The 72,089-nt window shown below is 42.6% G+C and overlaps 2 protein-coding genes across 2 annotated transcripts; both read right to left on the bottom strand.

The window, feature by feature from the left end:
* Positions 1–17,384: 17,384 nt before the first annotated feature.
* Positions 17,385–31,554, bottom strand: C10H5orf15 (chromosome 10 C5orf15 homolog). The gene is made up of 3 exons (XM_090021005.1): positions 31,399–31,554; positions 20,975–21,573; positions 17,385–19,492 (listed from the first exon to the last, which is right to left on the bottom strand). Exons 1-3 carry the CDS (start codon positions 31,499–31,501, stop codon positions 19,361–19,363), a joined length of 834 nt encoding a protein of 277 aa, XP_089877131.1. The 5' UTR covers positions 31,502–31,554; the 3' UTR covers positions 17,385–19,360.
* Positions 31,555–34,310: 2,756 nt separating this feature from the next.
* VDAC1 (voltage dependent anion channel 1) lies at positions 34,311–57,449 on the bottom strand. The gene is made up of 9 exons (XM_090021007.1): positions 57,323–57,449; positions 49,283–49,352; positions 48,274–48,323; positions 45,597–45,749; positions 45,449–45,501; positions 39,386–39,613; positions 36,418–36,568; positions 35,812–35,869; positions 34,311–35,259 (listed from the first exon to the last, which is right to left on the bottom strand). The coding sequence occupies exons 2-9, from the start codon at positions 49,347–49,349 to the stop codon at positions 35,168–35,170; spliced, it is 852 nt and encodes a 283-aa protein (XP_089877133.1). The 5' UTR covers positions 49,350–49,352; positions 57,323–57,449; the 3' UTR covers positions 34,311–35,167.
* Between the last annotated feature and the right edge of the window lie 14,640 nt (positions 57,450–72,089).

Genomic DNA, 72,089 nt, shown 5'->3' with positions numbered 1-72,089 from the left:
AGCAACCTATAAACCTATAGGTCGGAGTTCACCTATAAAGACTGAAAATTCACTGCTCACCCCAAAGACACTTGCTCACAATTTAGAAAAAAGCTTTTCTGAAGCCCAAATATTCCCATATCCGTTGTTTATGCAGGAGCTAGCCCACCTGCTCCTGCCCTAAATACTAATGGCATCTGCTCCACAAAGAAGCCTTCCCTGTTTAGAAGCAAACAGCTTTTTTTCTCCTTTTATAACACAACAGCTCCACATGCAAGGTGTTAATACAGATTCTCTTCCCCCAAGCTGGTATGCCATTAGCATGCCTGAAAGCAGTGGGAGGGGAAAGGGATGGTAGTGGTTGTATTGCAAGCCTGCCAGAAAAAGAGGAAGGAGGAGAAACCATTCATATTGCACTCCCAGCAGGAGCTGAGGAGCCAGTTCTGGCCTCTTTATTTGACACGTCCACACACTCATTGACAAGTCTGCACCCCAGTGTTTCATGCTATGCCCAATTTTTATGCAGTCTTTCTAAACAGAGACCCATTAACTCAAGTGGGAGTCTGCCACTTTGGGATTCAATGGAGGAGAGGCCTTGCATCCCTGTATCAGCCTGGTGATGATTACCATGCAATGAGACGTGGAGTGTTTAATCGGTACCAAATCTTGGTCGGGATTTGCAGGCTAAGGCTCTCTGATAACCTGTAGTTTAATCCTGTCCTATTCATTTCAGTAGCCTCCTCCTGAAATATTCACCATACTTTCTAATTTAACTACTAGCAAGTCTTTTGTTATTTATTGGCATAGTACCTAGTATCACAAAACCCTGATGGGCTCCCTCCATCACAGTTGCAGTAAATAATCGTGAACTGGAAGCTTTACAAAAACTAATACAAGTGAAAATGATAGTTTGTTACTGTAGGCATCTTTAGGCACTACTGTGATATTTAAGAAAGCACCAGTGATCTTAATGGAAAGCACAGCATTATTAATCCTTTCAGGGTACATCCTTCAAAAATATTTAATTCACGCTACATTACTTAAATGCATATTAGATTAGCCATAAGTCACCATTATGGATGGGCATATCCCAAAGGACAACCTGTATGGGCAAACGGTAGATAGAAAGAGGAGTAGGGCGCCCAAAATTGAATTTCAAAGACGTCTGCAAGTAGGAATCGAAGGCTTTTGGAATCAGCCCAAACCTTTGGGAGGCCTTAGCAGGAAACAGGACAAAGCTGCACTCCCTTCTCAATCGTGGCATCGAACATGACAACGAGAAATGGTCACTCAAATTACAACAGAAACGTGAGCAAAGGAAACAGCCTGTCAGTACAGTAGCCCCTAACGCCACGTACGCCTGTGACCACTGTGGCAGGACCGGCGAGTCTAACATGGGTCTTTGCAGCCGCAAGAGAAAAATGCGCCACCAGTCAGCACAACAGCTGCAATATCCACCAGCACTTGCTTATGAACAGATGCCATAAAAAGTCACTGTTCCACTATCACTTCTATGCTATTGCCACACTGCCTAGCCTTAAACATCTTGTTGGGCCTAATCAATCTGAAGAGTTTTAATTAGTTTACTTTTAATATATAAAATCAGCTCCCCTTGGACCACACAAGTCTTCCCAGCTTCCTGCATTTTAGTCTTCGTTAAATGATTGGCAGAGTTTAGCATAGGAAACCTGGCAGTCGGCCAGAAAACGTGGCACGCTGAATAAGGGACATTCTCTTTTGATTCTTATAGTTCTGATGAGCTTTTGTTAGGAAATCAATCGCCTTAATCTTTGGAAAGTAGGTGCACTGGAGTTTCTGCCAATTTAGGGGGAGTTTTTTCAAATTTCTCTTTGTATACACCTTGAAGAAGAACAGTATCAAGGACTCTGACATTCTTTAGAGAAATATTAGACTGCTTTCATCTTTAACAAAGCTCTCCTTTGAAGGCTCAGTGTTTGGAATTACAATTGATTTTAAGAGCAGCTAATTGGGGCTGTAAACATGAAAAAAGAATCGCCAATACAGGGTTTACTTCAGGTATTTTGGGATTAAGGATCCATGCTTCTAAAGACCGGATACGGAAAGAAACCCGTACAGCTCTCTTGTTTGTTGTGTGTTGAACACAACATATATTCTGCATTACAGAGCCCCAAGGAGGAGTCTGCTGTTCACATGACATTTGAAAGAAACAGGTATATTAAAAAGAAAATAATCAGTGATAAGTGGGCACACACCTTCTACAAGGGATCGTGTTAGACAGTCCCTGTTCCACAGACTCAGTGTTAAATCAACTTCAGCATTCAACTGCTTGCACCAAAGCACACATTTTTCATAGCTGCTAGGGGCTGGAAGGGACCTTACCCCCCTGCACATGGGCAGGAAAGATTGGTGGGGTCAGTGACCCCAGCAAGGTGGACGTCAAGATGCTAGTTGAAGATTGCCAGGGTGGGTGACTGTACCACCTATGGGGGGGCGGGGGGGGTCTGTTCCAAACCCTCGGCACTCGACTTACAAAGAAGTGGTTTCTAATTTCCAGTCTGAAGCGATCTTCAATCAGTTTGTGTCCATTCAAATACACTTGGAAGAATGCATACGTGAACTTCATGAGTGAGAGCAAGGAAAGGAGGCATATGCACATGGCAGAGCCCTGCACTGCAGTGTCAGGGGTCCTTTACAGGCAGTGTCTGGAATCCTGAAGGAAACTGCAGGCGATTCCCGGTGCAGCGGGATTTATTCTTTGCCCCTGGATACAAGAGAACATAGGTGAGCTCTCTACACAGACTGGTACTGGGCTGAACGGGTACAAAGACCCTTCAGGCAGGCAAGACTAGGAAAGAAGTCTTGTGCTGATATTTGTTTTGACCATCAGTGTCACCGTAAAGGCAGCCAGCCCCCAGGAACGGAGCAAGTTGTGCGTCTCTACAGCCTGATCGACTGTACTTTGCAGAAGGCAAGATAGGGTGGCACCTTAGATTAACTTGTTCAGAGTGGCGTGAACAGTTAGCCAAGAAAGTGGTTTGCTCACAGGGTGCCATTAGTAATTTACTTGAGAGCAGTTCTGGAAGACTAGGCGTTGAACCTGCTCACCAGGTAGAGCTGAAGGGTTTGCTATTCCTAGGCTTGACCCGCCTTCTTCACTCTTATCAAGGATAGCTTGGGACTTTTTTTTTTTAAATAAGAGTTTCACAGAACAAGCAGACACAATCTCCCCATCATAAGCACTGTCACAAGGCGACAAACAGAGGATTGGGCATAAGAAGAGTAGAAGAACAAAATGTTAGTGGCTAGATCACAAAATTACATAGGAGATGCTTAATTCTATTAACTTAATTTGAGAGGTGGGGAGGGGGGACAGCTCCTCTCAACATTTAAGCTTTTCCTTTCTCTAAAGAGGCCTGGCAGGACTGAGTATCTGAAGGGATTGGAGCAAGCTGCCCTGGCAAGCAATGTTTAAGAGCAGAGGATGTTTATGACCCAAAATATCCACCACAGTCCTTACCTGTCTGTGGCCCTTATACACTAAAGGCTTCACTTCTGCAAGAAGTGAGGTGGAAAGCCAGTAACATCGCTTAAGATCAGTTGAGAGCAAGCAGCATTTGAGTAATTAATTTTCACATCAACAAGACTTACCTCTCTTCAGATCTGAGGAGGGTTCCTCTATCCTTCTGAAACAGCTCACAGCTTCAAGGTGCTCTAATCAGGGGTTGGAATTGCAATCCTTAGATACTTCATGCTTTGGGTTTAATAGAAGGGATCCACATAATCAGACCAGCAAACTATTTACAAATATAAGATAGCTGCTTTGCAGATACCCATTCAGTTAAAAAGTGCAGAACATTGATCGGATATTAGTAGAGTGAATTAATCCACAAACTAGTAATTTTGCAAAAGTCCTCCTAAACCTGTGTGTGTTAAACCAGTCCACAAACGATCGCTGGCTAGTCTGAAAAGGTTACATGCTGTCAGCCAAAATTCATCATTTTACAATCCCATAATTAGCCATATTTTTCATGGTATTTATTTCTCTGCTATCGTGCAGTAACATTTAGAAAGAGTGGCAGCTTTGTTTTTCAATGTTTTCCTCCAACACACTGTAATAGAAATGTATGTCGTGCTGAGAAAGCAGACTTGTTTTTCAAAGGACTGGGGGAGGATGTCTACAACTTCAGATTACAAGGTTAATGTGCTCAACAGAAAAACCTGGTGTGTGAACCTAGCATTAGAGGCCAGACTGATTAGTGTGCTGTCCTTACGCTGGGGTGCACAATGCTGCAAAGCTGTATAACCTGCAGGTCCTTGCACAGCGCACAGTAAAATGTACAAAGTCATTGTAAAAAAAGCTACAGATAGCATAAGGTGCAAGGCATGGCCCTGTACCCCATCCTGGTGTAAGAAGCAGTAGTTGTGTAAAAGCACCTTGGAGCTAAGCAGTGGAGCACAGAGGTCGAGCTACAGGCACTAGTATCCGGTGTCAGTTATGTTAGTCTTGTGTAGGAGCTCTTGCTGCTCTAATGAGAACACTACCACAATAGTTAAACCTTAATCCCCTCTGCCCATGCTTCTCTGCATGCAAATTATGAGATAAGTCAGCGTGGAATGAGAATAGGTATCTTTGAGGTGTCCGGATTTAAATGCAATCTCCACCGCTTTGCTGAGGCCCTTGGCTTTGCATTTTCCCCTTCAAACGTACCTTCCTTAGCCATCATCTCGTGTAAAGAAAGTCTGGCAAGGAAGACCCAGAGGAACTCCTGCCTTGCGGGTTCTTTTCAGCTGTTCCAGAAGGGTATCACTTACCTCCTGCTCCTCCCGTCCTCAGAGATCTGCAGGCCAGACATGTCCAAGTGGAGGCCTCAGTCTTCTGTACCAGCTCGCAAGCCTCGCTGTCCATCCACCCCTCTATTCCTAACCCAGTGCAGATTTAATATCCTCTGGTTTCAGCTTCTCCAAAATGCCTATTTCATGGGCAGCTCTTCAGAACCCAAAATACTTCTACATATTGAAAGCAGGGTTCAACTTTATACAGGACAGGGCTCTAACACTGACAACAACTTTTTTACACTGTGTATTTTTTACACTGACAAAAAATAAGTCCAGACACAAGCAGCTAACCTCTTGAGATGTATGGTATGGTGTCAACTTAAGTCAGTCACCCGGATGGATCTTCATTCATCCAGGGCACGTCTACAGGAGATGCTGCATCACCACAGCAATGAGCTAGGTCACCATAGCTCATTGGTGCAGCGACGTAGCATCAGCAAGCATTAACTGTGAAGTCGACACTCCTGCGCAGTAGCATGGGAAAAAACCCTGTACAGCATCGGGACTGCACAGTAGCACCAGTTACTGCTCAGTCATTTAGTACTAGCTTAAGCAGTTGCTCAAGCTTGAGCAAGTACTAAATGACCGTGCAGTGACAATGGGGCAACGCACCACATGTGTAGATGTGCACCCACAGCAGAACAATCAGCAGTTGTCATTTCCCCTTCCCTTCCTCCCCTCCTCAAAACCACCTTTTACAGGCAATCGATACAGCATAACCAAATTCCCAAACACCCCGGCACATAATAAGACCTACAGCACAGGGAACGCTTGTACTTCGTCTGTTCAACGTTGGTACCATCCTGACTGGAGCCTGTAGGCCACCATGAACTCGCTTTATGCAGGTCCTGTATGTGCAAATTCGCTCTCATGCCATGACCCTTTTTATACCAAAAATTTGTTATCCTCAAGGTAAATTCACTCTTATGCGATCAGTGTGGTGGAAACCTGCAATCAGCTGCTTTGTGTGGTGCATCGTGGGAGTGATGTGCACCAAAATATAGTCCCGTGTGGATCTGTTCTCCTCGATCCTTGCTTGCGACACGTGTCTCTGTGGTTGCCGTCCTCATTATGGCTTCCAACCCCTCTCTGCTGCTGGTGAGCACCAAAACGGTCTCGTACAAGTGGTAGAAATGGGTCTGGGGGTCCGTACAGTCGAGGTCTTGAATGTGTCCCTATTTGTTACATTGTAAAGTGGGTTCCTCTCATGAGAATTCGAGTTTTGCTCCATTTTCCAGGGACACGTGTACAGCATAAAGTGAGGGAAACCTCTATAGTACCCATAATAAGGACACAGCTCAGCTGTAGACTTGGGTCCTACAGGGAGGATGCTGTTAAGGAATCATGTTCAGAGCAGATGGGGCAAAATGGTAAGGTACCTCCTACAAATCCCTACGTGTTCATACGGATCTCAGCTGGAAGGCATGCTAAAAAGACCAAATCCCATCAGCTTATTATTTGCACCACTGTACCACCTGGAGGTGCCAAGTCACATGCTGTGGCCCACTGCATTTGGCTTTGCAAGAACACCACATGAAAGAATTATCTCCCTGCCCAAAAGCTTACAGTTGTAGTAGTAAAAAACAAAGCTTCAGCCCTACAAGAAGCAAGCAGGAGACACAAAGCCCCTTGAGTCCAAATATGTATTGTGGTAGGTAATGTGTCCCTGTCAACGTATCCGTACAAATGCACATGCAAAAGTGATCAAATTTGATTATATGAGACAGGCATTGTTGGTTTTGTTATTAAACAGCTTACTGATACTGCTCTCATTTCCTAAGCAAACAATCAAAAAACAAAGGCATATGCTTATGGTATCGCACAGTATGTCTTACAATGTCAGTTTTTGTCTGAAGGGCTCCCAGTGCTCATTTTTAAACTTATTTTGCTCTTCTTCAGCTTTTACATTAATTTAGGATCTGGCTGTACAGTGTGGTCACACTGCCCCCTGCTGGTTATTTAGAAGATCAGCAGGTAACCCAATTTTCTAAATGGGCTTTTAAATAATAAAGGAAAATGCTATCTAAAGTCTAACACAGTAGTTTGTTTTTTTCTTCTGGCCATTAGTCAAAGGAAGTTTGTCTTCAGGAACTGAAATTTCACAGCAGCAACAAAATAAGTTTCTTCACACTTTGCAACTGCTGCCTGTGTTAAATCTTCACCTTGCCTGTTCTGCTGTTTAATTCTTTTAAAGCATAGTGATTTATTTGCCTTAATAAGCTAATTACTTGCCGGTTGCAACATGGGAACAGGTGGAGTGCCAGAGGAAGAACGAAGAAGTCTTCCAATTACTCACGCAGCAGGAACAGGCTAGGAACCCACCCTGCACGTTTCACGCCCGTCACACCCACGAGATGCAACTTTGCAAAGAAAAGGATCTGACCCAATGAGTGAAAAGATAATCAGTCTCCACCATCTGTTTGGTGCTGGGTTTCCTCAGGAAAAAAACTAATCAACAGCTCATTCTGTACAAAGGGAGTGAACAAAGCTCAAATTCACCACAATCTCAATGATTCAGCTTTATTAATGAGAGTAATGGTCAGCTCAAACTCCCCGTCTTTGACTACTCCTAAAAATTCTCTGTCCCTAAAATATCTCTCCTATTTCCCTTATGTCTGGTTGGGGTAAAAAGCTTCCTGCCTCATATGAGGCAGAACCCACTTAACCATTTCAAACACAATCAACTTTCACTACCAAGGGAGCTAGTTAGACCAACAGTTCCGCTTGTTGCGATTGTTTTATTTGCCAGCTACATATATGGAATTGATGAAACAGATGAATGGGGCTCCCACAATGCCATTTCCACAGTGAATTTTCTACTACAAGCATGGCAAAAATGACATTGAGTATATTAGGGATCCAAGAAAGTAAAATTGAAGGAGTAAAAGCCTAATTAAACACTGAAAACACAGAAGTGGAAATCACCTTGACTCTAACGAGAAATATTCGACTGAAGTTTGCATGCAACAAAGTCTTTTGCACAGTTCTGTGCCGGAGTAGAAGCCTGTCCTCTCAACTGAAGATGGATTTAAAATGAAACGGATGGATCCAGTATGTGAAATTGAAGCTCTGGCACAACGTGCAATGCAGAGAATGGAACAAGACAATGTGACACAGGAGCCTATCTTTAAGCAGACTTCACTTGCTCCCAGGCATAAAATTGAAGTTACTTACTTTTAAGTTAAACACATAGAAACGGCTTCAGCATATTCACCCTCACAGGTGCAGATGACATGGTGGTAACTTCTTATAGTCCTTTCCCTCACATTCAGAAGTGTACTGAGTGTGGTGCGTCCTGCTGACGCTGTTCCTTCCAACACCTCCTCTGACTCCCAGTTCTATTAGGATTCTCCAGTAGCTCATTAAGTCTTATTACTAAATAATCTATATCCTTCAGAGGGGAGATCTTCTAACTTCAGTTGGTTTCAGGTGGGAGAGCTATTTGTATAGTGAACTAGGTGATGCAACCACTCTGTCTGCTGAATCCAAAGCCTCAAAAACAGTGTTTTACCATAGGCAAAGAGCTCTCTCATCAAGGCTTGTTTCCTTTGTGTTTCAGGGAGCACGTTGGCAAAAATTAAACCTTTTCCCTTTGAATGATACTGATAACAAGACATCACTACCTGGCACTTTGCTCCCCAACTCCCAACGATGCAAACAGAAACATCCTTTTATTGATCAACTACATCCTCCCCTCTATGCTAGAAGCAGTGGATGCGATTATCTGGATATTTTGGGCTGCCACTGCCACCACTGAGAATCAAAGGTAGGGTACACGCAAAAGAATTAAAAATTGTTGTAAAGTGATATAATTTGTCAGCTAATTTTTTGGATGGAGAACCTAAGGTGTGGGGAGCCAGCGGGAGGATCTTTTCAACATGACCACTAGGAGTTTCGTGGTCGTCAACCATTCTCTCAGGTTTGAGGAATTCAGAAGCAGCCTTAAGACAAAAGGAAGACATAGAGACCAACACTTGATCTAAGAAAACTGAAAAACAAGTTCTGACTTTAATGCCTGTTGTTCCATTGGAGTTGCAGGCTCTTTTTATTTGAACAGAATAACAGAAGCTCCGTGAAAGCAGGAGAGGTTGGGGATGCCTGTAGCAACTTCTCCAACACCTTCCCTTTCTTTGACATTGTCATTTTCTACCCTTCAACATTTTTATGGATTAGTTGCTGTCACCAACCCCAACCTACCAAATAATTCCCCTAATAAATGTAATCTGCACTGTAAACAAGTACCTCAAAAACCTCAGTACTTCTGGGCACCTGATTTGAAATTCATATCCTATTGGACTCCATAAATGGGTAATAAAATACATTTCAGCATTGTTTACAGAATTGTTACAAAGTTTAGCTGATTAGGTCTGGGTTTGGTTTCATCTATAATAAATAAAACCATGAGCACTCTGCGATGAGGATAACATGACCTTGGTATTTTCATTTTAATAAAGATAGGAAATTGTCAAGATAAGTGATTTTCAATGTTAATAATTTAACAAGGCAATAGACCTTGTAATTAAAAATAAGTTTAAGGAGGCTGCTAAGTGATTTTGATAATGATTCAAGGACCAATTATAAAAGAGATCTCACTCTCCCTTTCCTAATTAAATATATTGGGAACAGTGGAAAGGGGAAGAGCAGATATTAATGATTTTTATTATACTGTGGGCATTTCTATGTTATATTCATGCCAGAAAAAAGTTTGACAGAAAACATATAATGGGCTCCTAAAAAAATGGTTGATTTTAAAAGAAAAAATATTGAAACTGCTGTTGGAACTTTTGCGGCTTTATAGTAGCCCCCAGGGGAAATTATACTATGAAAGTGGTCACAATATATTCTAACCTTCAAGATGATCCCTCACACACATACCTCATGGGACTCGTAAATCCAAGATACATCAGCTTTACATCATGATTTCACTCTCATTCTCAGTACAAACAATGACCTTAATACAGGTCAGAATCTGACCCTTCAGCTCTAAGTCAAACTCTGTGCTGAGGTTGTTGACGGCTATCTGTCTAGATGCTAATAATGCAAAGGAATCTTTTGAAGATGAAGGTATTCACCATATGTGAAAGTCTGACTCACCTGTACCTCAGAACATATAAAAACTGAGGCTGAAAACTTGTAACAGGGCACAGAACAGATGCCCCTCAAGCCACAAGACCCAATCTAAAAAGTAATTGGGAACAGACTATGTAACCCTGTAATCATTATATTTGGAGTGGTATCTTCAGGAATTGTTCTGCCAAGCTGCTTTGGAGCAAATTCCTTTTCTCAGCGCAACAACTAAACTACCAGCTATACCTGCAAGGCCATGTATTCATCCTATGACCCATAATTCAGGCTCCCACCAAAGGTTCGCTAAGGCGGGGAAGGAGCTCACCTCTCTCCAGCAAAAGCAGAAGAACACCCCCTGGTGTGGAGCAGCAAGACTTCCCCCCACCCCCCCAAATCTGGGCTCCTCTCAAATTTATATCAATTTATTATACTGACCGCACACCCAGGGTAGGTACAGACAGTCAAAAAGCTCAAGGCTGAATTGATTCGGTCTTTGCAGGTTAGTCTAAGCCGCACCAATTACATTGAAACAGAAGTGAACGTTTACCTTCGATTTGGAAAATGCAGCCACATGCCTGCAGTGGCTCAGGCCAGGCACTAGGGGGTGCTCACTGGCTGGGTGTTCACTTCCTCTTCCTGTTGAGCCCAAGGTCTCTGAGATTTGCAGTCCAGATTCACAGTAGTAGGACTCTGCAGGGTTTCTCATCACTTCCTCTTCCTGCTTCCAGGTACCTCCAGGCTTTGCAGTCCATGGTTGCAGCCAGCAGTAAGTTTGAGTGAGGGAAGGGGTACTTAGCCCCCTCCCTGGCCCCAGACCCCAGCTGGGGTTTGCCAGGGGTGAGAGGTACTCTCCCCCTGTAGACTAAGCTGTATCCCCTTCTGGGCTTGCCTGCCCACCCCCCTCTCCGCCTCTTATCAGAAAGCCCTCACTGCTGCAGCTAGGGAACAGAGGGCAAGGCCAGCATTAATCTGTGGAGCAGACAGCATAGCCCAGCCCAGCCCAGCCCAGGGCTACAAAGCATGCTGGGGGACTGTGATTTAACTTGAACCAAGAAGGGGTCTGTGACAAGTTTCATAAACCAGTTTGACCCAAATCAGTTAAGTCAGATACTACATTCAACTAGGTTTATCTTGAACCAGTTTCACTTTGAAACTGATTTATGCACACTGAGCTTCTGTTCTGTTACAGGTTTAAACCAGTTTCTGATCGCTTAAATATGTTTGTGTGTAACTTCTCTCCCTAGCCCCGGGGACCAGGGATATATTACATGGTTCTACAAAAGGGAAAACCTATGCACCAAGATATGGTGCCCAACTTGAAGTGAGGAAAGAAGACTGGGAAACTACAAGCCAATCAGTTTGACCTTAATCCCTGGCAAAATTTTGGAAAAAACTATCAAAGAAACCATTCTTGACAGGCTAACAGAAGGCAACATTCTGAGGGACAGCCAGCACAGGTTTGTTGCGGGTAGGTCTTGCTTGACCATTCTCATTGCCTTCTATGACCAGGTGACATATCACCTGGACAAAAGGGAAGAGGTTGATGTCATATACTTGGACTTTAAAAAAGCCTTTGACCTGGTGTCCCATGATATCCTCATGGAAAAATTGGGCAACTGCTTGCTCGACTACTCCACAGTCCGATGGCTGGGGAACTGGCTCCAAGGTCGGACCTAGAGAGTAGTAGTTGATGGAACCAAATCAACATGGCATTTGGTGACTAGTGGCATCCCCCAAGGCTCCGTTCTTGGACCTGTACTCTGTAATGAATTCATAAACAATCCGGACACTGGTGTGAAAAGCAGACTGGCCAAGTTTGCTGAGGACACCAAACTTTGGGGAAGTCCACACTTGAGGATAGGCTGGTGATCCAGGCTGCCCTCGATAGGCTTGCAGTAGGCAGATGAAAACCTGATGACATACAATTCAGAGAAATGCAAGGTGCTCCACCTTAGGAATAAAAACCTGCACCACACTTACAGGCTTGGCAATGCTACACTCGCTAGCACCATGACCAAAAGAGACTTGGGGGCCATGACTGACCGTAAGATGAATGATCCACCAATGCAATACCACAGCTGGCAAACAGAACTCTGGCTTGCATCTACCTATGCATCTCAAGCAAGACCCAGAATGTTATCCTCCTGCTGCACTCAGCCTTGGTGAGACCACAGCTGGAGTACTGCTGCATCTACCTATGCATCTCAAGCAAGACCCAGAATGTTATCCTCCTGCTGCACTCAGCCTTGGTGAGACCACAGCTGGAGTACTGCATCCAATTCTGGGCTCCACAATTTAGGAAAGATGTGAAGAAGCTTGAAAGTCCAGAGGTCTACACGCATGATCAGAGGACAAGAAAACAGGCCTCACGAAGAGAGGCTGCGAGCTATGGGACTCTTCAGCCTGGAGAAGCACAGGCTCAGGGGTGACCTGGTGGCAGCCTATAAGTTCATTAGGGGTGTGCATCAGGATCTGGTGAAACACCTGTTCACCAGACCACCCCAAGGGATAACAAGGTCCAACAGTCACAAACTCCTGCAAGACCATTTTAGGTTGGACATAAAGAAAGACTTCTTTACTGTCCAAGCCCCCAAGGTCCAAAACAGGCTGCCCCCAGAGGTGGTGCAAGAACCTACTGTGGGCACTTCCAAGAAACATTTGGACATTTATCTTGCTGGGATCCTTTGACCCTGGCTGACTTCCTGCCCCTTGGGCTGGGGGCTGGACTTGATGATCTTACAAGGTCCTTTCCAGCCCCAATGTCTTTGAAATCTATGAAGTTATTCAAGGCCAATTTTTCAGATTCCCATGGGTAGAAATTGATGCCTGAATTCCTGGGTGTTTAGTCCTTCAACACTTGTAATAGGAAAAACTGAGTATCAGACCCTAGGTGCCTCAGGTTGGACACAATCATAAAAAAAATTAGGGTTGGAAAGGACCTCAGGAGATCTAGTCCAACCCCCTGCTCAAAGCAGGGCCATCCCCAACTAGATCATTCCAGCAAAACGCCAAAGATGGAGATTCTACCACCTCTCTAGGAAACCTGTTCAAGTGCTTCACTAGCCTCCTACTGAAAGAGTTTTTTTCCTAATATCTAACCTAAACTTCCCTTGCTCCAACTTGAGACAATTGCTCCTTGTTCTGTCATCTGCCACCACTGAGAGAGTCTAGCTCCTCTTGGAACCACCATTCAGGTAGTAAAAGGCTGATATCAAATCCTCCCTGAGTTTTCTGTTCTGCAGACTAAACAAGATGTACCTTGTTTTGTCTGGCATCACCTACAACTTTCTCCAATTCATGCAGGAAGTCTGCTGCAAGTTTGAAAAATGAATTAACATTTATCGATTCCCAGGGTAGTACTTTAACCAGAAAAACATGCTTCCTCCCCAAAGTCTGTCTCTAATAATTTTAGCACTGCTTTAGTTTATTTAAAGCATTGTTAAATTTTTCATCTCATGCTGCAAATGAATTTCTCCTAACTCAACTCACCCCACTCAGATAAAACCTTCTTTCCACACTGTATACAGCTGAGCAGCAGCCAAGGACAGTTGACTTAGCTGAATAATATGCACCAGTACTAGATGAAAATTAAACTATAAATATTTTAAAATACCTCATTTCCTATATCAGTAAAGTGAAATGTATCATTTGTTTAAACTTTACTATTAATTATTTCTTTCCTCGTTTCACAAAATCAAACCACTCATGAGAAGCTACATAAATAGAGCTTCAACTTTCATGTTGAAAAAACTCTTCAGGAATATTTTATTCCTTCTATCAGAGCATTGATGAAAGCCATAATTCAATTTCATAGGAGAAAGTTTCTTTTCTTCAGGGGAAGAATTTATCAAGGCATTTCTTGTTGGCAAGACCTGACATAAATTTGCTTTTTTCTTCTCCCTTTTCCTCTTAGTACTTTATGAATTTTTGATTGCCTGTTACTCATTTCTCACTAGCAAATTCAATTAAAGAAAAACAACATTCACTTCTGGTTACTTCATTGACAAATGGCTCCTTTTTTACACAACAGATGATTTACATGCTGTATTCTATCGCTAATAAAGGGTTGGATTCAATAAAACCTTTTCTTCTTTTATTAGAGCTGTTAGGTAACAGACTACCAGGTCCTCAACTTAATGGGAAAACACCATGTAGGCCTGTTGTTACCAAAAGAAAGCAACATTCTTGGCAATATCGCAAGTGACACAGCAAATGCCTTAGGGAAAAAAAGTCCATTTCAAAATCTTTGTTCTACGCACAGGGGGTTTGGTTTGGTTTTTTGGGGGAGGGGGGAAAGGGTTGTGTGCATTTTTTAAAGGATCAAGAGAAGAGAAGCACTGCAACAGGTATTACAGCAGGTAGGGTTACTACGAGGTCATAATAAGCACCACTCAGACAGCTTTTTCTTTTATTCAGTAACATAACTACCAGGTGGAATACTTCTGTTATCCGATTGCACTGGGGACTTCTTGGAAGTGTATGGGAGGACCTTTTCATCATGAGGCCCATTACCTCCATGTTCACTGCTTCAGACACAAATGGACACATTTGCTAGCTTTGATGCTGCAGAGAACTCTGTATTCTGGGGCCAATATTTTTGGCTGAGAGCTGAGTGTGTGATGGCGGTCTACTGATTGGGGATTTTCATGGCAGCTATACTATATAATTATTATTTGATTTAGTTCCTGTAAACACACCCACAATATCTGGAAGAGAAAACAGGGAAAGCCTCCTGCTATTCTTCAGCCATGGCCTGACCTTGCATTTGCAAGTCTCCCTCTTGAGGTAGCACGTTACAGCTTTTTTCAAACTAATTTTTCAAACCTCAAGTATGTAAAATACATTAGAATTCTGAAAATGAATCAGTCTCTTTAGAGAACGCCTAAAATGAAACCCAATGGTATATACTGTTTAAAGAACTTCAAAGATTACAAATGCAGGTTAATTTAAGAACATGCAAACAAGAATCCCTTAAGTACCATATGCAAAGAGGCTTATTACATTTTTAAATATTTGCATAAACAGTTAAAACAAGATGAAAATTATATCTAACCCAGAGGATACGTCTCTGCTCTCTATTAGCAAGTCTTAAAACATTCCATAAACCACACAGATAACAGGAATAGGTTGCCCACTTCTATTTTGAGCAACAACCATAAAATCCTGGGAGAAGGACTGAAGGATAACATTCTTGCTGCGTCTAATGTACAAAAAAATCTTCTTTAACCTATGGTGGAATGAGGTATTAGGAGAATCTGAGAGGTAGACAGACAAAAATGGAAAACCAGAACTACCTGAGGAAGGATCTTAAAGCAAAGCCTAAGGATGACCTTCCTATTATGAAAGCTGGGCCAGGATCTCTTCCCATCTCATATCTAGACGCAATTGCCAAATGAAAGTTTGTTTTCCACAGGCTCGGAGTGGCTAGATTTAGAATGAAGTTGATACTGGGAAGGGACTGCTGCTGAGACACCCAGGAAGAAAAATTGCTTCCACTTAGTTTTGCAAGTCATTTTGGTAGAGATTTTTTTTTTGGGGGGGGGGGGGTTCTAAATTAAAAAAATATGATCAAATTATGTAGGTTCTGAACTCTCTCAAAAAATATATTTTTTAAATAAAATCAAAGGACATCTTAAATTAAATTAATTTTTAAAATTAAAAGTAATTTAAGCCAAAAACTCTTTAATGAAAAACAAGTAAGAATTTGACATTTACATTTTTTCTACTTAACAATCCTACAAATTCATTTATAAACACGTATTTACATAATGCTTCCATGCTGTTGAAATTGCCTTTTTCACAAGAAAAACAAGTCTGAAACAGATTCCAGCGAGCCTTACATCTTTAATTCAGCAGCAGTGAGGCGAGTGTAGATTTGAATCCTCCAACAAACCAAAAGCATTTTTATACTCGCCTCCCTTACCTTTCCCACAACCCTCACTGGGTCCCTACCATGTGATGATTAAAGTAATAGAGTGGAGTCACCTAGGGACAGACATTCAAAAAGCCTGTGCCTGCATTGATTCAGTCGTTGCAGGTTAATCTAACCTGGCTAAGTTAACCTAGTTTGTAACCATACAGACATCCCCTCAGGACTGAAAAAAATGAAGGCACATGCCTGCAGTGGCTCAGGCTAGAAGGTGGAGGGGGGGGGTGTGCTACAGTAGCCCTCCCTCCCTTCCACAGTGCTGAACTGAGGGGGGTGCGGCCAGGCCTGGGCAGGATGCTGATGTCCCTCCCCACACCCCAAGCAGCCCAGCAGGGAATTGATAAGAGAATGTTTATCACCCCTAACTCACTGTTTATCAGCTCATTAAGAAAACAACAGAGGGACATTACCAGCTACCTGCTGATTCTGCCTTTGCCCCATCTGCCACAGCACAGACCGTAGCCAGCATGTGGTCTGCTAGCTAATGCTGTGTCTGTCTAAGGCAGAGGGGACAGCAGAATCCCTGCTTGGCAGGGAGTGGGGAGGGGGTAGGCAGGCAGATGCCTGCAATCTGTGCTGGAGCCCCAGACAGGGAGCAGAGGGGAGGGGCCAGCCATGCTGTGGAACAGAGAGCCCTGTCCAGCCCAGAGAGCATCCTGAGATGCTGGAGGAGTCTGGTTTATCTTAAACCAGCAAGGGGTCTGGGACAGACATTATATAAACTGGTTTGACTCAAATCAGTTAAGTCTGATACTACATTCAACCAGGTTTATCTCAAACTGGTTTCAGCCATTTTGAAACTGGTTTATGTGCACTGAATGTCTGTTCTGTTACAAGTGTAAACCAGTTTCTAATCACTTAAACCAGTTTGTGTGTAATGTCGGTCCCTAGCCCAGAAAGAAGCAACTCTAAAGCCGGAAGGCATAGCCAGCCTAAATCTGACCTGCTCAGCAATTGCTTTAGGTAGCCAGAAGCATGGATTTTACTAGCAGAAACAATTTGGGTCTTGCCTTCCTGTTTTTCTTTGAGATCAGCAGTGCTCAACATTTTTCTTTTTAAAAAAAAGGAAAAAGGAGAGAAAAAAAACACACAAGTGGGCCAAACTTTAAAATCAGAAGCAGGCTAATGTTCAGGAGGCAGGACAGGAGGATGCAGCCACACCACCTTTGGCTGTGCAGCACATGCAGAGCGAGCTCTCTGTTCACCAGCACATCAGCCTGGCTCCTGCTGCATTTCTGCAGGCACAGTGAGCTCTCTGAGCACCAGCTTACCAGCGTGATTTCTGGCCACACCTACCACTTCCAGGCAGCTCTAAAGCCTAGGGAGTGATCATTGCTACTGTTCTCAGTATTTTGCAGCTTTACAATAACCCACCTGACTCAGTCTAATTGGTTATTCTTTCTTAAGCATACCCAGAAAAAGTTAGCCTGGTGCTACAGTGCAGTTGACATCCATGCTGCACAGGGAACAAATTATGGAAGTATAGAAGGCTTGAGTATCCTTCATAGGACTACTCTGAGAGGAATGGAAATAGGTGCTGAAAAGAATGAAGACTTGTTCCATAGTAAGAAGCAGCTCCTGCAATATTAAATAGTTGTAAGACAATTTTTTAATTGTTATGAGTTAGTTCATTGATTATTAAAACATAGTACAAGCTTTGTAAGGAGAGTTTCCCTCCTAAATCTTATCCATCAGGACATTTTGCCTTGTAAAACAACCCAAGGCGGAGAACTGAATTTCCGCAGCTTACATATGGAAAGCAAGTACAATTACACCAATATGCAGTATTAATTTGTATACAACATATACAAAAACCACACAAAAATGGTGAAAAGGCTTTTACTTTTTTGCAGTTTAAATTTTGTTTTCCTATAAGCCTTGCTACCTACCCTATGTACCATTTAACAGAGGCTCAAATAGTATATGGGACTTTGTGGAAATCCTCAAGTCACAGGGAATTTATCCATAATGATAAGGTTAGCAGGAATGTGAAAAGACTGTTTTCTATGTTTTGTTCATTCCCAAGCAAATTAATTCACCATTACAGTGAAAGAATGTGATTAAATACAAGCATATTTCAAATGATCAAATTATAATAAAACCACAAGCTTCTAGTCTTGTCATTTATTTTAAAAATCTTATTCAAAATATTAAATGATACAAGTCCAAGTAAGATAAAAATTACTGAGAAAACAGTTCAAATACCAGTATTTTTTGTGCTTTACTTTCTTGTGATTAAGAAGAAAGAAAGTATTTGACTGTAGGATTTAAAAGTTTAACTGCTTCACTCATTACATAATATCATGCCATCACAATTTTTCTCATGCTAACATCGGTAAAGTTTTGATAATTTTTCAAAACAATACATTAATGCTTGAATACCAAGTCATCCATTATGGTTCTGAGTCGCCATTATTTACACATTTATCAGTTCTAAAAATTAAAATCAAAATAATGTACAGATAGCAAAACTAGGAAATTGTATACTTTACAACTCATGGAAAAAAACATAAATAGTGAAAGTACAAAAGACAAGGTAAAAAAACCTAGCATCCTAATAATTTGCTGTACACTAAATCAAACGTTAATTGAATGTGTAACAATTAAAGCAAGGTGCAGTGCTCTCCATAAATTATGGCAGCTCCACATGCTTTTATTTTCTAGTCTGCTTTCCAGTTACCTGGGTCAAAATAACACCAAAATAAATTATTCTTACAGTCCCAGGGTCTCATATTTGCAATAAAAATTATGGTTTGTGAAGTAATGTCCTAAGCTGCTTTAAAATGTAAGGGAAAATGTGGACTAACAGTAAATCTATGTGTATTCATTTTATTAAAATTAAACTATGAGGCTTATTTTCAGTTTACTAGTTTTAGAAATTAAAAATAAAATATCTATAAATGTAATTAGAGAAAATCTTGGGCAATCAAGAAGTAATAATACCATCATACAAAACGGGAATTTCTAAAGAAATGTAAGCTTTACAGCTTCTAAAATAAAAAAAATATGCTTTGTACAGTTACTGTAAAATGCTTTACTGTAAGAAGCACCTGGAGAAGATATGAAGTTTGTCACATGAGCTAGTGTCTGGCATTGGTAAGAAAAATCTGAGTTAGCCAAAAAATATTTAGATAAAAGTTTGCGGCACTAAGCAACTTATGCATGAAAAAGTTATAATTTTTTAGACTGTGTAATATAATATACCAGGATTTATAAGCCATACAAGTGATTAGCAGAGAGACCATTAATTTGATTCAGCAATGCCAAACTCACTAATTTATTGGACCTAAAAAATTTTGTACCTTATTTTTGAATTAGCGCTATTAACACTGCTTCAGACAGAAAAGAAGATACACAACATAAAACTGAAAAAGGGCACTAGTTATTTAAATCTATTTTCTGTACATCTGATTTGAAACTTGACTTTTGACAAAGAAATAAATCCTTTGTCTTACAGGAGATTTAAATCTCAAAGCCATCCAGGTAAGAGAGCTGCTTATGGCAAATACCTGCACAATATTACATGAACAGGTAGGCAAAGTCAGCAAACCCAAAATTAATGTTTTTTTAAAAAATGTAATCATTGGTAATCTTCAGTGAAGGCATTGCTTCATTAACATTTTGATCTAAACGATGATATTCTACTGTTCTAGAACAAAGGCCATCACGCCATCTTCGACTCTGGACCAATAAAAAGATCTGAAAGAAAATGAAGCTAATTTAGAGAAGAATATAATGAAAACAAAACATTTTTGTCAGCTACCAAACAGCTGCATTTTAACCAGTCACCTGTGGTGCTACCCACCTTATTTTTGCTAGCACTGTGAATTTTAGCATACTGTACTTTCCATTTGCTATTCCAGCAAACTCAACCACTGACATCCTGGACTCTGTCCACACCAAGACTTTTCAGCTCCTCTTACAATCAAATACAAGTGCAGCTTCACAGATAGCAGAAACAGCAATGCATCAGCATTAACATATAGGTATTTAACATTAATGTCTGGGTTAGGTGACACGTTGATAAAAATACTTTAGTCTGATTTACACTGACACTTCACAATTGTAATTCCCACTGGAGCTACTGATTTTAGAAGAAAGGTGAGAGAAGTACTTAGAAATCTGTGTAGACAGATGCAATCCTAGAGACCCCCTGTTCCTACTCTCCAGTGATAGAAACAGGCAGTGGTGATAAGAGTTTGCAGCCCTGACAATTCAAACACTGGAAGTTTAGTCACAGACCTTGGAAGAAAGAATTACCCAAAAATTCGTAGACAGAAGACAAATAAGGCAAAATGTTTAGCAGCATATTTCAAAAGTAATGAAAGCCCTTCGGAAAAAAATGTTTTGTACTTTAGGCTTCTTTGGGATTATAAAGCACTACAGCAGAAATATTAGTTATAAGTTTCTTTCAGTCCCATCCAAACACAGGGCCAAATCTATTTTCCATGGAGATAAGGAGAAAGAGTGGAGAAATGAAACACAATCAAGCTTTTCAGGGCATTAATCAAAACAGTCTACAAATTTTAGTTCCAACTTCTCCAAGTCCTTTAACATTATCTGCAAATTCTGAAATAAGACAACACTAATAAAGCAACACCTGAGATCTATTTCTCCAGTCTACAGTCATTCTCCATTTAAAAATCACTGACATGCTTCATCACAGTTGCTAGAATTTCAAAGAATTCAACGTACTAACTTTAAAAGTTGTGGGAAAGGGTTAAATCCTAGGAATACCCAATTTAAATGGTCTTAAATTTCAAGTATCATCATAATTATCTCAAGAACACTCACTTAATTGAGGACTAAGTTTTCCTTAATGTAATGTTTATAATCCTGGACAGATTCAAATTTAGTACAATCACCTTCATGCAACTTTGCTTTGCTTGATATAATCACGTTCCATCAAAGATACTGCTGAACTGATTCATTACTGATGTTATCATTTAATTGATTTTTACAACCTAAACTGCCTGTAGTTTCAAATTCACTTTTCTTTATGCATATATAGAAACATATTAAGGATCAGTGTAACATCATTACCAAATGCTGCACAAATGTTTTTAGAAAAATTTTTTCTTTGCAGAACAAAATCAGTTTTTTCATCAAGAACTTTGAAATGTTAAAGCAAAAATATTTTGAAACAACAAGGTATACTGTCTCTTTTACCAACACACCTACCTTTCTCTTATTGTGATACGAGATATAAACAACAGCTACTACAAAGGCAACTATAACGAGGTGGAAAAAGAAATGGCTGTCTTCTTCTTCCAGTTCTGTTACAGAGGAGTCCTTTATCTTGTCTTCAAGGGATTTCACATCCTCATTATAAATGTTAATGGTATCAGAGTCGTCATCTTCTGGCAAGTCTATAAGGTCTGAATTGAATCTAGAATTGGATGTCATCTCATATGCATTATAGTCTTCACCATCATCAGGCTCAATAATTTCTTTTACCAATGGTGGAGAACTATTCAGTGTATCTTTGAAATCTGTTATAAGATCATCTTCATCAATTTTTGTATCTTCAGAAGCATCAACATCCATTTGCAAGATGGGACTAACAGTTGTAGAATGGGCAGTAGCAGATGTAGCTAAGTCTTCCTTCCCCACAGTTGGTTTAAGTGTGACAACAGAAAGATTTCTAAGAGTTCCTGAGGGCAACTCTTTATTTGGTATCGTTGTCACATTTTGTAGACTGGATGTTGGCATCTCAGATTTAGTAACTATTTCACTGGAAGTAACGTTTTTCTCAGACTGCTCCACGTCTTGTGCTGTACCTGGGGAAGGGGAAAGCCATTATACTCAACCTCTATATTTTTCTGTACAACACGTACACACCCACACACAGCCCAAGTAAGACTTTTGATGTATTTTAGAACAAAGAAATGCTACTGGGGTAGGCCCATCCGAGCACAAACACATTTTGGAGGGTAAAGCTGCCGTACCTAAATCCATACTGTAGAACTTAAAATGAAGAGGATTCCTGCTCCACTCATGTAAGTGTCAGAACATATACAGCACCACAAGCTATGCAACAAATATGATAAATTGTTTCAGGTAAGCGATATCTAAATTTTGTTTGCTAAGTTTTTTTACAGTGGTAAAAAATCTCATTAAAAATAAAAAATACTGTATTGATTTCAAAATGCCTGGACAGCTAACCATGTTTACTCATGCACTGCATGCCCCTTTCCACAAAAAAGCCCTCCAAAATTAGAGTACATATATTAAGCAAGGAAACTGATTTCCATGATAGAGTGGAGGCATGAGGATGTTAGAATGGGTGCTGGGCCCAAGCTGGGCTCCTGGGCACTCAGCTTCTGAAGCTTTAACTCTGTTACAACCTCTGCCAAATCGACAGCAGCTTTTGGATAAGCAGCCAAAAATAACATGGCAAGTTCAAACTGCCTTATCTTAATCAGTACGTATACCTGTTAGCAAAAGACAATAGATGCAAAACCCAGAAACTTAAAAAGCTTGCCTGAATATCAAACTGTTCTCTTTCCTTCTGAAATAGCATGAATTAGAACTACTGCTATTAGGCTCCTATACATGTGCAGGGAGGCTGCTCCCATGTGCTATAATTACAGGGCGTTGCAGCAGGCCTGATTAATCAAGTCTTCTGGAGCATGGTAATTACTGCACTCCAGCAGACTCCAGTGTCACGTGTATCAGTATCCCCACGCTGAAAAACAGCAGCGCTTTAAACTAAAGCTCACTCAACAAGATTTAGTTCAAAGCACCCCACTGCCATTTTTCAGTGCAGGCATGCTGATATATGTGACACTCTGGGTGCTTTTAATTAAAGTGCCCCTTCCTGCCTCCCAGAGCACATCTATAAATGTTCATTGTCATTAAACTTTGACTTACCTTGTTTCCAACTGACACATCATTAAAGGTGAAATGCAAAAAGTGTATTCACATAGGTGTCAGTTAGTAACCCACACAAATTAGAGGCGTTGCCTTGCCAAACTGTCCTGAAAGACACTTACAGTCTTTGAAGACCCCAAGGTTGACATCAATACTTAAAAACAAAACCTGGAAAGGCTCTTAGTGTTCCATTCCCACCTCACCTCCGGGCCAGGAAAGTTGCTACTCAAATTACAACTGCAATCTGAAATGTTATTCTTCAGGATCTCCAAGTCTGCTAAGTCCGGGGGTGGGAGGCATGCAATTGTATAAAGCTATGTGAAGTTCACAAAACCAGTAAGATACTTTTCTAAATCAAAAGAAGCAAAATGGACACTATTTGCCTTTACTCTTGGCCATTTTAAGTGTTATGCTTAAGCAACACAAGTAGGCAAGTTTGTGGATATATTAGCCTGTTTTCAAATTAACTAGCTACAGTGCAAATTATATAGTCCAGCTTGTCAATGTAAGCATTCTACATTTCTCCACTTGTAATCTCATATTATTATTGGGGATGAATGATGATGATGTTGTTCTTAGATCAGATAGGTAGAAGACAAGAAACAAGAAAAGACTGCCTATTCAACAATAAAACTGAAATTCACCCCACCCCGCTCATTCCTGCTTCCCTGCCTATTACATAGGAAAGCAATCCTGGTTGCCCATACCCCATGAAGCATCTACTAAACTCTGAATGCTACTTACTATAGGGGTGCACAATTATTTTGGCTGGAGGGGCAATTAACAAGTGTTGATGAGCTGTCAAGGGCCACACACAAAATCTTCCAGAAGCTATTTTAACAAATTATAGATAAAAAATTGATCGAATACTACAAATCAAACACCTACTATAACGTACTTCAATTTCCAAAAATAATTTGGCCTGATTTACACTGTATTTTAGTAGTGTATATACAGGCACTTGCATAATGGCTCAAAATAAAGTCTTACACTTGTATATTGTGAGTGGGAGAGTCAGGGGAGGGAAAATGTTGGGGGCTGTCTGTTCACTAGGTCCCAGGAACTGGCCAGGATTAGAAGGGGGCATGAGGTACGTGCAACAGAGCTCACCTGGGCAGTTCAGGTGCAATCTGTACCCCCTCCTCCCTCCCTGCCCCCCATCCAGCCATGACGCTTCACATGAGGCCAAGCCCAGCCCGCTCTCAACTGGGAGAGTTAGCAACACATCCCTGCCTGTGCAACCTGGACAGCCCCAATGCTCAGCTTCTTGCTGGAGCTGCTCCCAGTGCACCTGCAGCCTCCTGGGTACTGCTCAACTGCCCCTGCCTCCAGAGGCTCCGTCTCCTGACCTTGCTGCACCACTTCAGGCTGGGGTGGAGAAACCACAGCCAGGCAGCTCCTGCCTCAGTGCACAGAGCTCCATCTCTAGCACCCAAACACCTTCCACCTACTCTGCCTGCCCGCAGACAGCTACTCATTGCACCGGGCAGGCAGAGTGGGTAGAAGATGGTTGGGAGCTGAAGCTGAGCCTTGTGCTGGGCAGGAGCCATCCAGCTGGTGTGTCTGTGTTCGTCCATCCATTTCTGGGTATGGCGCCTGGCATGGCTTCCCTACACTGCCTGAAACAGCACAGCAGAGGCAGGAGGAGGAGGAGAAGCGGCTAGAGGGAGGGGAAACCAAGCAGTGCCTAGGCAGCTACAGCTGCACTGGGAAGAGCCCCACCAGGAAGCTGTGTGCACTGGTTGGGGTTCTCAACAGGTACGGGCAGGAGCACAGCGCAGGCTGCTCCGGGCAGCCACAGACAGGGCTCAGCCCCAAGAAGAGCACTATGGGGGCACCTGCAGGCCAGATGTAATCATTTGGTGGGCCATATTTTGCCCATGCCTGACTTGTGAATTTAGTAAAAACCAAACAAACAAAAAGAAAGTCTTTTACTAATCTTTTTTCCTGCCATTCATAGAAGAAAATACTAATCTTTATTAGTAGCTTTCAAGCAAGGAAAAACGTCCCTTGATTCACTTCAAAATGATTGGTTCTACTGAGCTTCCAGCTCCCCCATCAATATTATTGGTGCAAAAATAAGGAAAAATGTGATTTTGAGAATCCTCTCTTATATCCTTTATGTCCCACAATCAAGAGATATATTTTTCTCCACTCTCCTAAGTGATTAGGGATATCAAGCAAGCTATGATTCAGATGGGTGTGTAGATGCTTTTCTCAGAATGATATCTTAAAATGTGGAATTTGTGTATGCCGACTGCAGATATCTATGGCATAACACTTGGAAACAAATATCAAGTTATGCCTCCTAGGCTCACTATTGAGAACAAATTTAAAGCAGCAAGGGGTTTTGATGATGCTATCTTTTATTTGACCAGCTGTAGAAGTGAGCGAGATGGTAAACAAGCTTTTGAGTAGGCAAACCCAAAAACCTGTCGACCATCTCACACAAGTCTACAGTTGATTCAGTGAAAGATATGACCAAAAAATTCTTTCTTCTCATGTATTTCCTGGACCATCACTGCTACAATACCACTGTAACCTTACAACAACAAAAAATCCAAAGATGTTATAGAGCAGCAGGCTATGCAGTATGTCCAGCCTTTCCCTTCACATCAAACTCTGTTGCCGAGATTCGTAACAGGGTAGACAAACTACGTAAGTGTTCTTGGCTGCTATGCTGAACACGTTTTTGGGGGGTTTTTTAACTGGCTTTATTTTCTCTTCCTTTTTGTTGCCTTTGACCCCGGTGTCAGGCTAATTAGGGGAGGGTACTTAAATATAATCTCAAACTAGAAAGTAAAGAGCAAATTTACTGAGTCTCTTTAAAAGAATCAATGGTCAGATGAAACTCTGTAAGGAAATAAGTAAATAAAAAATTTAAATACCAAAAGAAGAGCTGAGCCAAACGGAGGCCTTATAGCCTGTAATTTGCAACTATCCAACCTCCAGACTTCCAAAAGGGAAGAAAAACACAATGTTAAGACTGTCAGAACAAGAAGTGGGGCCATATTTTCACTGTTTGCCAACAGACCTAAAGATACACAAGGTTAACAAACATTTTAAAGGTAATTTAAAATTGACAGGAACAACCAACCAAAACCCCAAATTGATTTCCCTGCCCTTCCAAAACTGGTATATTTAAACTGAATAGTCAGTTCTCCATTAAGAATCCCGAAGTCCCAGGAAGATATGGTAAGCAACCACTGAATTTGTGGTAACTATACTTTTTACCTCCCTCCCACTCTCCCAACCTGCTCAGTCATAAAAAAAAAAAATGAAACTGCTACAGGAAAAAAATTTTGCTTTGTATGTTCCATGACTGTGGGTTAAAATTATTTCGTGTGATACATACTGACTGACAAAGTTACAGGAGAAAGGCAACATAATCAGACATCTAAGTATAAAGGAAACCAGTACAAGAATTACATTTCCAGATGGAATCTAATAACTTTTTCTCTTTCAGTTTGACTTTCAGCTATTTTATTATTCCATAATCATCTTTCATTAGTACCTGAAACAGGTTTACAAGGTAATATTAAAACCACACAGCATGTCATCTAACAAAGTAACATATTCCACTACAGTTATTCATGGCATATTTTTCCCCATTACTGATTATATTATTCAAGGTAAAAATACATGCCATAAGGTTGACTGACTTATAAAGAGCTACTTTCTATTCCACATGACTTTGTTAAAACCCTTTTTAAAGGCTGCCACATCAAACTGATTTAAATTTATCACCACTGAATTTCTAGCAAACTATTATGACAAAACCCTGTCAAAATCCCTCGGTATGTTACAGTGATAACTTTTTGATGTTACAAAGAAGTGACACTGCAAACTTGCCACGTGTCCATAAAAAAATCAACTACAGGCAAATGTGTACAAAGCTCAACTGAGAATGCCACCTCTGCAGTCAGGCATCAAACATTCTTAAACCTAAATCAGGCACCTTGGCTTGGGATTCACATGTTAAGCAAGGCAGCGCCTAAGCTCACCAAAAAGAAATACAGAAAAGAGGGTGTCTTAAATACCAGCTCCCCCCAGACTTGGCACCTAACTCAGGGGGCTGTAAGTGGGAGCCTATGTGAGACTGAAAACTGCATAAAGACTTTATATACAGCTAACCATGTCATCCTTTTCTAAACTATAGCTGGAGAAAGAAGAGATAAGGCCACCGGCCTTTTGTATAAAAGTCTAGTGGTTACAGCTCTTTCCCTAATTGGATTATAGGTCCTACTTCATCTGTTACTGATGACAGTAATTCAATCAAAATTGGGACTTTCTGGTAACCAATAATGATCAGTTTAATTAACAGGATCTTCCTGTTGGCTATTGCTTGGATTTCCCTCTTGATTTACACAATTACAAGAACACTTTGAAGATGCTGAGCTGAAGGGTATAAAAGAGGAACGCAGCAGCTAACAGGGTGCATTTCAAGAATAAAAATCACTCAGCTCAAGAACTATTACTGCACCCAGCAGATCTTCTGGCAAACAGATCCACACCATAAGCTGACAAGACCAAGGCTGCCTCTTAGCCTGTATTGATGAGATACTATCACTTTTACAGCTAAATATACTGGAATTTGCTTTTCTTTAAGGTCATTTAATAGTTTATAGCTGTAGTAAATAAAGCCTTTCTGTCATTTATTGAACAAGTTGTCATGTCAATCCTTTATGTACTAGTCCTGAATCCCATTTCATAACTCAACAGTGTTGAAGCAGTTTTGCAGAGAATTATACAAAAACAAGGTAGTGTTATATTTAGCAATCGCTAAACCAATTTATTTAGAGGGGAGACTACTGTTTCCTGCAAGGAAAGTCTTCAGAGTAGTGGGTCTAATCCTGAGGAAAAAAATGAAGATCATCCAACTACTCATTTTTGTGGCATGTTAACCTGCAGCTTCAAATATTAGGAAACTGCTTAAGAAATAATGCATATTTTACACATTCACTATGTACCCTAATATTAAAAAAAAATCCCAACAATCTGTCATGCTAAAATATATAGAAGCATATCTTTTAACACAGGGCCACTATTTAATAGTCTATTAAAAATACCGAAGGAGTTTCTTGGCATGCTGAAAAATTATGAAAGTTGGCACCTAATGTATCTAAGCACTTACAACCAGACACTTGTGTCAAATTACTTCCAAGGAGAATATTATACAAATGTTAGTGAATCAAAGTTATTCATGAAGCCATGTACACTTACAAAGGATTGTAATGGGCTACTACTTGTTTATACAGTACACTGTTCCAAAATGAAATATAGGCTTTACCAATCCCGGGAGAGAAAGAAAGATTATAGGGTCTTTCAGCTCCTAAAATAACAGAAATATTAACTTTTTTTTTTAGTTTAACATTGGTCTTATTCATTAGCTATGAGGGAACTATTTATTTAAACTACTATCTTTGCTTCTCTTGGTGGAGTTTTATAATTTTCAATTTTGTCTCCATTAAATTAAGACCAAAACAATGATTCATTGATCAAATTAAGACAGAAAAAAATGCTTAGTTGATGCTACCAAAACAAGTCCTCCTAGATCCCAAGCTACAATTCTGCAAGCAAGTCTATGAATATCTAACTTCTACTGGCTAGCAAGATACCAAGAAAGAGATTCTCAATATGGACAATCATTCCTTATACGAATACCTCAAAAAACAAAGATTATATTTAAAATGCATCAGCAAGGATGAAGCCTTATTAATATTAATCTTCTTCCTTAACATGTAGATCAAATAATCAATCCTATGTTTTACTCCACCATAAAAAGCTTATAATGATAAATTCAGACTAGTCCTACGACTTCATTACAGTGAGTGATGTAGACAGTCAGAAAAGTCAGTTGCCCTGATGAACTATGAAAAGAAAGCCTTATTATATAGCAGAATTTTTTTCTGTAAGACAAAAATGTGTTTAAAATGCACAATGTCACGTAAAGAATATGAAAATAGAGGCAACAGGATTTACTGTGTGATACATTTCTTTTCAGATTTATTTATATACCTTAAAAAAAAAAAAACTCTTCTGAACCTTTTTTTCAAGTAACATCTTCTTATTTCAAAGCATGATTTTCTCTCCATTTTTTTTTTTTTAAAAGAGGTGGGGATGAAAGGGTAGGCTATAACTCTTCAGTCTCTGTAGCAGAAGTTACAAGTAACAATAACAGGCAAAAAAAAAATGTAGACATAATTAAGCCAACACTGCTGCTGAAAGCAAACCATGTACCAGGATAACATGGGTTTGTTTTCTGAGCACAGAGAGATAATTCTAGACTACAGTCTCTAAAAGAGTTGCATACCACCAATAACATGCTGCATTTGACAATCTCTATTCACATACATAGTAATGAATATACATAATTTACTGGCAGCCTCTACGTGTGGATATGGTATTAAAAGTCAGAAGTAAAAACATTTCAGGATAGGAGTCATGTCTTTATACATATCTGCACAAAACACAAAGCAACACAGAATGAGGATCTAAATATAGAAGTGAATTCCATTACATTTTAATTAATTACTCCTGTACCACAAAAAAAAAAATCTCAAAAACAAATTTTCTATAAACTTGTCCTAATCTGCAACCTGGACACACACCCAAATAAAATGGGCTTATTTCACATGTGGAGGGAAAAAATCAGTAAAAGACTGCAAATATAAATCTTAAGGAAGCTAACTTTTTATGCTTAGCTTCCTTAAGATTTATAGCTGCAGTCAGTGGTCATGTGGTGAAAATTATGCAACCTCATCTGTCGTAATACACGTCTGAAATTCCTTTAAGTCATAGCTCAACTGGTGACAGTCAACCTTTCTGGCAGACATGCCACAAATTAGCCCTTGCACCCTCCCTGAGTGCCACTCCAGTGCCTCCTCTCCATCTGATTTATTGCTATACTCCCAACCCTGTGTTCCCTGCCTGATACCCTGCCCCATCTGCTGCTGTGCTACATCCCTCCCCTATCTACCATGGTCCACGGTACTTGTGACACCCCTGCTGCAGATCACCCACCCCTGAGCTAAACTGGAATGTAGGGGGGAACAGAACTCAGCCTTTTGGACAGCTAATATCATTCCTTCATGTGGTCATAAACCTGACATATATACTGAAAGCAAGTGCTTTACCAGCAGTTTTGTTGAATGGTTACTATTATACAATATCAGGTATTTAACTTTGATTAAGCTGAAACAATCCCACTATTCATGAAGCAATTCAGTAAACACAAGTCTTTGCAAGCCTGAACTGGTTAAATCAAGAAACAAAAAGTGGCATAAAATTCCTAATGAACACATGCATCTTTAGGCTCATATACAACAAAAATCAGGTTTTATATGAGTGTATGTGTAGGTTGTAGCCATGTTGGTCTAAGGACAAAGGCAGACAAGGTTCTGATGGTGAATCTGATCTATTTATTAGACCAACTTGAAAGTCAGCCTAATAAAAGTTAAAGTTGGTCTAATAAAAGATAGATTCACCAACAGAACCCTGTCTGCTTTTATAAAAGGAAACGTAACCAAGAAAACCCTGATTAAGTGTCGAGCCAGAAAACATCTTTTTTTTCTCCTTCTGTGCTAATACAGATCACTGAACTGATGCCCCAAAATATCACTCCTTATAACCCAAGATAGCCAACATTTCAGCCTAAGGCTTCCTTGAAAGATGGGTTTTTTTTTTTTGTAGAATTAAAGATTTCCCGACAAAGGTATAACCAAGTTCCAACTAGAAGAAAAAAATACTTTACCTACTTCAAAGCATACAAAAAACTAGAACTCCTGGTCCCAAAATGATAGACCAACTTTTATTAGACCAACTGGGAAATCACAAGAAAACTGTCCCTTTCTACAAGCTTTTGGGATCAAAGTCCCTTTGCCAGGCTCTGGGGAAAGTATAGATGGTATAAGATGGTAAAAAGTCCCTCTAGGTAGAAAATAAATTTCATTTTTCCACAGAGGGAGTTGAAGATGGGAGACTGTCCCTCTGGGTCCATGAGAGCATCTTACCTACTTCAACTAACTTGGTGATCTGAATGACCAAGGACTTTCTTAAGCAACAGCAACCTTGAATCATGGAGTTCCTGAACCCAAATGATGGGTTTAGCCCTCTCAGCTGTATCTGTACAAGCCAGTGCCACTCAACATTTTTTGTACCGGGACCTATTTGTAAACAGAGAAGACCTGCCCCAACACAGCACCCCTCGCTCCCCGCAAAGGTCGCCAGCACTGTTCTAATCTATTCATCGTGTGATGTAATGACATTCATCACTGTGTCAGGAAGGCAAATGCACACGACTATCACCTTCTAAAAACTCACTAGGACAACTGCATAAATCGGATTCAACATTTGATAACACTGCCGTGCTTCCCTCCTTGCCCGTCCCTTTCACGTGAGTCCTTCGTTCGGGTGCTCTATGGTTTTAGTCATTTTGGGGGCTTGCAAGTGTTTTTCTCCTTTCAAGGAGATCCCTTTTTTCAAGAGCACGGAAGTATTTTTCAAGTTGCCTTGCGACCCTTTCACAGAGTCGTGCGGCCCACCTCAGGGTTGAGAAATGCGGGTCTCGGCTACGGCTCAGGGAGGGCTTTGAGAAGGCCTCACAACAGGGCACGGGGGGAGAAGCAGAGAGGAGGCTGGGCGAGACCCCCTCCACCCCAAAGCCCTCAGCGATACCCCCGTCCTGCTGCCGGAGTGGGTCGAGCCCTCCCCGGGCCCCGCCCCGCACTCACTGTTGCCCGCGTGGGCGCAGGCCGGGCCGAGGAACAGCAGCAGCAGGGCCCAGGCCGGCGGCAGCACGTCCCTCAGAGCTCTCCCCTTCCAGGTGGCGGCCATCTTGGCGGGCTTGGCACACTGACGTGGCTGCGGCCCCGCCTCCCGCCCCGTTGCTGGGTGACGACGCTCCCCGGCGGCATGACGCAGTTCCCGCTGCTGGCGAAGCGGGGCGGGAGAGCGCGTGCGCAGAGGGAGGGGCTTGGCGCCCGCTGCCGGCGGACTGGGACATGCGCAGAGAGGAGCGGAGAACATGGGGAGTGCGTGTGCGCATGCGCGAGCACACACGTGAGCGCCTGCTGGCAGGGCTGGAGCGGCCGTTTGGCCCTACGCTCGTCAAACCGAGGTCCTGCCCGCGTCAATGAATCAAATTGCAAGGGCTCCTGGGGGACAGGACCTTGTATGGGACCCGCTGCCTGGTGGGGCTAGAGCCAGATTCATCCCCAGCAGGCAGCTGAGTTGCCCAAATCTTTGCCCCTCGCCTGGCTCCTGCCTGGTTGTGGGCGCCTAGCAGAGCACCAGAGGAGAAAGGAAGCCCTACAGGCAAAGCAACAGTCCCGTTGGCAGGATCCGGTGGAAAAAACGTCCGATCAGGTGAAAATCTCACCCCCTCCTGGCACAAAGACTTTTCAAAACAGAGCATTTTGTGTCACTTCTATCTGCACTGCCTGCTGCGTGGTTTCAGAGTGGGAGGGGGGGAACAATGACCACCTCCCCGGTCAGCGATCGGACACTGGGAGACCCACCTCCCCTTGGCAGTTGGCAGGAGAGACCCGCCCCTCATTGCCACCAGTCGCCCATGGCGGGGAAAGGGACCAGAGGGAGTTTGGTCAGAGGGGGTTGTAGCCCCTACTGGAACGTGGTTCACCCACCCCGTCTTCCAGCCCTGGCCGGGGAGCCCTTAGAACGAGCTCCCTCTGCTTTCCCCACCTCCCTTCTGAAAACGTTGCAGCATAGCAGGAAGCCGGGGCCATTGCTCAGGGAAACCAGCTGCAGGCTGGCAGTCTGCAGCTCGATCCCCTTCTCCCTTGGAGCCAACAGCAAACTTGTTTCTTCCAAGGGATCGTTGCAACTCAGAACGCTTCCTGCAAAGCGTTCTCAGTAACAGCAGGGAGCTGCACTTCTGTCCATGCCCGGGGTTTCCTCTTGTTCTGTCCCGGCCAATCAGAGAGGCAGTGGCAGCAGGGACAGACATACCTGAGCTAGTTTCAGTTTAGCTACTTGGTTAACAGCAACTACGACACTGCAAGCCAGACAGGAGCACAGGATGGTCACCCTTGTACCAAGGTCTCCAGGGCACAAGTCTCGCCTATGGTGACACGACTTGGTTGCTGTACAGCTACTCCTCGCTTAACGTTGTAGTTATATTCTTGAAAAATGCCACTTTAAGCAAAACGATGTTAAGCAAATCCAAGTAGTCACAGTAGTTACCTACTAGTAGGCGGCAGCCAAGCAACGGTATAACCGAACATTGCATGACTTTAAACGAGCATGTTCTCTAATAGATCAACGACGTAATATTGAAACATTAACCAGGACGATGTTAAGTGAGGAGTACCTGTATTAAGCTCAACGGTGGGTATGCATGGCTCACGCTTCCCAAACTGGCAAATTGCTCGTGCCTCCCAAAACGCGTGGCTCGTGCTTCCCTGTGTCTCACATTCCATTGTATGGCTCATATCACCATACGGAAGAAACAATATTATGTCCTTTGCCATCTACTGTGAATAATTTGTTATTTTGGAACCATGAGAAAGTCACAAGTTGGGAGAATACTGTCGTTTCCTTTCCAACCAAGAAGGATCCTTTCCCAGAAATGTAGGGTGGCATCTGAGGCTACTGAAAATGACAAATTATTTAGTTTTGAAGGCATGGCTCTTCCACTCCCTCAAGCCTGTTGCACTCTTTTTTGAAATTCTGCCTCAGGCCATATCACAACAGACTCCTGGTATGGGAGGATATGTTCATAAGGCAATCTCTTACTTACTTACATCAAGCCTGTACCAACTACAAGGCTTGTTTACATAGGAAACAATTATACTTATTTGTGTCAATGTTAGGAGGATTCTGTTGTTTCTCTGGAAAAACTTACTCCTGCTGCTAGGTTTTAATGGTTAAGTTTTTCCTTTCCTTATTTCTTTTAGTTGAAAATGCAGAGGTGTCACAGCACCTTACAAAACAGATAGTGCTCTGGAGACCAGCACAAATACTATTCGTACAAGTTTTTTCACAAAGGTTCAAGACGACATCCCCTTAGCATGCAAATAAATAACCACAAATAAAGGAAGCCTAAGTGTATTTGGTGAAGCTACAGTTTATCAGATTGTAGTTGGGGTTTTGGTTGTAGCTGTGTTGGTCCAAGGACATAGGCAGGAAAGGGGTTTTTTTGAGTAGGTGTGCTATCTCTTATTAGACCAACTAAGTAGTTGGAAAAAAACTTGCTAAGAACTTTTTTCCAGCTTCTCAGTTGGTCTAATAAAAGATATCACATCTACTCAAAGAACCTTGTCAGACTGTAGTTGACACTCATTCTCACAGTTACAGGTTTTGATTGTTGTCAATCAACAGGATAAGCTGATATTTGAGTTTGAGAGTTGTACGATTGTGCTATATTTGCGAAGAACCACAAGAAAAAAATTAAGTGAATTCTTAAAAATTCCTGTCTTAAGTAAAAGACTGAACTACAGGAATCTGTTAAATGAGTTGTTCTAGTTGACAAATCTCCTACACAATTTATTTGTCATTTTAAACAGAAATAAGTTAGGGTAAAAAATAACAGCAGCAGAAGGCGGCGATGCCTGTTTGTTTTTATACAAACCAAGGAATTGTTATGAAATGATTTCCACAATTAACATAAAGACCATGTAAAAGGTGATGTTTCAATATTTTATTGAAGTGGGTTTGGTTTTTTCATTTTGAGTAGTGTCAAGTACAGCACTTTGGGGTCTAGTTCCACACAAAATGGAAGACTCTAAAAATGTATCCATTAAATTGCTAAAAAAAGTGGTAATAAAACAAAAGTCCATTTCAAATGTAAAGTGATGCCACTATGTGCTTGCAGTTACAAAGACTCTTCCCTGCTTATGGCTCTGTCTTACAAGCTTTTCCATATTTAGTGCAAGGGAAAGGAATCACAACACAGGACAAGTATTATTGGCTGAGTTGCATCAAACCTTCTCCGTACTGAAATTATACATGGTAGACATTCTCAAGTACTCTGAAGACAACTGTAAGTGCAAGATAACTAAATAAAACTGAAACCATATATGAATTATTGATCTAAAGATATCCCTTTTTCAGACAAGTTTGCATACACTGTCCTGGATTGAAATTGAACATTTAGTCTCAGAAAACTGCTTCCTGAATTAAGATTTCACTGTCATGATCTGCAGTTTTCAAAGTCCTAGTTTCTATATCACACTAGTCTGCCTTTAGTTATCTAGACATTAAGGGTAAATCAGTACCTTCAAATCCCTTGTAATGTGTACTTGGCAGCTGTGATGGGCAACAGCGTTCCAAAAAAGCCTGGAATCAGGATCTTTAAAAAATGTTTTTTTCTCCACTTCTGAAAGAACACCACTTTAAAGCTTAGCTGTCTTTAACCAGGTTTAGCATGACTGATACATAGCAATACTTGCATCCCAGACATAAAACATTGAAAGGTACACTAAATTCTGAAGGTAGCTATGCTGTAAGGTGTTTTCAAATTAGTGATTGTGCAATTCTTTCTTATGCTTCAAATTCCAATCCTAGACCAAGTTTGTGACCACCTGCATTAACATTCTTCCCATCCAACAAAGCAGACAACGTGAGCTTGATTCCTAGGGAGAGAAGAGACCAAAACAGAGAGGGAAAGTAAATATGAAAACAAGTAGCACCGCTAAATTCTCCTGTCGTTACGTATGATGACTGGTCACGTACTCTACTGATTTCAGTGGGCCTACTTTTGGAGTAAAGTATAAAGTGAATGAGAATGGCAAAATAATCAAGACTTGGAGCTTATGGATGAAAAAGCACTAAATGTAAAACTATAAGAATTCATGTTCATCAGTTTAGTCTGACAGTAACTTCATTGTACTATACTAAATCCATGATCAGCATTATTACATTCTTGTTCCTGGGCCAGGGGAGTTTAGGTATGTCATGCTTTGAATCGAAAGAGACTTACAACAAAAGAGCTCCCAATTAATACAAATGCACTTGCTAATTGGGTTTTTATACATACAACTGCTTGTTTGACATACAGTTTATCTCTGATAATTATATTCCTGACCATATGCCTAAAGCATTTGGAAAAATAAGTCCCTAAGATAGTCAGTCCTCATGCTGACAAGTAGAACAACATTTATTTCTCCTGCATCTGGCAGACTTACCTGGCTTCAAAGTCTGAGTGTATCCTAAACCAATAAGACTGGAGTTGTTCACTTTAGCCTACAGAAGAAAGAAAGTATACCACTCAGTATTCTTGTATGTTTCTTCCATGTCTTTGATACTTAAAATATGAACAGTCTTTTACCTTTCCATGTTTATAACTTATTACAGTATATGGACCAAATTCTGCCACTACTTGTATCAGTAAAATCCTACTGAATATTTCCTATATAGACTGATGTTTTATCAACCAACTTTGAAAGTACTGTAATGAAACGAAAATACAAGAGAATCGTATCTTCTGCTTCATGTAACTGTTCTCCTATATGGCAGCTCAATGACACAACAACACTGCATTGCTTTTAACCAGACAGTCAGCAGTTTTCTCAGAATGCATTTTTGAGGCTGAGGAAAAGCAAAATTACAGAGAATGAATTAAATTCGCCCATGGTTTACATCAAGGTATTTGACCCAGTGACTCCAAAACAAGTTATAAATCAAGTTTGAAACTTTCTGTAATGCAGAGTGCAGATAAGTAATGCCTATAGTTAAATATCCATTAAAGAACTAATTTTCAGTTGTTATCACTGCACATGTATGACACTCACGGAGAAAGATGCATCTGGGTCAATCTGATATTTGGCTGCTATTCCAAAGCGAGTGTTGCTATTTCCAGCTGTCCAAGCAAGATTGACAGCAGTTTCCAATTTATCATTCACCTTCTGGTAAATGGAGCCTCCAAATTCTGTTCCATCATTTCTGTAACAAGCACAATAATGAAATGTTAAATTGCACAATGAAACGTTAAGGTTCTTCAACACAATCCATAAAGTTTTCACTTACAGCTGGTTTCATAACTCTGTAACAGCCACATAGAATTGAAACAATGGACTAGATTAATTATGAGAATTCATGCGTTACAGTTTTGTTTCAATAAACCATCCATAAAGCTAATCAGAAATTGGTTCATAGTTACGAGAATTTCCATTTTCTCCTCCTCAGTGGCTGGAATCCACAGAGCAAACACGGTCCACATGTGATACATTTTATCCATCTAAGCAATCCAAACCCTGTCCCCCTTGGGAGTCCATGCAACATTTTCCAATGCAATCCAAGGTTTATTATTATAGAAAAGTTAGATGGAAAACAATACTGATACCTATTGACAAGTTCAAGTAATAGCAGCAACTTTTAATAGTCAAATATATTGTTCTGGACAAGAACAGAAGTACTTTCTGTAGAACCGAAGCTCAGTAACACCCATGTAATTGCTAGTCATGAAAAGCAAGGAATCAAAAAGTACTGACAGCTGCTGAGACAAACAAATTATGTGCAAGGACCTCCTGAATTCGAGGCGGCTGCCTGCGGTTTTTGCAGGCAGAATGCGAGACCGGGCAGCCATTTGGAAGGTGAAGTGCAGAAGGTCCTCCCCATACCTCTGATTGGCTGAGGGACCCTGGTAGCCCCACCCCTCACTGCTGACTGGCTATGAGGACTTCCTGTCACACTGCCCCACCCTCATGGCTGATTGGCTGTCCATCATGCAGCCCCGCCCCCACCATTGATTGGAGACGGGCAAGGCCATGACAGGCAGCCCCTGCAGTCAATCAGTGGCAAGGGGCAAGGGTAACAGCCATCTTGCCAGCAACCCTTTGAGTAGAAAGACCCCCTTCTGGGAAGCCAGCATTTTAATAAGTTTTCTCTCTTTTTCATGGATTTTGCCGGCATTGCTGGATTTCATAAAATTGGCAAAATCACAATTTCAGGAGGTCCCTAATTATGTGCAACCCTCCCACACAGCTGTGTTTCTCCTGAAACACCAGGGGTTGAGCTGTGCTCACAGAAGCTAAAAAGTCATAGTTAGAGAAATTCTGCCTGGCCCTGCCTCAGACCAAGGTACCAGATTGCATGTTATTTAATATCATGACTCTTTATGTAATAATGATTAGCTCTTATATACTTGTCACCAGGTAAGTATCATTATCACCACTTTACAGATGGAGAAACTGAGGCAGAATGTGATGAAGTAACTTGTCCCAGGTCACTCAGCAAACTGTGACAGAATGGAGGTTTCCCAAGTCCCCAGCTGGCTGATCTAGCCACTAGGCAACTTTGTCTCTGAAAATGCTGAACCATCCAAGCATAATGTGCATGGGAATGATGGGAATTCCAGTTATAAGCTCAATCTTTCCTGCATCTTCTGGAGGATGTCAGGCCCTTAGTGCTAGTTAGATGCCAATTTTTTTTTTTTAACTGAGACGTTAAAATGAAATAGAAAGACACCTGATAGAGTGCCATCATATTACTGCTACAGAAGGCTGAGCCCATCAGAGCTGGTCGCATCAAAATTGGCCTAATACCTAAAGCTGAGAATATTAAACACACTGCTAATGCCAAATACATAATATTAATAATTCTTGAGGAGTATTGTCTAAGATAGAGGTTTGTGGGGATCCAAGAGGGAGCAGAGGGGGCTGAGATCTTTTAATACTTTTTAGCAATTCTTTCTTACTGTTACTTTCATTGGAAAAAAATTATAACATTTTATAGCAACAGGCTGCACCACAGTGTTTTGAACTGGTGGAGGGTACTGCGGGGAAAACCTTTGAGAGCACTTAATGGAACATCTAATAACTTTTGATGGCGTGGAAGGACCAGGCGTATTGTTTGGACAAGAGTTCTCTGTTCACACTTTTTCAATTTGGCAGTGCTTCAAAGGTACCCTCTGGCTTGTGAAGATTCAGTTGTTCTTTATAGGCTTGCTAAATCAGATCTCTGCAAAATGCAGGAAACAGAACAAAACTGCCTTTGAAGAGGCAACTGAGAGAGCAGAAAATCTGTTCAAGTCCCAAATGGAAACAGTTTGCAATAGCCCTGCTAACACATCCACTATCCCAATACAAAAGGGCGAAAAAAGAGAAACCACTTAAATTGAGAAAACTTCTCCAAAAAGGCAGAAGTATTACTTTTTATTAGAAAATAACTGAAGATGTTCATGACACTTAGTCCTCCCTTTTCATGCTGTTTTCATGCACAAATGACAAGTGTTTGTGTTACGAATTCTGATTTTGACATGTCTCAAGATTAGGTCCACAATCTCATCAAACTTTCATTCTCTCCCTCTTGAGTTTTATTTGATCGTTTCTGTTCTTGCTTACTGTCCGACAACTTTTTTATCTGGTGCCAAATCATTGCCCACTATTCTATTTCAGGTTGCATTACTCCAGAGCTTGCTTTTATTTTCCCTTGCATGGATCTTGCATGATTTTTATTGCTATTACAATCAAAATCTAATAACATTGAATGTTGGGCTCTCTCTCTTACTCGGGATCAGTTTGACTCCCAGAAGTGGGCAAGTGATAATGGTTCCCTCCATCTCTTGCTCCCTCAGCCGCAGCTGCCAAGCAAAACCTAGGCACATCAAAGATTCAGGCTTCTCCATTTCTGTTGGTTCCCAGTAAGGGAACAGTTAGTGCTAAATTGATTATCTCCCTCTTACTGACTTTGCCAACCTTTCCCCTTCATTACGAATTTAAAGAGCCACATACATTTGGCTGTCTACTTACTGATACTTACACATTAGTGTGAAGCTGGAATTCATCAGTCTTGTAGCCAACAGCAAAGTTGCTCTGAGTTACTCTGGACTTAGTCGTCTCAAAATTCATTTGGTAACCTGCCAGCCAGCCTTCATAGCCAACCACCACAGCTCCACGTATTGAAGGGCCAGCAATATCAAAATCCATATCGCAGCCCAGATTGATGTGTTCTCGTTTGTATCCTGTCTTAATTTTAGCACTTTTTTTCCTAAAGAAAAATCCCACAACATTATTTTATGATAAAACAACCACTCATAAGTAGCAACTGCTTTAATCCATTGTTAATTCAACCCAAAATAGCAGCGCTGAAGACAAACTACACATACCTGGAGATCCACGGGATATGTCACCTCCTTACAACTGTCTCACATTTTAGATGTGCAAAAACCTAATTCATTTGCAGTTAATTATAGCAACATGGAGCAATAAAATTGAAAGTGAGCATTCAGAATGCTGAGGCTTGTGTGCACCATCCTGCATTTCAAATGACAGTACATGAAAGGCAAAGCCTTTGAAACTTCTATTTGCAAACTCATTATGTATTGGGCCAGATTTGCAAATGGGGTAAATTAGCAGAGTTTCACTCATCAGCTTGAGTCTTGTCTCTCTATATGCTAAATAGATGGAAACTCTGTGAACAAAATTCACTGTTAAGCATAGGGGAACAGACAACTTTACTATATTATTTCATTAACTAAAGCCAAAATTCAGACAGGCATGAGAATATCTGCCTACCTTTACACAGACTGCAGTCAAAATTGTTCACACACTTAAAACCAAATAGATACTTCAGCATCTTTCTGTAGTAACTGTAATTCAAGGCAGGAAGTGTTACCCTTTCCCTCCCTCTCTTCTCCCAGAAATCTGATTTCATTCTTTGGTCTTTATAATAAAATAAAAGTCTTTGTCTGTCTGTCTGTGCATCTGTCTGTCTGTCTGTAACGTCTGACCAACTGTGCATACGCCACTGAGAGGGCGGGCGATGACTGGCTGCGTGGCCTGGACTCTGCAGGCCCAAGTTTGCACTGCTGCCAGGGAAGTTTGGCGGTGGAGAACACACCTAGCCATCCGCAGCGAGGCTTCCCCCCCACCTCCCTGCCTGAGGGCGAAGAGGGGGATAACAGTGGTGGTGCCCCATGCCGCCTGGCCCAGACACCCCCCAGGCAGGCAGGGGGAGGCAGTAGGCAGGGAGGGAGAGGAGCAGGGAGGGAGGCAGATGCAGGCCAGGTGGACCCGAAGTGGTGGGGGGAAGCGGGGGAACGGGAATCGGACCCAAAGTGGTGGCGGGGGGGGGGAAGGAGGAGAGCGAGGCCAGACCAAAGTGGTGGGGGAGGAAGGGGGAATAGGGCTGGACCCAAAGCGGCATGGGGGAAGGGAGGGGTGGAGTGGAGTCGGACCTGAAGTGGTGGGGGGAGAGGGGGTGGAGTGCAGTTGGACCCAAAGCGGTGGGGGAAGGGAACAGCGGAGTTGGACCTGAAGCAGGGGTACCGCAGGGCTGCATGAGAAGCAGCAGGGGGCAGAGGAAGCAGTGGGGTGCAGGGCCAGACACGGGGCTCCATCCCTACCTCCCCCCCCCCCGTCATTCTTGATGGGCAGTTTCCTAGTAACAATGATTATAATGCTTTTTGACGGAGTTCCTACCTTCCATGGAGATTACTGTTTGAACAAGTTATATACGTTTGGCAGTTCCTTTACAGTGATCTTCTGAGTTGATTCAAAATACAAAAAGTATTTTTTCATCCCAACTGATTTATACATTCTTTCATCAAGTTTTTCTTTGACCATACCTTGACCTTCAGTAATTTTCCCTTAAAATTACGGACAAACTACACATTAGTTTGTTTCTTAAAATTAGAAACATCTGAGAAACCAGGAAACAAAGCTTGCTTGGGCAAGTGACTGTTGGTTGCCTAACAAGTTTACACAACCCTTGTATTTAGCATAATAACTTTCCTTTCTTGCCATCTAATGAGAACAGACATTCTCTGTCATACATCTGATCTTTGTCTCCATGACTATTCTTTGTGTCTGTCTATTCTCTATGACTGAAATTATCACTGCAATCATCACCCAACATCCTAGTCTCCATCTTCTTCAGCTTCTATTAGCAGCAATGATTTCCACATAGCAATGAGAGTGCACCTCCTATTGATTAACCTGTGCTAACAGCCCTTGTTAGCTGACTCTTAATTCTTTTTCCTTGATTGTGCAGATTAAAACTCTCCTTGCCTTAACGTTAAAGTGACCAACCGTAAGGGAGAAAAATCTGAGACATTTCTGTATGCTCCACAGACCTCTGGAACTGCAAGTAACATACATTAATTCTGGTTCTGGTTATCATAGCTGCTCTATGCTACACTGCAGATGACCTAATTACTCTGAATCAGAAGCCATATAGCTTCAGACCAACCTTGCATCAGCAGAACACTTACAGTGCATATCTAGGACCAAATTCATGGACCAGTCCCATTCAGAATTATTTCAGGAAATCCAGGTTGGTTGGTCACTTTACTGAACATCCTCCAGTCTTATAGTAATTTATTTTATTATCCAGTTATACTGAGCTATTATAAATATTTCTACTTGCACGTTGCCATTCAACATATGCAAGTGAAAAAGTATTGCTGTTCCATTAGATTTACCACAGCAGAGGTCAGTAGAGTACTGCAATCAGGCAGCATAGCAACATTATACAAGTCGAAAGATTTCTTTAGCTTTCCATGAATTGGGATAGCTCTTTCTGAACCAATCTTTGGAAACAAATGGTCTATCATCCTACTTTCACAGCAACTGTTAATCCTGCATCTGACTGCTGCTTTGGAGAACCTACACACCATAGGTCATCACTCCGCAGCTCCATCTGTACAAAACAGCCACATTTTTCAACAGATTAAATAAAAATCTGAAGAAACCCAAGGAATTTGGACCACGTGCATCTGCCTATAAATCTACATTGTCAGTGCCAATCCCCACCATAGCCTAATTTAGGCACCAAATGCAGCTCAAGAAACGTACTGTTTCCATTCAGAAAGCCTCTATCCTTCATCACTCCTCAGTACAGTCACTATTACTTTTTTCTTTCATTGCATCCAAGAGAAATTATGCTGTGTCATTCTCCCACACTAGAGAGGTTACTGCAGAGAGGCTTGTACAAAGAGCGGGGCTCATATCACAATCTTAAAATAGGCCCTGGCTCATTGTGATCTTCCACGGTAAGTACTGTAGTGCCACAGTGAGCTGCCTTGAAAGCCAAACCTTCCCTATCTCCTGCAAATGTCATCTCAAGCACTCTTGTATCAGCTGTCCGCAGAGGGAGAAGTGTGCTCTCCAGCAGCGAGGTCCTACCTTGATAACGGCTTTAAAGACTAGATCGGGACCTAGCAGACAAAAGCCAAACACCAGATGCAGAGCTTTAACCTCCTTGCATCTTTTTCCAATAGAGTGGCTGGATGATGTGCTGGGTAGAGCCTTCAAGTGAATTTGGAAGCAGATACAGAGCAATAAGCAATAATGAGATGCAATAATCTAATCTTGAAGTGAGAAGAGCACTCCTTTACATTTTACTACTCCTATTTGTTTTTTAATTTTTGGGGAAGAGTCAGACCTGGAAGGAACTAAGAGATGACAATTCCAATTTGGCACAGAACACCAGTGGTAGTTGGCCAGTCCTAGTCAAGTACTACTTACATAACCCCAATTAACTAGAGGATGTCACCACATACTGTATCATAAAGGTTTGTAGGGTTATTAGTTTGTCCACAGCTTCCAAGATGAGGACTTTGCAATTCATTTAAAGAACTGGCTCTAACTAGCCACTCACTGGGTGCATCTACACATGAAATTAATGTGAAACAACAAACCCTGACATAGTTTATACTGGAGTTTATTGCTCCCAGGCACAGCATCTTCATGTGCACCCAGGACCGCAACACGTTGGGCTGGGATGAAGAGCCCTGGCTGGCAGGGGTCCAGGGGTTCAGCCTGCCAGCCCAGAGTTATTCCCCCTGGCTCAACGTGCTGCAGAGGGGTTGGCTGAACCAGCTCCTGCACTGTAGCACCCTCATGCCCCAGCCAGCCAAGTCACTGTCTACACGTGCGCTGTGGTGACATTATTTACGCCACCACAGGATAGTACTTGTATCTGGCAGTACTATCCTGCGGCAGACTAAATTAGTTTACTCCACCCTCATAGGGTCGCACATGTAGACTGCAACACTTTACTGTGGAATTAATTAGTCTTCCCCACAGTAAGCATCTTGTGTAGATGCACCCAACTGCCATATACAAAGTGTTATAAAGTCTAATACATATAGTTATGAAAAAAGCCACCAATTCAAACAACAAACACAAATGTTTTCCCTTAAAGCTACATATACATTTGCTGCTTTTGTCACTTGCTCCTTGTTCTGCGTTCTATAGTCTTGTCCAAATTATATTTTTCTCATACATCCTTGGGTTTGTCTACATCAAGGGAGCAGGTTCTCATTAACTTAAGAGAACATAACTTCATTATATTCAAACTGTCCTTTTTGAAGATCTATTTTTCTCCTCCTTGGAAATTACAATTTATTTCATCCACAAATTTGGAGAAAATGACATCAGTACATTTCTTTTGCCCTTTTTTTTACTCATTTCCCAAAGACGCTCCAAATACATGGATCTTACTGCAATTTTAAAGCAAAATTCTAATTCAACTGAAAAAAGTTTGCAGACCTGTTAACTCATCTGTATCAGTCTTTCATACCAAGTTTTCTATCCTTTTACTTTCTGGAACATTTTCTAAACTTTACATGACCCCACCATATTCACTACTAAAACCACCTTTTCACCACCAGCACAAAAGGAGGAAGTTAAAGATGTAGAGTGGGAATATCAAGTGCACTCAGGGTTCTCCAGGTCCCATTCCCATTAAGTCAATGATAAAACATCTAATAATATCAGTGGGAATGGACAGAGGCCAACACTAAACATTTCCAAAAATCCTTTCTTGGATTAATAGACTCATCAAGGACAAAAGAGAAAGGAAAAGAGACATACCAAACTCATGCCTGGTATGTCCCCAGTGATTTTAGTGGAGTCATGTCTGGGTAGAATCTGGCCTAGTTTATTCCAATTTTATGGCCTCCCACAGGGAAATCTCCATGTCAATTATGAGGCTGACACTATAATGCCTGAGGAACTCTTGAGATAAACCTAAAACTATAATTTGCAATTTGCTTTTAATCATACAATAATTTACTTTAAAAAACCAGAGATTATTTCACTAAAAGACTGAAGCCAAATAGAGTATCTGGTCTTCAGAAAGAAAACAATTCAAAATGAAAAACACTGGGCCTGTAATTTGGGATGAAACATTCATGCTGACTATAACCTTGGTTACCTGCAGTGTTGTGAGCTAATGGAAACTAATATACATGATACCTTGAATCATCAGCAATGTCTGGCCGAGAAAAATCATCTGGAGAAAAATCAACAACAAACTAGCTTTACAACTGCCTAGTCCTCTTTGGCCCGCATGAAATAACAGTATCCAGCACACTGACAGAAATCACATTCGTCCCTAACCAAGTCACACTACAGCCTGCAAGAATATATGCTGTAAATTCACTGTGGAAAAAGACCCCAATTACTGAACTGACCTATTCCAGCAGTCAGCCAACTGGCTGGCAGTACTAATTAATCTGTGCCTTACTGCTGATCTGTTTGGGTCCTTTTTGTTCCGGTGCTGTCGAAGCAGACATTTTATATGACCTGACCAGGATTAAGATACAATGACCAAAACCAAAACTGTTTCACTCAATGCCAGCTGTGACTCTAATTTTCAAATGATTATAACTGAAAACTTGGCTTGATGTAAGTTATGGTTAGAAGGAATTTGTAATTGTAAGTCTTAATGAGATGGGACATAACTTGATTATACACAGACTAGTTCCCCTCTGTTCTTTTGTGTCAGGTTGGAAAGACTGAAAGAACTGTGATGCTCTAGGAAACTAAACTAAAAAGATACCTTTTTACCACCCAATCAAACTTACTCGCTTCTTACCCAGTGTTAGGAGAGAACGAGGAGTCAAAGGTCAACTTCAGTCCATGTGCAAGCTGAACAAAAAACAAATGTACCAGTTGCATTTATAATTGAAAAGGATGCTGCAATAAGAAAACTGGTATATTCTGTTTCTTTAGCCAAAAATTACCTGATCTTCAACTGTTATCTCTGTGCCTAGTGTATTATCAGTGTTCCACTTTTCTGTGAATGTCAAGCCATATTCAATCCATTTGTATTTTGTTTCCAAACTACCAGTAACTTTGCTTGTCTCTGAGTTTGCTGAACCTGAGCTTGTAAATTCCTAAAGAAAAGGAAAATAAAGATATATAACATATAATGCAGATAAATACAGGAAAATAAAGATATATAGCATATAATGTACTTTGGGGGCAGCATTCAATATCACAGCCTCTTTGAAAAGCTTTTTAGATGCTTGATTGTTATTAATATCAGCACACCCATACAGATTCCAATGCAGTCAAAACAAAGATGACTTTCCATTTAAAGAAAGTGCTTATGATAGGGGCATAAATAATTTCATTGCCAATGTAACACAAGATACTAGTTTGATAATTGTTACTTTGCAAGATCAATAATGTGAAACAAACTTGCTTCCATCTCAAGTCTACAAATAAGTCCTTCAACTTGGCATTTCAATCCTTTCCTATCCTAATCCATCTGCAGTTATGTTCATATAGCAACCCGTGTTCATGAGAAAAATGCATCAATTTTCCATGAAGCTTTTCTGGGAGATCACAGTTTCAGAAGTTCTGCTGTAGGGACAAAGCTTTCCATGTGTGCACGTAGGCACCAACTTATTTTTGCCAGGGAGGAGGCTAAGATGAGGCATGGGGCTCCCAGGAGGCAGGACAGCAGGACAGGAAGCCCCAAGTCCACAGCGCAGTGCAGCCCAAGCCTGCATCCACCCCAACCCTGCACACAAATCTGGAGGACAGATGCCTGGCACTTCCAAGTTCACGTAGTGACAGGAAGCTGGCTCCTCCCCACCCTGGATGAGCTGCCCATGGTTCTGTGCCGCTTCCTGCCCTGGCCCTGGGCCCCATGCACCACCCTGGCTGGGCAGCGCCCCCAAGCCAAGTTCCTGCCCTACTCCATCCCTCACCATGGGGGCCTCAATCTGCCCTGCCCCTCACAGACTTACCAGCATGGAACTGGGGGAGCTGCTGTCCACCTCTGCCTAGGTCTGTATTCCTGGCCACATGCATGTATGCATGTACACCCATGCATGTGGCACCCCCTGTACCCCACTCCGCACAGCCCCTTGCAGCTGGAACTCTGCCAGCCTGCAATGGGAAACCCGGATCCCTGCACGATACTGGGAATCCAGGACAAATGTTGTCCCAGAGTCATGCAACCCAGGACTAGGACTTTATGTCCTCATTTTGAGACTGTCCTGGTCCTACCCAATTAGGGACAGGTGATCGCCTTACCTTCTTCCCAAGGGGGGCCAGGGCCCTCAGGCCCCCATATACTCAGCACCTAAGGTGGCTGACAGTGCTTCCAAGAACTAATATTCACGCCACCAGAGAGCAGAGATTTGATCCTAGATACTTTCTTATAGTTAAACCAAAGCATATGCAGAGAAAAGCACGGGTAGATCTAGGAGCCCTTGCAAATCCAAGTTCATGATTTCTTCTGCTCGGCCCTTACAGTAAGCTGAGAGAGGGATCATTCCCTCCTCCTAGTCCTCATTCCTCTAAAAAGCAGGGAAGAGTCAATGCCAAAGAAGCTACTGCACAGATTGCAGGACTATGGAAGACATGAGTTGATGGAGAGGGGATAGGGCTCTTCCTATCTCAAAAAGAGGACATTTACACAAAATATATTTGGGGGGGGGGGCAAAATTTCATCAAAAAATGTCCTTGAAATTGCAACTAATTCTGTGGAGCTAGAAGATCATGGGATATAGAAGATCATGGGATATGAGAGACAGAGAAAGGAATGAAATCCATGAGATGCTGAAGAGAAAAATATTATTCTGGATCTTAAACTTTTCTGAAGTCCATCCCACACACTCTGCAGAATACACCTCACAGTAGAGCTTCTGCAGAAATCTCTCACAGAGAGAGTGGTATAGATAAATGTTTTTCAACCGTGGGTCACAACCCAGACTTGGGTTGCAAAAATATATGAAAGACTCGCAAACAAACTTTACAAATGGATTCTCCTTTAAAAGAGAAAAACATGGAAAATGGTGGCTTTTTCCTTGCAGGCTGGCAGAGTTCCAGTCTGCAAGGGGCTGCTTGGGGCCCCCCCTGGCCCACACACTGGGAGGTAGAGGGTTGAGAGTGATGGGCACTGGGTTGGGACTGGCCATCAATGTTTACAAATGGGTCCTGGTACAAAAAGGTTGAGAACCACCAGTACAGATCAATGTTCTCTAGCAGGAAATTATTCCAACCTACAAATTTGCACCAAAACAGCACCCAGTAAAAGGGTGATGAAGCACCTAAAAATAACATGAAGTGGAAATGATGAGCCTGAAATATTAGCAAGGGAAATATTAGTAGGGCGAAAAAGAAAGTAATGCTGTAATTTTACCACCCTCTTAAAATGCAAAGTTCAGCTAGTATTTGCTAGCAACATGCACACTGCAAACAAGCAAATGTACTGTACCATGCACACATCCTCATTACAGAAAGATAACTTTGCAAAATATAGTATAGCTACATCATAATATAATCCAGGGTGTGAAGGTATAGGATGCATATTTTCACTTTTAGAAAAGAGGCCATAATAAACATGGATATTAAGCACAACCACAAGGTTTGATAGTTATTAATGTTTTTGCTTTATGAACTCACCAGTCCATTTTCAGATTTTGTTTTCAAATCAAGTTTTATTAAGCCGAAACCTGAAAGATAATAAAAACAGGAATTTGTAATACTAATTTGAAAGAGTACCATACAGAAGCAGCACTTCCGGTTTATATTTTATAGCTCCCTGCTTGTCTCCTGTACACTACCCAAGGAAAAAAGTGTATGCCACAAAATATAACAGCTTCCCTTACTTGCTTTCTATAAGAGACATTATTTCGCTTAGATTCACATTGGGTAGTACCTTACTATAGTAGTTGTATTGACTTGAGTTGTGCCACTAGGACACGGTTTGATTGGAATATTTTTACTCATACTCCATAGTACCCCATTTGATAATTAACACTACTGAGTTCAGTAATACTATCCATGATATAAAGTACCATACTTTTCAACAGAACATACTGGACACCAGTGTCTTGCAACCTGGTGCACTGCCAATCTCCAATCACAAGAGAACAATAAGATCCCCATCTGCCTTCACAAGCCTACAGGAACAGCAGTCTAAATCTCAGGCTGTAATCTCAAATTCCTTCAGTATCATAATGAGGAACACCAGGTAAAACAACTCAACCATGCAGCACCACCTGAACCTACATAACTTTATCTGCAGAAAAAAAAATGTTTCCTCACCACAGAAAGCACTCACAGTAGCCATCACACAATGGCAAGCCAGATTAATCAGGCTGTCAACAACTAAAAACAAATATGCGGATCAAGACTGAGTAGAAATTTTAGGTGAAAACATTCAGCTGCATGTTTCTGTTTTCAGCTAGTTCCTAGGCTCTGCAACACGTCCACAGGTCTGTCAGCTCCTAGGACCGCTGGTTTTCCGTTAGAAATCAGCAGAAAACAGAGCAGGAGAAACTAAGCAGTGTTTTCAAATGGAACCTACTGGAATTTCCACTAGTGACAGGAAGTAGTTGGATCCTAGCTGGACAGTTTCAGGAGCTGGGCATTTAATAAAGGACTATGAATCCATTTTGTCATTATTTACCGTATCCCTTGGTAAAAACATCTCTGGCAGATTTTCCTAGATCAACGTAAGTAGGTGGAATAGCCATTTTCTGCAAAAAACAAACACAGAAATTAGAATGTTCAGTCCTGTTTTTCTTGCTGATAACTAAAGCAAAACTCCTACAACATTAATGTCCTTTTCTACCCATCAGGTAAGACCTGGCTACAGCAGTACTGGTATTTTGTGCATTGGCCAAAAGGGTGCCAATGGCTCAATTTGCCGTGTTGTATGTAGCAGCTTACAAAGCAAATGCAAATAAATAAATACAGAAAACAAACAAAAAGAAACTTCCTGTGCCTCAGAAACCAATCAAAGGAAAACTACTTCCTTTTTCTCATTAACGTTTCTCCTGGTGCCCATTTCTTGAAATTAATCCAAATGAATATGTAGTAATCAGTCTAGACCATGAGCAAGCCAGAAGATGTCTTAACTTCTTGTGCTTAGGAGAAGCTGCCTCTAAATTCCTCCAGTTCTCAGGGCCTGATTCCAGGCAAAGGCTGAATAAGCTGCGGTCCTCTGACCCCACCGTTCAACAGTGCATAATTTATACCAGCAAAATCTATTCCAAGTTATTCTACCTTTAACTCTCTTTTACTACGATATCGTTATTTAGGCCTATGTTATAAAGTTCCCTTCTGCTGGTCAATGGGGAGAAACAGAACTCACTGTACAAAAAGGTGCCAATATAGAATGCATCCAATCAGGCAGCCATCGGTTTTCCCTGTCCATGCCAATCAGATACAAAATTAGAGCATTGTGCAAAATCAAGGTACTGGATGAGGAGCCTAAGATAGGAAACTTGTGTTTCAGGCTTGTTCAGTGTTGATGCCCCGAAACCCATAGGATTTGACTCAGATTTCCATACAGCTCCCCTAGAAGGATACATCCTAGCTGCCTGTATTCCACACCTACAGAGAGCTGTCTCATTGCACAGAAGAGGATACCGTCCTCTGTTAGAGGCAAACTATCCCCCTCTTGCCAAGGTTTGTATAAAGTAGTGAGCTTCAAGTTTTCCTTTTGATTTCTTGAAGGGGTCACTCAAGGTCAGCAGATATTTTCCATCATATCTTCTTCTCTTGCTCCCTAATAATCACAAAGCCAGTGGTTTCTCCCTCCCTATTTGTCCCGAGAAGCCGCAGAGCGATTTCAGGTTCACAGGGTCCGAGAAGGGTTTTTTGTAATCAAAGACATAATTCCACTTAAAGAGAGTTCAAATATATCAGGGGGCATTTTCTACCAGGGTAACCAATTCTTAAATATCACAAAGCCGTGAAATGCCAGTTGAAAGCTACAAAACTATTCCTCAGTGCAGTGCAAAAGACCACCAGAAACAAGAAAGAAACCAGCTCTAAAGATAAATGCAGCAGGGTGCTGCTTTTTCATCTGTTTTGCTTCAGACTCAGATGCAACTTGTTTTTTTGGCATTGCAACCCCATTAATATCTGATAGGCACTTTTAACAGCTACTTAATGCTTCAGCCATTCACTTCAACAGGCTGTTGCTTGTGATAGCAGAATCTTGCTCTTACATAAGAGGGTACAAAAAAAAAGCAGGCCTGGTGGCTAATTCTCAATGGTCTTCTCAGAATACATGTTAAATAACATAGAAGGAAATGTAGCATATATGACCTAAGCCGGTGGTTTTCAACTTGTGGTCTGCAGATCCCTGGGGTCCACAGACTATGTTTAAGGGTCCGCAAAAGATTACTATGATCAATCAAAAGTATGTTAATACCCACACTTACAATTCAAAGGGGTCCGGACCTCCATTCAAAATTTCCAAAGGGGTCCGCAAATGAAAAAAAGGTTGAAAATCGCTGATCTAGACTCAGCCACCCAGGCTACAAGATATCATTATTCATCAAAAGACACTGGCAGTTTCAGTATAGTAAGAGTTAACTAGTAGGATGTGTCATCAATCATCTGAGGAGCAAATGACCTGACTTCAAGCAGCTAATGCTTAAACAGGAGGAGTAGTACTTCAGACCTCAAGTTCCAGTAGAGTTGCCACTGCTTACATTTGCCTGAATATGATTCCTCCTTTTTTGTGCTAGCAACCTAGTTACATTTTATAAGCATCACTGCCTACAGTGGAAAACACTTTTAGCAGTTAATCAAATATGATTCTAGAAAAATCCCAAACTAATTTTGCAAGTCCATTCATAACATCTGATGAAGTAGGTTGTAGCCTACAAAAGCTCATGCCTCTCAGTGAGCTATTTTATAACTCATTGCCCTGCCTTCTGCCCAGCAAAATCAGTTAATGCTTCTGCCTCATTAAGGAAGTGTCTGTTTTGCTCCTGATTAAGGCCACATGCCATCACATTTGAAAACACTGTAGTGTTGCCCTCAGTGCACAGATCGCTCCACAGAAAGAGTCAAGGCCGCACATGAGAGCAGACCCAAAATCCTGGGCATTTTGCAATGTTTCAAGGCCAAGGCCACCTGCAGTTTAAACCAGCATTTCTCAACCTGTGGGCCACAACCCAAAAGTGGGTGGCAAGAATATATGAAAGGGTTGCAAACAAACTTTAAAAACAGATCAACAAACTTTAAAAATGGATTCTCCTTTAAAGGAAGAAAACATGGGAAACAGTGGCTTTTCCTTTGCAGGCTGGCAGTTCCAGCCTACAAGGGTCTCCCTGTGCTCCACACACACCTCCCCTGCCCCACACACCGGAGACCCCGGGGGCAGGCAGCAGTGGGTCAGGAGTGAGGGGCACTGGGTTGGGACTGGCTATTAGTGTTTACAAATGGGTCCTGGTACAAAAAGGTTGAGAACCACTGGTTTAGCCAATGCCTCTTTCCAATCAAAGCAGTGAAATTTCACTGGAATGCAGTGCGATACATGAGCTTTCTGGCAGGTGTTCCACTAGGGTGGCCATCATAGAAGACAGTCCAGTTGTCCTCCGTCCTCTACTGATACAAAACCAGACACCTTTATGTCCTCTATTTTTCTCTTAACGAGAGAAATAAAGGACATAAAGGCACCCAGTTCCGTATCAACAGAGGACAGAGTAGCAGAAAACCAGAATGTCCTCTATGGTGGCCACCCTATGTGCCACAAGTTAGCCCCACATGCTCCCTCAATGCTACCCTGATCCTCTTCCCTACCCCAAGAAGCTGCCCTGCTTTCTGCTTCCTGCCTGATCTGCTGCTCCATTTTCTGCTCCTTGCCCTATCTGCCACTGAACTTACTGTCCCCTTCCCAATCTGCCACACAGAGGCTGCCCATGCCACTTGTGGCATGCATGCTGGATGTTAGCAACCCCTGAAATACATTATTAAAAGACGAGACAGTATCGTCAAAAAATCCTCACCTCTAACAAGCAAGTAAGTTTGCTGTGGAAGAGAACTCACTCTGCTACCACTCAACAGAATCCCATACGTTCTCCATATAAGCATTTTGGACGCACTTCTAAAACATTTTTATAATCACTTTGATTCAGAGTTGTCTGTCCTGACCTGCCTTCATGAGGACTGTGTTCTGCATTTCTTGTTCTTATCCATAGTATACCTGTATCAAACCTGATAGGGCTAAATTACACTTTCACTAAACAGCTGTGCCACTTCACTGCAGACAGTTGGGCTGCTCTGGTTGTAAGCAAGTAATCCACAAAGCCAATGCATCTGATTGGTTTTATCCAAGTGAACAGAGTACAGAGTCAGCTTCCCAGTGTTCAGTGCTAAGATATTACCACTGGCACGCTATCAGCAGAGAGAATCAGCCATGCTTGTATGATGAATCAGTTGTGACACACTGTTATAATGCAGCAGACTGGGCAATGGTTATAGGACAGTGCCAGAGGATCACATCTTCTGTTATGCAATTACTAAAATTAAGGAACAACATTAAAAGCTAAATTCTTGTCCACTGCACATCTATAATGTAAGGCAAATCATCTAATGTGTATAAAAAGGTATCTGGAATTGTCAAACATGAAAACATGCTATAACATATGTATGTCATGATTAATCTCACTGTGACTGAAAAAGAAAATATAACTACTGTTCACATCAGTCACTGATCAGAGGTTCTCTGTTCTGGCAAATAAAAGTAAAATCAATCCTAGGAAATAAACCAGCAAGTGGTAAAAACCAACCTTCTTAACCAGGAATAAAACTTGCAAACAACTAGGACCTAAGGATGTAACAAGCACAAACTCTTGTGTTTCACCTCTTGAATCCCCGGTTGTGGACTCACATCAGGTCACAAGTAAAACCAAGTGTGCTGGTTTTATTCCAGACTTCTTTGTGGATATCTCAAAGATATCTCAAAGCTACAATATGACTCAATCCCTGCTCCAGGGAGAAGGAAGCAGTGTGACTCAGGACTGAGGTATTGGCAGGGCTATTTGGGAAACTCTGAGTTATTTGACTCAGACTGCTGCTATTAGGACCACTCTTTCATAAGCACTACACTCAAACTTGTAGGGAAAAAATGTGGAGCTTGCTTTGGAGTTTGTGCGAGCTTCTAATTTCTGCAGGTGACATGGGTTATATTCAGCCCAGGTTAAAGTTTCCATAGAAATCAAAGAACTTCCAGAAGGGCTGAATTTAGCCCTAAAAGTTTTCAAATATTGTGAGGCAACAGTTTTCAGTTCACAGCAGTTTTGGGAATCTTGCCTGTGACAGGTGTCATACTTTAAAAATATATTTTAAATTAGTCTTTTTGCTCCTGTCCCATGACTGGGATGAACTGATAAAATTCTCTTAAATTTCCTGGTACACACTATCAACTTTTCTTTTAGTTTTACTACTAAATGCACATGTTAGATGTAATATGTTTATGATGCACAACACAATAAAGACCCAGGGATAATTCCCAGTGAAGTCAATGACAGACAGTTTGATTAAGGACTGACAAAATAGGTCTGCATTTACCCCTCAATTCAAGCCAATCTGCCCATATAAATATGACTTCATAAATATATCTCTGTAAAGACCAGTCCTAACTGAATTTTTAAGCTCTTCAATTTCACTGTTTCCACATGAGAATTCCTTTTAAAGCATTTTAAATGCAGCCTTTCCATAATACAGGCCAAGGATACGTTCACTAAACGAGTGACTGGTGCACATCATAGCAATACAAGACCACAGATTATGAGACAAATTACAATCTCCCTGTGCAGACCAGAAGGCAGAACAACACCTTGGTTTGTGCCTTATGATCCACAAACCTAAGACATCTGATTTAACAGATCTTCAAGTGCACAGAGGCACAACTGTAAGCAATGTTCTGGGTTCTTGGGCCAAAGTTTAATTCATAAATTAAAAATAATGTTACAAAATGAGGGGTGGTAGTTTGTACCACAGAACTGCAAAACACTGAACTGCTGTACAGGGGATTATTTGCATTTCTGGTGCTGTGCCCTGTCGCTGTGGCATGTGAGGGTTGGAATGCACATTTTTTAGGCATCTGTAGGTAAATGTTTGCTTGCAGATAATGCAGGGGACTGGATCTAGTGGCCAGAGACACTCCTTTCAGTCCTCTGTTCCTATGGAAGAATGGTCCACATGGAAAACATACATCAGTGCCTCAAACTAAAAAACAAGTCTGTCCAGGTATTAATCAGGCCCTACGGGCCAAATTCTGCCAAGACTTCTGCATGTGGTCAACTTAAAACACCAGCAGTACCACTGAAATGATGTCTTCAATTAAGCCCACACACCAGTTTCTCCAGCATCTGGAGCTAGGTACACACTTTGTGAATGCTTTGCCTTATACATAAATTAAGTGCCGAAGCATAAACTTTGCACAATTGTACAACGCCACTGGAGCCATATAACTAAGTCACCACGATGACTTCCAACTTAAGCCTGAAGCCAGCCAGCTGTTGTACCCAAGCATGCTCCTGAGCCTCCACAGCACCCCTGGACTTCATGAAACAGTTTGCAGGGACAGGACCTCAATGGTAGTTTCCTGAGCTAACATATACATTTTAAACCTCCCCAAACCAACACGTGACAGACCAAATAAACAGCCCTTAAATACTGATGTATTCCACATACTAGTGGTTCCTCCCTCTTTAGCATTTATCAAATAATAAACATTTTAGGAGACCTTTAGCACATATGTATAAACCTAATTTAATGATCTGTGTTTAGGGAATTAAGGAATTTTTTTTTAAAAGTGTCTGCTCTTGATTCCACAGGTGAAAATTCAGTGGACACAGACTTTCACTGAAGCCTTTTCCTGTTTATTTGTATGATTTAAGATAAATATTAAACAAAAGCCAGGGATACAATTCTCCCCGCCCCAGTCCGGTAGGCAGTGCAATAATTGGCCCAGCTAGCCTAGGAGATACACTGTTACAGCACCAGTATGCCACAATGCTACCAGGTATCAAGGCACAGGGGGTAGCAGTAAGACCCTGACAAGGGCATCAGGCACTCTTTATGCCATACGATGTCTACCATGTCACGTACACACGCCCAAATCCGTGGAGTTGACCCATTAAATGGTGGTCCTCCAGCCTATGTTGTTTTGCTGATTCCTTTCACAGGAGAAAAAAGCATTTCTCATATTTAATCTTATATCAGTGTGTGTTTCACTTGCTAAATCACCAAAATTCCTGTTTGGGATTTGCCTTCTCGCTGCTTCGATCCTGCAGATTTCCTCCTACGGGAAAGTCACCCCCTGAACTGGGGACATCGCTGGCTGCCATAGCAACAGACTGATCCTGGCCACCCCGTTCAGGCCCCACCATACAATCAGACAGACGAGTAGGAAGAAGACAGAGAAAGAGTACAGAAAAGGATGGGTAAAAATAAAAGGAACAAGTACGGAGTTGTGAGAAGTTTTTTTTTTTCTTGTTCTGGGTGGCATTTTTGGGAGGTCTGCAGTGTAACAGTCAGTCTTCAGAGAAAGTCTGAAAAATGTCACCTGAATGAGAAGACAAAATTTTCTGTGATCCTCCAATACAACCCGAATTACACGGCTTCTGCCTTTGCTGGGCATCAAATCCAGCACGGGTTTGGTTTTACTGCTATCCCGAGAGAGGCCGAACCCAACCGCGTCGGTGAATTCTGCTCCACTTGGAGCTGTGGTTTTTTGCTTTAACAAATAGCCAGGGACCAAAGGGATGTGGAGGCTGAGCCTCCTTACCGCCACTGGAAAGCGCTGGTCCAAGCCAGGCTGTGACTAGGCGGAGGGGTGGGGGCACTGATTTAGTCCATCTGCAAGGTGCGCCTCTAGCCCACCTGCCACTCGGCGCAGGCTTGCTCGCCCCCGCGGTGCCTGTCCCACAGAGAGGGAACTCGCCTCCAACTGGCCTGACGAACCCGAAAGCTTGCTTAAATATTTTTTTCCAATAACAGATTTGAGATTCACCCAAGAACCTTGCCTGCCTGCGTCCTTAGACCCGCACGGCTACGACCTGCACCCCTTCGCCTCCGACTGGCGCTTTGCCCCCAGGATTCAGATTAACCAAGAACCCATGCCGGACAGCGCCTAGTTCGCGTTTGGCTTCTCCTCTCTCTCCCGGGGACCGGCTCTGGCCAGACCCCGTGTCTCACACGGCGGCGGTGGCCCGGACGGGTAAACCGAGGCATCCGACCGGCCGGCACCGCGACCTTTGCTCCCTCTGCACCTGTGAGCGGCGACGGCAAGGCCACGCGTGCAGAAGCGAGGGGGGCGGCCAGGCCACACCACGGACGGGCCTCCGTGCCACCTGCCCGGCGCGGGACGAGCCCCTCCAGCGCTCAGCAGGCCGGGCACGGCCCGACCCGTGAGGCGGCCGCAGGCCCGGCCCGGCCACCGGGGCAAGAGCGGGCTGAGCCCCCCCGGGGCCCGAGGACCATGGCAAGGCACGGGGGCATCCCCGAGGGCCTGGCGCAGGCGGCGGGAGCCCGGCGCCGGGGCTGAGTCAGTGCAGCGAGGCCTCCCGGGCCCTGCAGCGCCGCGGGAAGGTCACCTCCAGCCCGCCGGCCGCCGCCCGCCAGCCCGCCGCGCTCGGCGCAGGACCCGGCGGGCAAGGCCCGGCCCGGGTGCATCCCGCCGCGCCCCCGGCCCCGTTACCTCCGGGCGCCTCCCTCCTCGCTCGCACGGGCTCTGCGGCGGCTGCAGCCGGGCTCTGAGCGACGGGGGCGGGGGGAGGACGCGGCAGGGCGGAGGCGGAGGCGGAGGCAGAGCCCGCGCCCAGCCCCGTGGGAAGGAGGCCCACGGGCCTGGCCCCGCTCAGGGGTGGAAGGGAAGCAGGATGGGGTTCCCCCCCAAATCTTGGAAGAAAAGGAAACCCCCCTTCCACGTCTCCACGAAGTCTAAGGGCTGCCCAGCACCAGCAAGGGGGTGGGGGGAGGACCAGGCCCGGGGGGTGACACGGGGGTATGGGGACCTGTCCACGCTGCAGCGGCGACGAGCGCCCGGCTGGGTGGCGAGAACGAGGGGAGAAGCTGTGTTCTGGGGGCCCGGTGGGAGCCAGAGGCCGGCCGGGAGGAGCAGACGACCGTGGGGCCGAATCCGACCCTGGGCCCACAGCGAGAGCAGCGGGCGGACTAGGCCGTGGGCTGAAGAAGAAGGACGCGCTGAGGCGGCCACGGAAGCAGAGCCGAGCCCAGCGGGGTCGTGGTACCCCGCAATGAGGAGGGGGTCTCCGTGCTGCTCCCGTGGCCGCCAGCTCCAGGAGGGGCCGCAGCTGCTCCGCGGGGCTCGGAGCCGTGGCCCCGAGCCGCCGTACCTGAAGGGCGGCCCTGCACAGGAGGGTGGTGACAGGCAGGGGTTCAGAGGACTCCGTGGCATTTTTGGCCGGAGAGTTTTATTTAAAGGGCGATGGCCGTCCCCCAGGAGCTGCGGGAGAAGCAGGAGGGCACTTGGGGTGGACGAAGCCCAAAGTTACACAGATAGTTGCGTTTTACGTCATCGCTTCCCATTCAAGGTCATGATGCAGCCATGGTGGGGATGATGAACGGGAACCTCGGGTGAACTTCTCAGAGCCAAAGACAAGGGTGTTTACGGTGAAAGGCCCTCAACTGAGAAACTCGCTGCTACCAATGACCGGCAAGAGCCTAAGTCTCGCCACCCTCAGGGCAAGGTGGGAAGCTTCTGCCGAGGCAAGTCTCCCTCCGCCTGAGTGACTACTGCATCGTCAGCAGCAATATCATCGCCAGGATATACAAAAGGACTGAGAAAAGCTGAGAAAGTGGGGCCAGTTTCAGTTCTGTTACCCTTTGTTGCCAATATTCAGGACTTGCTGGTGGGTTGTTTTCCAAGCCTCTCCCTACAACAGCACTCTGCCCCAAAAAAAGCTTCCTCTCTTAGCATTAGGTCTAGACCACAGTCCCAGTCCTCCTCTTTCTGTCTCTTGCTGTTCTGTGCTGCCTGGCTGCTTTTGACTGAATTTCATTTAATTCTTTAAAAGGAATTTCCACTGAGTTAATTTGTTGGACACATTTCCTAGCATTTTATTACATGGTTATTAACTACATATGATATCCAAACCAATTATTAGCTCATCCTCTGTCTTGGCTATTCAGACTTCCTGCTGAAATTCCAGAGGTCTTACTTCCAAAACCAATTTCCCCGGTTTTTGAATTGGTTCCATTTTCCAATCACAGTCTCTACTGAAGGAAAAAAAATGCAGAATAGTTATTTTACTGGTCCTGCAGTAAGTTACCTTATAGCTTCAGGACAGAAACCATAACAGGAAAGGAAAGATGGGGAGGGCTTGAGACCCAGGGTCTCAGGGGGCTTTGGGACCCAGGGTCTCAGGGGAATTTTAGCTGCTTGGTTCTAATGAAGTAGAAATGGATTTCTGTTCACTTGCTGAATGTTCCTGATGAGCAGCAAATACTAAAACATTGTGAAGAATGGATCTAGTAAATGCTGGCACAGAAGACAACTATAAAGGGAGAAAGAGGTAAAGCTGAGCTGGCAGAATTTCCACTGGACTGGGTCTAGTGCTGTACACTTAAATGGGGAGCAGCAAAAGGATCTAAGAGACTTTCTGGTTAGAAACCAGTTGTTCTCCCAGTCCTGTAAAGCATACACTGTACTGCACTGGGCTACCTCAAGACTGATATAGGAGGAATTCAGTCCAGTAGTCAGCCCCTCATCCTCTACCAGTGAGAACAAGGTTTTACAAGCTGTTTAAAAATGTATCAGAAAGGGATAATTGAGATTTCAATCTGATCTTGGACCTCATCTATGTTTCTGCTTAAGATAAATAATGACAGCACATTCTGGTTTGACTATTGAAATAAAGTGAAGCTACTTTGAAGGATTCCTAGGTTTTATGACAAAATAGATGTTAATCGAGATGCTCTAAGCAGGCTCAATCTGGTTTTCCACGTTGGATCTTAAAGTAAGTACTGACAAGTGGAAGTGGATCTAAAGAACAAAGAAAGGACTCATTTCACACCAAGACAGTACCTATGGCAATGTAATGTAATAAGTTTTCAAGATGCGGGGCATGCTGGCCAGTGGCCGTCCTCTATAGAAGCCAAATGAAGGGAAGTAAAGATCATTTTGTTTAGTGATAACCAAACCAGTAGAAACTGCCATCTATGTTACTAAACTGAATTCAAGTACAGGAATTGGAGATTACTTTGGTTGGAGACAGAAAGACAGCGACAAAAAGCAACAAGAACATGACAAGAGAAGCACAGTCAAGGGAGAACCGCGCTGCGCAGAGTGCTGCCTGGGAAGAGGTTTGGAATTCTGCAAACTGCCCCCTGCCACGCGACTGTCCTACCTTCAGAGAAACAGGCCCTTGTTAACAAACAGGACTGCATCAAAGAAATACCTAGCTCTGTCATCAGTTCCTCCTCCAACTGGAAACAACCCACAAGGCCTAGAATATTGGCTTCCACTCAGAGGCAAGAATAATAGTACTTAAAGGGAACACAGCCCGTGCATAAAGGGAATACTTAGAGAGTATCTTCAGCTTAACACAGTTTAACACCCATTAATGTGCGGACACACTCATTTTAAGTGCCTTTAGAATGGTTATTGGTAACTCGTAACACCTCTCTAGGTATACTTACACCAAAGTGGAGAAAGGAACCAGCTGAAACTCATTCTGGTTTTTCTTTTTATTACAAATGTTTGGGCATCGCTAATAACCTTAAAAAGGAGCAGAGGAGAGGAGAAAGTTTATGAATCAACAGCACTGTCAGGGCAATCATCCTTTGATTCCCACATTGGCAAACCTCAAAACAAGACATTTTGAATGCCTATGAATTGAAAATGAGGGAGAGCCTCTGATTTTCACTAATCACAGTTACGGTTGCCACAGCAATGGGTTTTCCTGCTGCCAGGAGCAGCTCAGTTTATAAATTGTGCACAACATTAGATTCCAAATTAAGGCCCCAGTTCTGTTAGCTGCTCTGCATGGGTGGATCCTGGTGCCCACACTGGGGCCTAATTGTTCTAAAAGCAGAGTCTTTGTATTCATGTGCCAAGTTAACAGCTCCTCAATGCCCTTCTGGTAAATTTTATCATCTCCCACATTATATCAGGCTCACTAAGGCATAAGTAATATTAACATTTAACCATCAGTAGCAGCATTTGGAGAGGTTTTGATGGGTGCTATAAAACTGCCCAAGATAGTTCCATGAGCCACTTTGATGGTATCTGTTTATAAGAGAATTTCTCAGATGGCTCCACCCCATTTATAAAATGGCTTATGCAAGACTTGGCCATAGAAAAGTCTCCTAGGATAGATCAAAAAAACACTTAAGTAACTAAAATGGAGGCATTGCAACACTTAACTTCTAAGGCAGCTGGCTCTGGGACCAGCACGTACAATCTGTGTTAGGTGCTTGAGCGCCCTATACAGCAGATTGGATGAGTTTTAGGTGCCTCAGAATGAGTGCCAAAACAAGCAGCACACCGAGCAGAAAGCATACCTTGAGTACATGCATGGAGTGTACCTAGGGCTAGGACCAGGGTTAGTGATCCAACCTCTGGGCTGGCACCGCCTCCTCCAGCTCCATTTTGAAAGAAAAGTTGGCACAGCTGGCACTGTGGTATGTGCCAGCCCATCCTGAGAGTGTGTGGCAACCATACTCTGAATAAAACTACAGCACTAGGGGTCAACCTTTTTTGGCAGGTGTGCCATAAATTAGTCTTGTACACTCCCCAAGAGCCATTTCAATCCCCTTCCCCTGCCCAAGCTGCTGATCTGCTTTCTGCTCCCTGTCCTATCTGCCACTGTGCTGCCTGTCCACTCCCTGATCTGACATGTGCCACACACACAGGCTGCCTGTGTCACTTGTGGCATCCCTAAGCTACAGGACTGAGTCCCTCAGGGGACTCAAGCACACGAATGCATCATGTCTAGAAGCAGATCTGATTTAGGCATGAGCTAGGCAAGGTGCTGCCACTCAGATTGAGGGATAATGACACATATGGAGAACACAGCTTTCTCAAACAGAAAAATTCCTGGAGCGTCGCAAATCCGGGACACTTCTTGGTATATGGAGTAGTGGAATTTTAGGCACGTGGAAATGGGAAGACCAAAAGTAAGGCATCTCTGGAATTTAAGTGCCCCCAGGGTCACGTGGCAATTGAGTGGGGACTTTCAGGATTGCAATTATAAGCTTAGGCAGTTTAGTCTTTTATCATGATGATGGTGATGATGATGATGATGATTACTAATGATAATAATAATGGATCTGTCTCTTAAGACTCCTCATGGAGACAAGTCTGGCATTTTTCCCTGGGACTTGACTTTTCCATTTTGTATGACACCAGACTCTCCCAAGAGATCATACAGGAAAACAAGTGATGGTGCTCTCTTAATGCCTATCCACAAGTTCCACACATCTTTATGTTTGCACAGAAGCAAGGGCCACTGTTTATCTGTTTATACAGCCAGCTTCTCTTGCTCCCTCTCCTTATTGTGATGTTGCATTACATCCACTGTCCTTCACAAAACCTACCCACTGGGCACACCTACACACGCATTAATGCACTATGATTACTGTGCATTAATATTTAAGTTTAATATTTAGTTTAATTAAGTTTAGTATTTGTAATAACAGGTACTAACAAAATGTGCAGTAACCAGCGCTGCTGTATAGTAGCACCAGCGCACACTTTTTAAGTGACGCTAATGCACAGTAGACTAATTCTACTGTGCATTAGCACAATAGCACAGCTTTCATCCTGGTGGACTAATGCACAATATAATTCATCTACTGCACATTTAGTTTCTCATATAGATGGGCCCACTGTTACTTTAAACATAAAAACACTTCCTGGAGATCCACGATTGCAGCCCCATTTCTTTGAATTTTCTCCAAAAGCTAAATACAGCAGCCTCATAAGGCATGGTCCCAGGAAGTGTATGAGTGAAAAACAGACAATCTGTAAACATCTGAAACCTGATTTTTAGGATACTAAAACCTCAGGTCCCAACTGCTGCAAATTACTACTACTTCAGGTCCAAACTGACATGGATTAGGATGTCTAGCTTGCTATTTGTATGTGAAAATATTGCATTTGCACCCACAGTAGTAGCAATTAGGCAGCAATCTGGCCCTGAGGTGCCATAAAGAAATGGAAATTACTACACTCTGGCCCTGCCCTTTCTCTTTCCTCAATAGTCTAATCAGAGACTACTCCTGACTCATTCTCTTGAGCAACTTCCTCTGTGCTTTTTTTGATCCTGTGGGGTTTTCTTTGTGGATCCAGATAACTGTATTACTTCAATTATACACTCTTTGGAGCAGGGATTGTCTTTCATTCTGTGTTTATACAGGGTCTAGGACAGTGGGATCCCTGCCCATTTGTAGCTCTGACCCACAGACACTGATTTTAAAAGTACCGTATTTATTTGATTCTAAGACAAGGTTTTTCCCCTCCACGTAGCATGGGGGAGGGAGCCCCTCATCTTAGAATCAAATACAAGGGTGGGGTGACACAGGCAGCTGCTGTGGATTGAGCTCCAACCCCTACCTGGGGTCACCGCTATAGCCCAACCACAGCTGCTGCCTGACCACCCCTACCCCCAACCCTGCTGCCCCTGCACCCCACCACCTCTCCAGTACAGCCTCTTCTCCCCCACCTGCCCCTCTCCTTACCTTTTCTCTATGCCAGCAGGTTCTCTGCAGGCTGCAGCCTAGGGCATTGAGCCACATAGCAGCTGCAAGGATTGGGCTGGAGCCAGGGGTCATTGTCCACGCCCCAGACTAGAACAGGGATGGAGCCTGCCAGCACAAAGCAAAGGTAAGTGGGGAAAGGAGAGCATAGGAGAGTGGGGAGCAGAGGTGGGGAGGGGGGCAGAGGGGGAAAGGGGAGTCCAAGGCTGTGGCAGGGGGCCAGCCAGGCAGGGGGCAGAGGAGGCCACATTTTTCCATGGTGAACAGAAAGCTCAAATCCCTGCTGATAACCTTTGCTTGTTATAGAAGAAGCTCCGAACTACAGACAGAAAAATGAAGTCTGATTGCGTATATAACTTAACATTTATTTGAGGACAAAAGTGAAGGAAGGAGAAGGAATACCAAAAATCACAGCAAAAGTGACAGCAATAAAAAAAATTATCAAGAACACTATGTGAATATGTGATCTTCCTCTTCCTGTAATGAGGTAACTGAAGATTTGCAGAACTAGGTTTTTAGGTTGAGATTTGTAAAGGTGCTACCAGGCACCAAGTGGGATTTTCAAAAGCACCTCTGTCTGGAAATGTGATAGACACCAGGCTGTCATAAGGCATACACACAAGGGGACCAAAGTGAAGTTAGACTGAAAAGCTTATTTTTGGCATTTTCTGACTTTTTAGTACTTGACATTACAAACTTAACAATGCTCTTGTTATGTAGTTGTGTGATAGCAATAACAGGCTGTCATTTTTTCCATGGACTAACTCTAGAGAGGAATGAAGGAGGCACATGCCTCACCAGTGGATTTCATAGAGATTTGCTGACAACAGAGAAACAGCGAATCTCGCGTTCTAATGCTAGCTCTGGACGAGATCATGGTTTAGTCGGCACCGAACCCTTCTGGCCTGTCCTTTCACAATTTCATCTTTCCCCAGCCCAGGCTCCTTATTTCAGCCACATTCTCCTTGCTTAATGCAGTTTCCATTGCTCAGACTTCTCGTCCCTGTCCCCATCATCAGCCATTCCTATTTATCCCTATCGGACTTGCTATCCAAGCACCAGGCTCCCCATCCAACCAGTCTTCGACTTATACCCTCTGGGTATCCAAACTGTCTCTCTTCCCAATTAGATTTTACCCAAAGCCAATGGACAGGGGCAGCACCACAGAGGACCTTGGTGGGGTACAGCCACCCCAAAATTCACCTTAGCCCCCCCATAACCACCCCTCCCAGTGCTGCCCCTGTCCAAGACCCCCGCCTCTCCACTTGGGCCCCTGCCACCCTCCTTGCATAGCTGAGCCTACCCTGTTCCTGTGCCCAGTGCTCCCGGCATGGTCCAGACCATGGGGCCCGTGTCCCGGCTTTATCTGGGGAAAGCAAACAAGAAAGTAAGCAAGCAAGAAACATATAGCGCAGCCCCCCCAGTTTTCTGTCTAGCTCACCTCAGCCCCCGCACCGGGAAGAAGCTGCCACTGCCACTGCCAATGGAGTTAAGTAAAAAACAGGAGAAATACCTAACTTTTTTCCAAAAAAATTTGCATGAGGTTCACATGTTAAAAGTATAGTTTTATTAATCCTCACATATTATTTTTATATATTTAGTTCCAGTTAGTTCTTTAGAGACGCATCAAAGTTGGCCTCTGCTTCCTGACCTATGATTTTCCTTCTGGAGAATTAGCACTGGGGGCGTAAAGTGGCAGAGGCACAGCTGCCAAGACCCTGCCTGTACCGGGACAAGGTGCTAGCTGTATGGGATGGGAGATTAGGGATGAGTTTCACTACCACTTCATTAAGATCTTAGCTGCTGGACTAAAGCACAACCAAGAAAGCTGATGGTTGTAATGTGTGAATGGGGTGAGAGAGACACTGTACAATAACTGGATACTGTACTTCATAATGCACATGCACCAAAAGGTGGCAGCAAATCTCTATGTCTCTGATATTTGTGCCTTTCTTTTCTAAAATAACACATACATAGAAGTGCAGATTCTCCGGATAAATGCTGGGTGAACTGAAGGATTGTGCGCTATGATATCACAGGAGAAGATCTGTATTTGCAAGACTAGTTTATATAGAAGGGGCTGTATTGGTAGCTAAATACCAATAAGCAAGCTGTAAATGGCTCTTCCCTTATTTATTTCAGTTGTCTATAGTTTGAATAATGAATGCTGTTTTTCATTTGTTTTGCCACTGACACAGGTGAGGCTGATATGAAAGAGTTCCCAATTTTCACAAATAATCCAGACTCCAGGTCCATTAGATACTTCAGCTTTTTAATTCAGACTGGATTGTATAGGATGTTTCCTTCTCCTTTCATGGGCACATGATGAAGACACAAGGTAGATGAGGGTGTGCACCTCAGTTGTCCTGCCTGCATGCTCTTTGCCTTCGGTAAATGAAACTCAACTTGCTTTCACTTCCCACTGGGTGACAACATTCAGACCATGACAGTGGAGCAGTTGATAGGAGACACCATGGATCCCCATCTTTGTACACCTTGTACTAACTTCTTCATGTATCCATGCCCTTAATGGCAAATCTGGAACTGATTTCTCCTTCCTTGTATACAACAATTTCTCCTTTTTTGTTTAAAAATAACCGCTAAGGCACTGTGCTAACTATTGTGCTTATGAAAGACCCCTCTCAATCCTGAGTCTGATTTTAATGGTATACCACCATATAAAGGAGTAAGGCTAACAAAATCCCAGCAGCTACAACAGTGCCATAAGTAAAATCAGATTCAAGCCCTGTGGATGCAGGTCTCCTCTGTGCTATACTCTGCATCTCAATTCTGATTTGGCAGCATTTTTCACTTACTCTGCACAGAAGTCAGCGATGACAAAGTGCAATGCAGTGGAGAATCAGACTCTATATATTTCTTTCAAATGGGGCTGGTGAAAATTATTTCCAGTGGCCAGCACAACACAACTGTGTCAAATAGTATAAGATCTAGGCTATGCAGAACAAAGACAGTGAGTGATTAAAGGTTGTGATGTAACTTTCCTGCAGATTTTGCATTTCCATGTCTTGGAATTAATATATAATATATAATAATATAAATTATTATCACCCATGCTCACACTCTGCAGATATCCTACTTTGTGGCCACATCTACAAGACATGCTGACTGCACAGTTGTCACTCAGTACTTGTACAAAACAAGTATTAAATGTCTGCATAGTAACTGGAGTTACTGCGCAGTAGTGTCACCGAATGGCTTTTAGGTGACACTGACTGTGCAATAGCTTATTACTACTGCGCAGTACCGTCATATCACACTTCCTGCCATGTGACACTACTGCACAGTAGTAATGAGCTACTGTACAGTCAGCATCTCATGTAGACACAGTCTGTATCAAAAGATTTGATCCTGCAATTCCTATATATTCACTCACTGGAGCTGTTCCAGTGTCATCTTTGGGATTTCTCATGCTGTTTATGTGCTTATAGGATATTACCTTAATTATTCCAATTTAAATCCACATGAAATGTCTGCAAAAGGTCCTGAAAATAAAGTGGGAACACAGAATACCAAACACAGAGCTACCGGAGTGTGCAGGATTGACACACTTAAACACCACTATGAAGAAGAAGAGGTTGTGATGGATCGGCCATGTCTGGAGAATGGGAGACCGTATCCCCAAGAATATTTTGTATTGTGAGATTTAAGACAGATCTAGAAAGCAGGGTCACCTTCTATGGTAGTACCATGATGTGTGCAAAAATGATATGAAGTCATTCAACATAAACTTATGAAGCTGGGAAGAGCACGCAAAATCCCATCTGATCTAGAGGGAACATCTGGCACCGGGTGCAGCTCAGCATGAAGCAGCTTTGATCCAGAGGATGGAAACAAAGTGAGAAAGAAGAAAGTAGCGTGCTGCAGACTTGAACTAAAACTTAGCCAACACACGGATCTGTGAAACTTGTAACAAGCTGTGTGGCTCTCAAATTGGGTTGGTCAGATCTCTTACGTGGACACCATGATCCAGAAGATGGACGGTTGCCTACTCTATATATGTTTAAGCCACTGAAAATGTATTCCTTGTAGGTCTGTCATCTGTTTGCCACTGTTGGAATTAACCTTTCTAACATCAGAGAATATCTGTCATTTGCTAATTTGCAGTTAATTCAGTTATATTCTGTTGATTTGCACTTGATTGCTTTAATTGATAGAAGGTACCTAGAGAACTTGCTAATGTGTGATGAATATAGATAGACATTCATCAACAGATATAAAATGAATGCTTCTTGGCCCTGGCTCATTTGTTTTACAAATCTAAATAACATCCTAAATACCTGCTGCCCTGGGCATAATGCAAACGCATTAATGAGATCTCTGCATTGCAAAAGGTGTATAGATGTTTCAGCAATGGGGAAACAGCAAAACACCTGCATGTAGCATGTGTAAAGACATAATAAAGAGCTCCTGCTGTGACTGTTGCAAATGGGCTTCTTGTGGCCGTCAAATGGGAGCATCAAGAACACAAGGTGCACCCACTAGATCAGATTCACACCCATTTTGCACGTGCAAGCCACCACTTGTGCGCACACAGCAGGTGGCTCTGTGTTTGCATGTGCGTTTGGTAGCATTGCATGTATGCACAGTTCTGCGGGTGCAGTCGTCTGCATCTGCAAAAGCGGGCACAATCTGAAAGCAAGACAAGGCTGAAAATATGGTCCACACAGGGCTCTCTCTTACAAAGTACTTGGACAAGATTTCCAGCACTTCTGACTGAACCTGAGGCTCTAATATACACAGTGTAAAATGCAGCTGTGATAAGAAACCCACAATCATAATGTGCGTTAGTGTTGCCAGCTGCCTGTTGATCTTATCTGGGCTGCCTATTTGTGCACCGGCAAACGGCCTCGGTTTACTGGGAAGAACCTGCAGGGTGAGCTGTTCTCTTCATCTGGTCTCTTATCGCCACACAATTCATAGGGACCCCCTACCAGACAGGATTAATGCTCTGATTAAAAGGGACAAAGGCTCCGATACCAGCCAGACTTAAATCCTTCTTGATCCCAGTAACACCACTGCCAGGCTGTAATGCAACTCATCTGTCAGTCATGAAAAGAGAAATGCTGCTAACAGAATTAAAAAGAGACGTGTATGCATTTAAAAACTACGGGCCTGATTCCTACAGTGTTCTGAGCACCTATTCCATGATCCCACTCCCTGCCTTTTTTTGTTACATCTATTTAATTCCCATTAACGTTACAGAAAGGGATTCAATCAAAAAAAGAATCCTGGTTTAAAGCTGAGAAGACCTGCTTATTAATAGTTACAGTACAGTAGTGTCTATAGGGATCAACCAGATCAGGGCTTCCAGATTCAGAGCTATTGTGGTAGGCACAATAAAACAGAACAAGAAAAAATCCCTGCCCCATGGTGTTTACAATCTGTTTAAAACCGTATGCAAAAAATAGACACAATGAACATGCAGGGAGGTGTTTATCGATTTCAAGGGAAGCAAGCCAAAAAGGGAAACAAAAGGAGTATGTAATAAAAGCACAAATCACCGAGCCGCTTTTGATCTAGGAAAACAACAAAGAAATTGACCCAGCATAATTATGCTTCTTCTTCCCCGCCCCCGCCCCCTTGGGTTATGTTTTTATTTCCTGTAACTGACAATGATCAAAGTCAAGCTTCTTTCTGTCACTGTATATTTTCCTTTTCACTCTGAACAAAAGTTGTAAAGGATGCAACACTTTATCTTTCTTGCCTGTCCTGGACCAGTGGTCTACTTCAAACAGGGCTGTTTAGAAGAGAGCAAACTCCTGTGGTTTCTGTAACCTCATCTTCACATTGCAAAGGCAAATGTATGCTGCTTGAGGCAAGTGGGAGAAGAATGTGGTATGCATCCTCCAGCCTTCAAGGCAGGTTGTCAAAACACATATAATGGCTTTTAAGGCTTGAATTACTTTGGGAGAGTGTGGAATTTAATATGCCAGGCAAGGAAATGGTTGTCTGGAGGAGTTGTCTCTTTGAGGATGGACCATGGACAATATTGGTATCCACAGGGAACCCAGTGGAATAGTGATGATTGACACTGGAAGGAATCTGGTGGGGTATTACTGCAGTATAATGTGACTGCAGGTACCAAAGAAACCTTCAGAGAATAACAGATCAAATAAAACCAAGGGGAAGAAATGAATATACGTCAAGTGGGCTGGTGCATTTCCCATCTGATCACCCAGTTTATATCTCATGAAAAAGATGGAAGGGCCTATGGGTAGAATCAAGAGTCAATACCTTGTTTATTCAGAAAAACCTGTCATAGATCCTTAACTCGTGTCAAAGGATCAGTAAAAGTACATTAGAAGTGTTGTCTTCAAGGACCACCTGTCACACAGCACACCTCACCACTGACCCATGGTTTCTAAGATACTGGCATTACTACACACCTCTTTACTTAAGTGTAAAGAAAGAATACGTCACTCGAGCAGAAAAGAAAACTTGTGTTAGTTGTACCTAGACAAATGGCTGGTTTTATTACAATGGACACCACAGAAACCCAGTAAGTCTGATGAGATCACAGAACAAGAAGAGCCACAGAGTGGTACAATGGAGAAGAAAATACTGTTTCATTTTCACCAGATAATGATGGAATATCTAACTTTTCAGCAACAAGTCTGAAAGTACTTTGAAAGGAGATTGGCATCATCATCCCCATTTGATACAAGGGGAAACTGAGGCTCAGAGAAGGGAAATGACTTATTCAAGCTCATCCAACCAGCCAGTGGCAGAGCTGGGAATAAATCCCATGACTTCCAATCCCCTGTCTTTACCACTAAGCCACACTGTTTAGTTGTACTTCTGTAGCACCCTACATCTGAGGACCACAAAGCTCCTTAGAAACAATTAATTGTCATGGTCAGTATTCCTTCAGTGTGAGTCTTAGAGATGTGATGAGTAATGTGAGGCACAGAAGTTAATGGTGATTTTTCTAGGTCAGCTCTCAGCAATCTCAATGGTCACCAGTTTAGGAAAATCAGGCGCTAAGTGATTTAAAGAGCAAAGTCAAGTGCCATCACATGGACTCAGCCTTCCCTAGCAGGAGTGGGCAAAATGCGGCCCATGGGCCAGATGCGGCCCACTAGGCCATTCTATCCAGCCCATGGGACCCCTAAAAAATTTAGAAAATTAATATTTATCTGCCTCTGGCTGCCTGTCATGTGGCCTTCGATGGCTTGCCCAAATTCAGTAAGCAGCCCTCTACCCAAAATAACTGCCTGCCCAGGCCATGAGAAGGGGCTGTTGGAATATTAGTTTTGCTGATGCGGTTGCTGTAAGCTGATATGCACAGAAACTTTCAGGACCTGCGTTATTGTTAAAATTCATCCCGTACTGAAATTGTCTTCAGAGGAAAGCCAAAGATGAAGTCATGCAACTCTAATACATGCCACTTTGGCTGATTCTCAAGGATGTTACAGATCTTTTAATCTCTTTGAAAAATGCAGAACCAAAGACAAACCAACCAACAATTTTCTAACCAACATTTTTGTTATCCTGTCTTGCGAAAGAGATTATAGTAAATGTATAGTAAACAGATTGCAAGTATATACTAAGGAAGACATCATTTGTAGGCTAGTTAAATTCAGAGATGTTTTTAAGGAAGTAGAAGTATTAATTTGGGAAACAGAGTCACCACATTATGTTACAAGTTCATAACTATAACGTGATTAATAGCACTGGAGCATAACACTGTTTACAGCAGCTACTTGTTTGGGGACAGATTATGCTACACTTACTCCCCCCAGACAATAATTTTATTGAAATTAATATGGTTACTCACAGAGTAAGGTAGGATTCAGCATAAGGGTGGCAAAATATGGCCTTTGGATGACCGAGTTGTGTCTAATCACCAGCTAGCAAAGATGTTTAGACTGACCACCAGACAATGTGGATGCTCTCCTATCTGTCAAAAAATGTATTTGCAATAAAGAGAAATGCAAAGGTGTGGGGCAAGACAGATTTTATATCTGCTGGGAGGGGGGGGGTGTATAGCACCTGAAATGATTGTTAGTGAGAGTGGGATACTGGTATCCATGGAGGCCGAGTTTGCTATGTAAGTGCATTCAGTGGAAACATCTTTGCACCACATTCCAGTGACTGTTACTTCAAAGACTTATAATGATGGTTGAGAGTCACTAAATAAGCCTCTAATTCACTGTCAGCTCTTTCTAGGCACACATTTAGTCTTAAAAAGATATCCAGGCTTTTAAGGTAAAAACTGTTTTGAAAAGACCCCCCTCAAAGGATTAGTGAAGTGTAAAGTCTGCCCTGAACAGGGTACAATTGTTCCCTATTCTCTATCAGATTTAACTTTCTGGCATATACAGAGACGTGGCAGTTGCCAACAAGCAATCGTTTCCCGAGATAACTGGCAGGGAGATTCTGAACAGTCTCACCTCTGACAGCAGAGGAAAAAGCACCTGGTGGGGATTTGTCTCCCGCTCACTGATGAAGCTTCCACTTTTGCATATATGAGACCAGACAGACTAGCTTCACGAAAATCCTTGGGCCGTCAAATGACTTGTAGCAGTGTCTGCGTGCAGATATTTGTATAGCAGTATCTGATGACGTGACCACATCACAAACGCTTATGCATTTACTTAGCCAAAAAATGTGTCTCTCCCTGCCTTGTAGCAGTACTGCCTCCACACCTGTATTTAACAACATTTCCAGATATTCAGTGGACCTCACCAGTTCTACCCACTCCTAGTAACCCAGGCAGAATC

This window comes from Crocodylus siamensis, chromosome 10, assembly GCF_052110815.1.
Source record: "Crocodylus siamensis isolate JL-2025a chromosome 10, ASM5211081v1, whole genome shotgun sequence".
Lineage (NCBI taxonomy): Eukaryota > Metazoa > Chordata > Crocodylia > Crocodylidae > Crocodylus > Crocodylus siamensis.
This window is presented reverse-complemented; position numbering and strand designations above follow the sequence as displayed.

Bases quoted from the DNA above. Each gene is read 5' to 3' on its own strand.
- C10H5orf15 (XM_090021005.1), bottom strand. From the start codon at position 31,501: ATGGCCGCCACCTGGAAGGGGAGAGCTCTGAGGGACGTGCTGCCGCCG. The intron at 21,574-31,398 runs GTGAGTGCGGGG...CCCCTTCCCCAG, and splicing joins CTGCGCCCACGCGGGCAACA to GTACAGCACAAGACGTGGAG. The intron at 19,493-20,974 runs GTAGGTGTGTTG...ATTTTCTTTCAG, and splicing joins CGTATCACAATAAGAGAAAG to ATCTTTTTATTGGTCCAGAG.
- VDAC1 (XM_090021007.1), bottom strand. From the start codon at position 49,349: ATGGCTATTCCACCTACTTACGTTGATCTAGGAAAATCTGCCAGAGAT. The intron at 39,614-45,448 runs GTAAGAAGCGAG...ATTTTTCTTTAG, and splicing joins TCGTTCTCTCCTAACACTGG to GAAAAAAAGTGCTAAAATTA. The intron at 35,870-36,417 runs GTGAGTGTCATA...TTTCTTCTGTAG, and splicing joins ACCCAGATGCATCTTTCTCC to GCTAAAGTGAACAACTCCAG.